Consider the following 72,089-nt stretch of genomic DNA (forward strand, 5'->3'; position numbering starts at 1 on the left):
AACAAATAAAACTCTGAACCTCTTGAGGAAAAGGTCTGTCCAGACAGAATTAATACATTTGAAGGGATTCATTTATGAGAAAATATTTTCGATGAAAGATTCAACCATATGAAATTAGTTATTTGTCACCTTCAAAAGCTGGAGGTAAGACATCAGATTATGAGATTTGGGAGCTCTGTGGTCATCAGCACATTTCTACTTCCACTCACATGGATGGTAAATGCAAGACTTTATTTGAGAATTCTCATTTTCCAAAGAAGGCAAATGAGGATGAGGATGAGGATGAGGAGGAGGAGGGTGCAAAAGTAGGTTTTAATATCATTGCTAATGACCTCTTAGAGACTGCAGTTTCCACAATTCCTGTAATTATACTTTCAGCACTGACTTACATATGCTGACTGTAGGACAGTATTGAATTCTTGGACAGCAGTGCCAGCAGCCAATTGCTAATAAGACCAGCTTTTGGGGAGGCAATGGCCAGAAAAGCACTGACTGGAGCCACCAATGCTGTTGAAAATACTGCCCATCAACTCCTGGCACCTCAGCATGTCTCAGAATTTTGCCCATGCTTATGAAAACAGTGGGTTGAGACATGTGGAGGTCAAGTTCCAATGTCTTTTAGGAGATACACTGTAGGAAAAAGTAAGCACAATTTATTTTGTATTTTTTTACTGTTGCTCCTTATTTATTAATGCTTTAATGCACTTTAAGTTCAATATACTTACTTTTATCTATGTATATTTTTCATTATTTCAATGTTTAAATTTGTTAATTTTGTTTGAACAGTTTTTAAATGCTCCTACAAAGTGGCAAATTGTCAAAGACCACCAGGGTGTCCTGGAGCCAGGGCCTCAGAGAATAATGGCTGCGATATACTTGGCATTCCTTGGGCACCTGTCAAGTGTGGGAGAACAGTTCATTCAGCCTTCTGCATCTATAGAATGCATATTTAGGTAGAGATGGAGTCAGGTTGGGAACCAAGGATTCTGATCAAGAGATAATGTGTGTCCAGCTAATGATGACATGCAACTTTGAAGTAAATTGATTGCCCAGACATTGTCACAGGAGAAGGAGATTCTGTCCAGGTTCTCTTGGTGGGTGTCACTGGTGCATCCAATTCATCTTCCAGCCGACTCTCGGTGGGGGAGAGGGGGCGGGGGAAGAAATTCTTCTTTGATTGCCTGGACTAGATATATATGAGTGCATTCACTGCCAAACATACTTCACCTCCACCGAAGTCACTGGATCTGAGTGGTCTAGAGACAATAAATCAGCAGCCAAATATCTTCCACAGTTTCATGTCTGGTGATCAAAGACTAAAATCTTCCCTATTTGTATCTTTGCTTGAGAAGACAGAGATTGAATCTGATAACAGGTGTGCCAAATAAACAAATTATTCTGTCCAGAATGGCTATAGATTCTTCGATGTTTTTTATTGTTGCATTCATCCAGGTGACTTATGATTACTTCAACACATTCTAATTTGAGGTTGGCCATTCTTTATTTTAACAAATTTTGGTGCCCCACTAGTTACTGATTGCCAATTTCAAAATGACTATTTGAGTCATTTTGAAATTCTCTGTTTTTCTGTTGGTTAATCAACCCCATATCTATGACAATATATCACCCCAACGCGATGCATTTTTATCTTTTATGTCTTCTGGAAATCCAAATACACTATGTCTACCAATTCCCCATTATTTACACTGTTTATTACATCCTTCAGCAAATTTATCAAATGTGATTTCCCTTTCATAAAACCATGTTCACTCAGTTTGGGTGCCTTATGATTTTCTAAGCGGCCTGCTATTAGCTCCTTAATAATGGGTTCCAGCATTTTCCCAGATTTTATCAGATTTTATGCTAACGGGCCAATAGTTCTCTACTTTCTGCATCCTCCTTTCTTAAAGAGTGCCGTTATTATTTTCCAGTCATCTGGGACCTCTCCAGAATCTAGGAAATTTTATTAGATTACAGCCAACACATTCACTGTCATTGCAGCCACTTCCTTTAAGACCCCTTGGATGCAAGCACCAGGTTCAAGAAAGTAGCCTTTGGCCCCATTCGTTTGCCTATTACTTTTTCTCCTGTGACTAACGTTATTTTAGGCTTGTCCCTCCATTTAGCCCCTTTATTATTTTTTTTAATTAGGATGCTTCTAGTGCTTCTACCATGATGACTAACCTAAAATAATTATTGAGAATATCTGCCATTTCCCATTTTCCCTTTATTAATTCCCCAGTCTCATCCTCTAACAAACCAGTGTTTATTTTAACTACTCTTCCCTTTTATATATATCTGCAGGATCCTTACTGTCTGTTTTTATATTACTTGTTAGTTTACTCTCATACTCTGTCTTCTCCCTCCTTATAATCTTTTTATCATCCTTTGCTGGTTCCCAAAGATATCCATCCTCTGGCCAAGGACTAATCTCTGCTTCATTCTATATCTTTTCTTTCAACCATCCTTAAGAAAGGATTGAGCAATAGGGCCCTGAAGTGAAACTGTCTGGTGGCAAAAGGGAATGCAACATCCCAGAAGTAAGTCTGTAATTCAAGTTGACAATATTAACAAAAGTTATACATGAAGAATACTTACTAGTGCTTTTGAAAAGTGTGGCTTTGCAGTGCTAACTATTTGGGTGTCTGGGGCTGGCGACCTGCCTATGTCACTGTGGATCAACAAGAGAAATAAATATTGCTTTGTGAAAGCAATAGGAAACAAGGGGAGGAAGTGTCCATGACAGAAGCAGCTTTGGATGCTACCATGAGGTTGAGAAATAAACCTGTCAGGAAAAGTAGCTCATTAGACAAATGTGAAATATCCCAGAGTAAAGGAGATTCCACCATGTACAGCCCTAGCACAGAGTGTTGTTTGGGCAGAGATGAGTACCTGTAGGAATTGAGCGTACCATGTGGTTCAACTGTTCATACATTTTTGAACCAGCCACTGCTGTTAGTTGCAAATTGAATGTCTTCAATAAAGTATGTCTCATTAGTAGCTCTACCTATGTTATTTGCCTCTGTTAGCAACAACACCAAAGAGCCCGCAGGCACTACAATCAGCAACTGAGACCGCTTGTCCTATTTTTGCATTTATTGCTGGTCTGATAGCCATTTATCCTCTTGCTTCTACTTTTCTCATCTTCGCCTCCTGGACTACGATTCTATTTTCAGTGTGTAGCATAATATACACAGAGTCATAGAAACAGGCACTTTGACCCTCCATGTTCTTGCAGACTACCAATTACCCATCTTTAAAAATCCCATTTACCAGCACTTGGTTCATAGATTTCCAGGCCTCAGTGATTGAAGTGCTCATCTGGATACTTAACTGTTGCAAAAGTACCCGCCTACACCACACATTCAGGCAGTGCATTTCAGGTTCCAACTATCATCTGGGTGAAAAAAATTCTTCCTCAAATCCACTCTAAACCTCTTACCCCTTAATCCTTTCAGACACTTGTACTTGGAGGAATCATTTCCTATTATCTACCCTATCTGTGCTCCTCAAAATTTTGTGTAAAGGTCGGTCTCCCCTCAGCTCCTCCTCTCCAAGAAAAAATAAACCCAGCCTATCCAATCTCTTCTCCTAACTGAAATGTTCAATCCTAGGCAACATCATGGTAAATCTCCGCTGCACCCTCTCCAGTGCAATCACATCCTCCCTATAATTTGCCAACCAGAACTGCACACATTGCTCCAGCTGTGACCTAACCAATGCGTTATAAAATTAGACAGTAATCTCCTTGCTCTTACATTCTATGTCTTGGTAATGAAGGCAAGAATCTGTGGGCCTTCAGGGATCCTTGAACACCATGGTTCCTTTTTGCCTCAATACTCCCTGGGCCCTCCTATTCATTGTATCCTACCCTCATTAGGCCTCTCAAAGTGCAACATCTCACAGTTATCAGAATTAAATTGCACCTGCCATTGCTCTTTTCACCTTACCAACTGATCAATAGTCTAAGACTAGTAGTCTTTGACTATTGTAGTCTAAGACTATTTTACTTACTATCAATAAGGGGATTGATGATAACTTCCACACCAATTTTTTGCTATCTTTGAAATTACTAAACATATCTCCTACATTCATACACAAATCGTTCATGTATATAACAAACAATAAGGATCCTAAACCTAATTCCTGTGGTACAGCACTGGTTTCAAGGCTTACCATCACAAAAACAACCTTTCACTGTAAACCTTTGCCTCATTTTGCTAATTTTGGATCCAGTTTACTAACTTGCCTTAGATCTCAAGGATGTTTTAGAACAGTCTCCTATGTGAGACCTTGTCAAAGGCTTTACTAAAGTCTATGTTGACTTCAGACATCAACTGTACTTCTCTAATGAATACATTTTGTTATCTCTTCAAGAAATTCAATCAAATTGGTCAGACAGGATCTCCAGCTTACAAAGCCATGCTAACTGTTTTTAATTAATCACAGCTTTTCCAAGTGTAGATTAATCCTCTTCTTCAGAACTTTTTCCAATAACTTCTCTCGTACTGACATTCAACTCACAGGCCTGCAATTAACTGGTTTATGTTGTTGCTCTTTCAATAAAGGTCCCGTGTTTCCAATCATGCATCTCATCCATGGCCAGCAAAGATTTAAAAATCTTGTCACTGCCAAGTATTATCTTCCCTTGCCTCGTATAGTAGCCTGGGATACATCTCAACAGGGTCTGAGGATTTATCCTGCTGTCATCTAATCCTTTTAATATTAATATGTTTTTGAATTTTAATGAAACCCTCCTTGAATTGTCCAACTACAATGTTTTTCTCCTTATTGAATAAGGATAAGATGAATTGATTCAAGACCTTGTGTAGTGCATTGTCTGGCTTTTTGCTCTGTCCGGTCATGACTGTGGCGTATTTATGTATGATAACATAAATAAGACACATGAGTAGAACATAATATCATCATCTTCTTCTAAGGTGATCCCTTAGGATTGAGGATACTTTATTCCATTGCAATTTTTGGGTTCTAGCTGATGAAGCTAATGTCAGAACCACAGTTTCTTCCATGCTTGGCTGGGAGTTACTTGCGAAGACGGGCAGTGGATAGTGTGAGGTGGTGGCCTTCCTCTGCTGCTAATGCAGGGCTTCTGACTGCTCTTGATTTATGGACTCAAGATTCCCAGTACCTTCCAAAATGCTCCTTCTCCACTTTGAGTAATCATGGGCTAGGGATTCCCAAGATTTGTGGGGATGCTATGATTTTTTTTTAGGAGGTTTTGAGCATTTGCTTGAATCTTTTCCTCTGCCATCTGCTTTTCATTTCCCATGACAGAGCTTGGGACAGAGCGTCTGTTTTGGAAGTCTGGTATTGGATATGCCAACAACGTAGCCTGGCAAATGTAGCTGAGTGAATGTAACAAGGCCTCAGAACTGGCCTGGCAAATGTAGCTGAGTGAATGTAACAAGGCCTCAGAACTGGGGAGAGACGATGATGTTGATTCACTTATCCTTTGCATGAATTTGGAGGATTTTGCAGAGAAAGTGTTGGTGCTATCATTCCAGTGCCTTGAGGTTTGTGTTGTAAGTAGTCCAGATTTCAGGAGCATGTTGGATATAATCACCATGTGTGGAATGCCTTGCTATCAGACTAGAATGAAGCGCACTCCCTTATTTCAAATCTCCTAATGTCCTGAAGTATTATTGCGATTACAGCTAACCCACACTCCCATCAAAGGCCAGGGCACCCCCCTCCCCAAAGGTTACAAAGATATTTTACAGTTTTGACATGAATCGATGACAGTGAGAAAAGTTTCCAGATTTAAAATCACCTTTGCTTTTCCAAAGAATTGCACTTTCATTGGACTCTGAGAAAAAAATGCATGGTTGCAAGAAGAAATGGCAGAAAATGGCCCAAGAAGTTAAAGGCCCTGAGTACAGACTAACTAGTAGGTTTTCCCAGGTAGTGGTGGGTCAGCTCAAAGGGAGGGGAGTGGAAAGCTGCAGACAGCAGCAATTACTTTAGCACATACGTAAGCACTTCAGCACTTCAGGCACGGTGGTGTAGCGGTTAGCATAACACTATTACAGCGCCAGCGACCGGGGTTCAATTCTGGCCGCACCCGTAAGGAGTTTGTACGTTCTCCCCGTGTCTGCGTGGGTTTCCTCCCGGTGCTCCGGTGTCCTCCCACATTGCAAAGACGTACAGGTTAGGAAGTTGTGGGCATGCTATGTTGGCGCCGGAAGTGTGGCGACACTTGCAGGCTGCCCCAAGAGCACTCTACGCAAAAGATGCATCTCACTATGTGTTTCGATGTACATGTAACAAATAAAGGTATCTTACCTTATATAAGCAGTTGCTCTTAAAACTGCAACAACAGGTTTCAACATAAACATTATAGCAAACAGGCAGCACTAGTCTGCAATTTTTTGGCACATGTGGAATGTGAAGTGCAAACACTTGGGGGGATTGGGTACTGCAACCCAATTTTGGCAGCAAGAGACAGAAAATGACAGCCCAAGAGCAAGCAGACTTTAGAGACAGCTGGTGGCATATAACAGGGCATGTGAATCATTCATATCCTACATGTGGACAGTGGAGATCCTTCTCAAAGCCAATAGGATTCCTGAGGTGGACAACAATGCTGAAAACAGGACAGCACTGAATGAATGCTGCAGTAAGGAAACAAGAGAAAGCGATTTCACTCACAGAACTCTGCTCCCTTGCATAGCACATGCAGCCCAGTGAAGGAGTGGGAATGTGCTGATAAACCCCAGCATTAACACTGGGGTCTCTGCTCTCATATCCTGTGGAAGATAAAACTGATACTGAAGCTGAGAGCTTATTCATTTGTTTGGGGATGGTAGGGCTGCAAGGGTAGAAGGAAAGAATACAACAACTTTGTTTTAAGTATTTACGTTCTGTTTATTTTTTTAAATTTAAGCATCTTTAACTAATTTATTTTTTATAATTTCTTAATATTTTTATTTCAATTTTAGTACCTTTTAAATGGGTCTGAATGTTAGCGACATTTAGAAACACTGAAAAATTTCAATGCTGGCAAAGTTGGGGCTTGGCTTTGCTGTCTGTCAAAGATTTCCTGCTGAGTTCTGTGCTTTGCTCTGGTCCACCCATGTTACCCTGTTATTGGGGGTCTGTGGCCATGCAGAGCCTCAGTGCTCAGCTCTGGAACTGTCCTGACTGATGAAATCATAAAATCACGAATTTGACTGAGTGGTAATCATAGATAGCAAAAAAGAGAAGCAGACTCTGCTCAGGAAAATCTGGGCCACAGTCACTAGAAATAGGATTTAAAATCATCCCTGGATTGCTATTTCCAACAAACCAGTTCCATTATTTTAAATTCAGGTCAGCATTTGAATTTGCATCAATACCACACATACAGACTAATTGCAAAGCAAATATGAACATTTGAAATTCTTAAGTAAAAACTGAAAAATGTGAAAACACTCAATGGGTTGGACTGCACCTATGGACTGAACAGCGGAATTAAATTTCAGATGTGGGCTCTTGACCAGATCATTTTCATTTTAATGGTAAGTTGGTTTGGAAATTACACAAGCACAGAAAGCTGCTCCTGTCCATTCCTGTTTCTGATGAGTTATGATCCACTGTTGCTGGAAGTGTCTTTTTATTTCTAGTCAATCTATTTCCAATAGACATCTGCTGCATTGTACCAGCAAATTGAAAGGTAGGTCAATTTAAGTTACATTCCCCTGATTGTGCCTAGCAAGTATTGTTACCAGTAATAATTTACCAGCGGAGTTGTACAACAGCAGCCTTTTTTTTATTATTGATGGAATGACAGACCTGTCATTTATCCAGATACTACACTCTTATATTCGCAAGCACGATATTAAAAAAATTCCATGCAGCCCAGTTATTTGAATGGGTCCTGAGTCAACTGAAGTTGTTAGTCTTGAAAGAACTTTCTGTATCGGTGTGACAGAATAATCATTGTCAATTTTCTTTCTATTATTTGAAATATGTGTAAAAAAAAGGCTACAAATATGTGTTTGTAATTGAGTAAAAATGATAATGAAGATAATGAAAGTAAAACAGCTGATAATATTGGTGTAGAGTTAGGAAGTTGGATTCTCCTTTGTGATCCTGCTAAAATGGGATGGGGCAGCCTTGAGAATGTGGCAAAATCTACTCATGAGGCTTCTCATGGACTACTACCAAAAAGATAGATTTGCTTCCTGTCTGAGCACTAGGATTCCAGCTGATTATTCTTTTCATGTCAATCAGTAGCATGGATAAACAGGGCACATGTTTCCTAGTCTATTACCTTGCTTCCACCCCTGTTACCACTGAACTTTGTGGTTCCATGCAGGCATAATCAACGAAGACTGAATGCCAAGAATAATTGAATGGGGGAAAGTGATCAATGGAGACATTATCTCAGAATCAGAATCAGTTCTATTATCACTAACGTGTTGTGAAATTTGTTGTTTTGCAGCAGCAGTACAGTGCAAGACATAACGACATAAAAATTACTATAAATTACAAAAATAAACAAATAGTACAGAAGAGGAGTAACGAGGTAGTGTTTGTGGGTTCATGGACCATTCAGAAATCTGATGGTGGAGGGGAAGAAGCTCTTCCTGAAACGTTAAGTGTGGGTCTTCAGGCTCCTGTGCCTCCTCCCCGATGGTAGTAACGTGAAGAGCGCATATCCCAGGTGGTGAAGGTTCTTAATAATGGATGCTGCCTTCTTGAGGCACCACCTCTTGAAGGTGTCTTCAATGAACAGGGAGAGTTGTGCCCGTGATGGAACTGGCTGAGTCTACAACCCTCTGCAGCCTCTTTTGATCCTACACATCGGAGCCTCCATACCACGTGGTGATGCAACCAGTCAGAATGCTCTGCACCATACATCCATAGAAATTTGCTAGAGTCTTTGGTGACATACCAAATCTCCTCAAACTCCCAATGAAGTAGAGCTACTGGCATGCCTTCTTCGTGATTGTGTCAATGTGTTGGGCCCAAAATAGATCCTCTGAGATGTTGATGCCCAGACACTTGGAGCTGCTCAATTTCCACCACTGACCCCTCAATGAAGACTGGTGTGTATTCTCCCTACTTCCCCTTTCTGAAGTCCACAATCAATTCCTTGATCTTGCGGACATTGAGTGCGAGGTTGTTGTTGCAACAACACTCAACCAACCGATCCACCTCACTCCTGTTCGCCTCCTCATTGCCATCTGAGACTCTGCCAACAACAGTGTTGTCATCAGCGAATTTATAGATGATGTTTGAGCTCCTTTCAATCTCCCCCCAGACAATTAACCTCTGTGGGCTTCAGTTTCTGTAATTTACCTCCATTTTTACACAATGCTCTTCTGTCCTTCTGAAATGCCCAGTTCATCTTCTAATTCCACACTACAGCAATGGTTTATGGGCAGAAACTGGTAGGCTTATACTTATTAAGAGAAATAAAGTACTGCAGATGCTGGAATCTAGATGAAAAACACGATGATACTGGAGGAACTCAGCAGGCCAGGCAGCATCTGTGGAGAAAAGAGTGGTCAACATTTCAGGTCAGGACCCTTCTTCAGGACCTGAAACGTTGACCATTCTTTTCTCCACGGATGCTGCCTGGCCTGCTGAGTTCCTCCAGCTTATACTTGTCAGTGGAAACACTGTCATTAACTTAATGATTCCTTTACAAAGTTGGCTAAAGTCAGAGGAGTAGGTAGATGTTCATCTCAGCTGAAACTCTGTCCCAAAGAATATAGCTTTACCCATGGCTTTGTGGGATGGTGCCATCATTGGCAAGATTAGCATTTACCGTCTCGGCTGACCTTGTGAAGGTTCTGTTGGCCCTTCTACTTGAACTTCTGCTAATGCTGTTAGGTAAAATCTTACAGAATTTTAAGTCAGCAACCAGAAAGGAACAGGAATATATGTCTAATTCAGGATTTTGTATAATTTGGCCAGGCAATTTAACGTAATAGTGTTCACTCATTAATAGATAATGGAAATGAAGAAAGTTTGGCACAACTTACAAATATCACTTGCCAGATCAATATCCAGCACCTCATTGTCACGTCATTTATGTGGAAGATCTAACTGAGTCTCTGAACAATTGTGACACTCACAATGTTGATTAGGACATGTGTAGTGTGAATATCCCTTACCACATAATATCCCAAAGCTGGATATTCTCCAGATCTTGCTGCCTGCAGGTCAGTACTATTTTAATTTCAGAAGAATTCTGAATGGAGCTGAACACTGTGCAATCATCAAACTGCTCCACTTTTGGTCATTGTAATGGAGGAAAGATCTTTGAAATAGCACCTGAAGTTGGTTTTGTCTGACACACGGACCTAAGGGACTCTTGCTGAGATTTCCTGCAATTGAATCAATCACAACCATTCTCCTTTGTACTGGATTGATTTCCCCATGATCTCAGTTTAGTTGGAGAATATTACAGATTGCAGAGTTATTTAATTCTGCTGTGCCTAACTGCCCAAAGTGACCCAAGGGTGGACAGATTTGAGCTGCAAGGTCAATTCTTAATCTAATACCATTTAGCACAGTGGTGTTAGAACAACAATATCAGAGAATCACAGAAAATATGTGGTACATAGAACATAGAACAATTACAGCACAATTCAGGCCCTTTGGCCCACAAAGCTGTGCCGAACATGTCCCTACCCTAGAAATTACTAGGCTTACCCATAGCCCTCTATTTTACTCAGTTCCATATACCGACCTAACAGTCTCTTGAAAGACCCTATCGTATCAGCCTCCACCACCATTTCCGGCAGTCCATTCCACGCACGGGAGGCGGCTGTTTGTTCTATCAAATCTGTGCTGGTAAATAAGGGTCCACCCAACTTATTCCTATATTTATGTTCCAGGTCTGCAATCCTGCAGGTCACAGGTCTTTAATGCATATCTGGACACTTTTTTTTCTAAATGTGAAGAAGATCCTAACCACCTTCCAGGTGAACTTTTTTCCATCGTCTCTTATCTATACCTTCTACTTAAATTTTGTTTCTCATGATCCCTCTACTAAAGGATATACTTCTTATTTACCTATATTTCTTACAGTTTTATACACCTAAGCTTGAACTTGTTAGAAAAACAGATCTCAATTTCACATGATCAGATGGATTGGTCACCTTATAATGATAAATAAGGGTTCATTTTTAGTTCTTTCATACTGAACAAAATAGACACGAAACAAATGCTAACAGACATAATTAAGCATTTCTAAATTTGCTATCAAAGGAGGCAGCTGAATGCTATTTGAAAATATGCCTTCCCTCAGTATCCTCTATTCCAAAATAAACAACCCCAGCCTCCATTTTTTTCTCAAAGCTAAATTTTTCCAGTCCTGGAAAATTCCTTGTAAATCTGCTCTGTTCTTTTTCCTGTTCAATGTCATCTCTCCTGCAACGTGGTGACAAGAACTGTATGCTCTCAACTAACTATTGTTGTATAGAGATCTAGCATAACCTTTCTATACAATGGAAGGAGCCTTCAGTGAGGAGGTGTGACCTGCTCTCCCTGGGGACTTGTACTATGTCTCTCCAATCACAGCACACACATTGAAAGCCCAGGAAACAGAATCCACATGTGTATCTGTTTTGGAGGCTGTTGTGCATTAGTACATCAGATATACGGAGGGCAACAAATGAAAGTCAGGGATTTTTACGTGAAATACAGTACATCATTTATCTTCAATGAAATTTTATTTTTGACAGAAATTGAATCACATAATACACAGAAACCTCGCATTACATGATCCAATTTCCAGGTATTTTCTGGGCCTGTTTCAGTGGATGAGTCCTAATTCAATTAATCATTTCACCAGAAATAAAGCACAAAGTGTGTACAAGAGTTTCAGCATACTCTTCAGCTCTGTCTAATTTATATCCAGCGATCAGCAACCCAATCATAAAATACAACCCATTAGTATTGTAGCAGGATATTTTCAGCATCGCTCATTTTGTCAACTAGCTTGAACTTGTTATTAAAAACAGATCTCAATTTCAGACGATCAGAAGAATTGGTCACTTTATAATAATAAATAGGGGTTCATTTTTAGTTCTTTCAACCTGAACAAAATAGATCCTAAACAAATGCTAACAGACATAAGCATTTCTGAAGTTGCTATCAAAGAAAGCATTTAAATGTTGTTTGAAAATTATTTTACCCTTCACAGTTTCCTGGAGTACAGTATATACATAAAACAAATTAGGCAGCAAATAGTAATTGGATTTTTCAGCAATAATGTTATCATGACATAAACAGCATTTACTATGCATGTGCACTGGAGACTGCACAACTGAAGTTTACACCTCTACACTTCTGCTTACTTGTTGTCATTGTATAACACATTGACAAAACCTTGAAAAAGCTCATTTGCTAACCCATTTGATTGAGAAAATGTGTGGCTGAGTCACTGATTGATGGGCTTTGTTCTGATCATCTACATTGTGTATGTTGTTTAAAGCATGTAAATGTTTTTTGCTATGTCAGCAATACATTAAAAGTTACAGCCATATTTTGCTGGACTTTTTTTTAGCAATTAATGTCAATCACAGAAAAGTAACAATGCTGAACTTCTCTTTATTAGAACCTTGACTATTTCAGATAGTCATCACAGAAAATATTTCTAAGTGTTTGTACATCTTTCCATCCTATTTCATATTAGTGATGTTGCATGTTTAAAAACAATAATTTCAGCAAACAAAATATGGGGCCATAAGCAATTCTAAGCAGAGAACTTAATGATAATGGATTTGTTTGCAGAGTTCTCAGATGTTCTGTGTTAAGAAGCTAAGCTGAAACAAACTTGAAAAGGTACTGTGGAAGTAATGCTGGGATGACATAAAACTTGAGACAACTGTGGTCAAGCAAAAGTAGAAGATGGAATTTGATAGGCTAACATCAGAAGGATTCTTGAGTGTTGGTAGACTTAGGGTTAGATATAATGGAAATGAGTGTAGGAGGGTGAGTTCAATACTGCCTATATTCCCTCAGGCATTTGAAACTAGCAACCAAAGGTGGATTTCTTCCCTTAATCCTTCCAGCATGTACCAAGCTCTTGAGAGGAAGCAAAAATGGAAACTGAGTTTACTTCCATTGTGAGCAATTGAGATGCTGGTGTTGCATTTCAGATCAGAGAGAGTGGAAAAAAGGCAAAAGATAACCAAAAAGTGGAGACATCAAAGTGAAGAGTCAATAGCTGCTGGTTCAGCTTGTATGAGACACGAAGGAAGAGGAGTTAAAAGACTGTTCCTCCTGAGGATTATTCCCCAGAAGAAATCTACCAGCAACACAGTGAAAGAAAGTAAATTTGTCCACAGCTGCTGTCTAAATATGCTGTCCAAATTAAGCATCAGCTATGGTCCTAGTAAATTAGACTAAAACTAATAGATATGCTCATTGCTTTCATAACAGATCTCTTAAAATCTCTTAAAATGTAATGACATCCCAGAAGTGTTTTATACATTTTTCTCTTCTAATGGACACTTCCTCACAGCATGCCAAGTAGACAACCTACCTCTGACCCTAGCTTACTGCAGGGAGTTTTGGAGTGGAGGCCACTAATGGCACTCAGGCATTTCCATAGATTTTTAGGTCTACTGTTTTTATGAAGCAAAATAGTAAAACAATCAAGATGTTTGGTATTCCACTAAGAAAATCAAGATTTAACATTCTCTCTCCTGACTTGCTGAGGATTTCCAAAATTTGCTTCATTTATTTAAGGAAATCCAGAGATTTGGCTCTATCAATGAACTGTGGTTGGAAAAGATATTGTGGAATGAAGGCATGCAAAACAAAAGGTGGTTTAGTGTTAAATTATTGGAACAACATGAGCAGGTTTAGGTAAAGGATAGAGGAAGTTATTGATATTCTAGAAGTGAAATAGGAAAGAGAACACAATCTCCGGAAAATGTCAGTTAGCAAAAGATGTTCAAGTATGATTTCTTAACTAGAATGCTGATATATTCATTTGGGAGGACATGGAGTTGCAAAAATCATAGATTTGGTACAAGACCAATGTAACTTTTTAAAAGTACACACTGCCAGATGCTATCTAGGCAACAGCAGCACTCGAGGCAAATGGGTTATCAAAATGTTTTAAAATTACATACTCTAAGCAACAACATTACTATTTGAATAGAACAAAAGATTGGCAATTTTAGATTCAGCAAGAACTTTCAAAGACATGGATGATCAAAGAGTAATCAGCTTTGGAAAACAACTATTGAATGGCAGTAAATTTGAAACTCTATGACCAACGGACATTACTTTTATGAAAACATGGGAGCACAAAGTACATCTAAGAAAAATTAAAGATAGACAAAGAATAAAATGTTAAATAGACAAATAAAATAATAGTGTTCAGAGGCATAAATCAAGAAAATGACAGGTCATAACAAGAAATAAAAATTGAAGATACTAGATGTACAGAGGTTTTATAAAGAGAGAAGCATAATTTACTACACTGTGTATCATTTTTTATCAAAACTCATTCAGGTTATACTAACAAATACAAATTATTTTTTTCTAGTTTTCTTTCTGTTAGAGCATATTTTTGTTCCTTGCTGCTCCGAATACATTGAATGCTGTCAATACCACTCAATAAATATCTAACAAGATGCACAATTTGAATGTCAAGGCAAGAAGGAGATGTCCACATTTTAGGATAGATTGCCATGTTTCCACATGGTACTCTGTCACCCTACCCAGCAGAGAAATGACACAATTTAGCAATTAATAAGCAAATTAGCATAATGACACTCTTGGAATAAAACATGATGAACTTTGTATTGACAGACGTTCCAACAGCTTGAACTATCAAACAGGCCCAGTAAATGAATCTTTTTTACTACTGCTTGTTAACTTTCAATCCAAATGTGGGAAGAAATAAAGTTACTCATCTTGGAATGATACTGACTTTTTCATTTGTCACTCTAACAAAATTGCTTTTGAAGAATTTTTAAGAATTGATTGATGGAAATTTTATTTTCATATATTGTTTTAATTGGATTTGGGAATGTGCATATTTCCACAAATTGCAATTAATTCTAAAGCAATTGACCATTGCTAGATTCTAATATACTGAATGTCTTTTCATGGCAGCATAAAATACAGGTAGCTATGTGAATGGAACATTAAGACTGGATAGCATGTAGGTCACGTGTTTATTCGTCAATATAGTATATAAATTAACAACATTCATGTTTCATACAGCACGAAATATGAGTATGCCTGCACAGGAAGAAAATAAATAATAAGATAGAAAATATGCATATATATTGATATTTGATCTGTGGCTGGTATCATAATAATATTAGATTTATTTTTGAAGGACATGATAATAAACATAAGAAAATATGATTATACGGCCCTTCAATGATTTTTACAAAGCCCTTCTAATCCTCGGTGTATGAGTAGTAATTATGCAGATATATATTTTATAAACATATTCTTATTTTTCTAAATTCTACTGGCACTGTGATTCTTGATTTGTCTGACACTTTGACAATTGATATGCATTACTCAATATTAAAATTCATTGTTTCAATATTTGCATTTTTTCTCTTTGTGTGGTTATCTTTTGCACTATTTCAATTCTATGATCAAAACTGAAATATTCCTTCAAAACTTCATTCAGCATGTGTTTTTTTTACTATTGATGTTTTCTCCAAGTTAAAATTATGTTTAATTTGTTAGCAACAGCATTTGTTCTTTCAAAACAATCAGTTTTCTCAAAAAGTAACAAAAATGCAGATGCTGGAAATCTGAAATGAAAACAGAAATTGTTATTAATACTCAGTAGCCCAAGTAGCATTTGTGGAGAAAGAAACAAGATTAATGTTTCAGGTCTGATGCTATGTCATCGATTTTAAACATTAACTTTGTTCCTCTCTTCACAGATGCCACCTGACCTGCAAACTGCTTTCAGCACTTTCTGTTTCTTAATGAGTTTTCTTATTGCTTCTTGGGAAGTTTCAAATGTCTGAGAGAATTAATAGCTCATGTCAATGTCGGGTAAATTGATAACAGTATTTAGTGAAAACTTTAATAAGAAGCAAACAGTATTGGACCATAAATTATCACCAATAATTTCACAATGTAAATTTGGATTTTGTAAGAATCTTAGAAGATAAAACAACAGCCTTTAATGATGCTGTGTAAATTGATTGTTGACATTGTAGATTAGACTTCAATATCAACCAGACTGGTTTAAATACAAATTAAACAAATCATAAAGCAACAATAATGTGGAAAAATTGCTAGAAAAAGTGCAACACATTCATAATTCACAAGTAACCCATGCTAATTTGACCCATTGAAGGTTATACCTGAAATATATGCTTTCATCGCATTTACTGTTCTATTCACCCAGCACCATCTGCAGTATACCTATTAAATTCGCAACTTTTCACCAGTTGCATCTAGTCAACAAAGGGGAGGTACTCCATGTCTCCAAATGTTGCTGCAAGTCATTCCAAAGATTAGGCAAAGTTGGTGAAATCCACGACAAAACTGGATGGAGATTTTTGATATAGCTCTAAATTTCTTTGAGGCAGATGATTGAGGAAAGGGATCATCTAGCTCAGGGGCTCAGGAAGCCATGCAGCTCATCAAAACGTAACAGAGCCAATGCCAGGAACGCAGCATCCCGGATGTGGATGCAATGCGAGAAAATGTACAATGATTTCTGCAGGCAAAGTCAATTTCAAGTAAAGAGTCAAATTCTCCCAGGATCTGTACCAATAGCCTCACACATTGTTATGTGGAACACATCCTTATTAATTACCTTACAAATTCTCATAGAATCATAGAGTCTTACAGAACAGAAATGGGTCCTTTGGCTCACTTTGTCCATGCCAACCTTTTTGCCCATCTTAAGTGTCTGTCTAAGTACCTCTTCGTAGTTGTATCTGACTCTACCACCTCCTCAGGCAGTGCATTCCAGATATCAAACACTCTGTTAAAAATTCACCCCTCAAATCCCATTTAAAACACCTTCCTTTCACCTTAAAACTATGCCCTATTGTTTCCCTATCATGGGAAAAAAGATTTTGACTGCCCATGCCTCTCATAATCTTATATACTTCGAGCAGGTGATCCCTCAGCCTCCTTTGTTCCAAGGAAAACAAATCCAGCCTATCCAATCTCTCCCCATAACTAAAGTCCTTCAATCCAGGCAACGTCCCGGTAAATCTCCTCTGCACTTTCTCCAGCACAATCACATCTTTCCTATAGTGTAACAACCAGAACTACACACAATACTCCAAGTGTGACCTCACCAGTACTTTGTAAAGTTGCAACATAACCTCCCAACTCTTATATTCTATGTCTCAACATATGAAGGCAAGCATGCCACACGCCTTCTTCACCACGCCCTTCCATCTGTGTTGCGACTTTTAGGGAACAATGGACTTGGATGCCAAGGTCTCTCTGTTCATCAACAGTTCTCAGTGCCCTATCGCTCACTTCATATGTTGTACCTCTATTTGACTTTCAAAATACATCACATTGCACTTGTTAAGATTAAACTAAATCCATCAATGGTCCGCCCTACTTTCCATTGGACTTATATCCTGCTGTAGCCTTGGACAACCTTCCTCACAATCCACAACACCACCTATTTTTGTGTCATTCGCGAACTTACTAATTGTTCCTCCCACATTCACATTGTTAATATATATCACAAACAGCAAAGGTCCCAGAACTGATCCCTGCAGTATACCAATGGTCACAGACTTCCAATCTGAAAAACATTTTTCCACCGCTACCCTCTGCTTGCTATTACCAAGCCAAATTTGGATCCAATTAGCCAACTGGCCTGAAATCCCATGACCTCAACCTTCTGGACCAGCTGACTGTGCAGACCTTGTCAAATGCTTAACTAAATCCATATAGGCAACATCTACTGCCCTGCCTTCATCAATCTCCTTTGTCACCTGCTCAAAAAAACATCAAATTAGTAAGACAGGATGTCCCCCACACAAAAGCCATGCTGACTAATCCTAATCAGTCCCTGCCTTTCCAAAATGTACATAAATCCTGCCACTTGGAATTTTCTCCAATAATTTCCCTCAGTAATTTCTATTAACCAAGTCTTATACCATATGCCCGCCACATCTTCATACAATAATCCTATTTCAACTATTGCACCCACATCTTTCAGGACGCACACAACTATTCTATCATGAAAGGAAACTTACCCAGATGTATGGGACATTACCGGCAAACATGCCTGAAACGTCAACAAGCAGAGTGAAAGACAGCTCCAGATTTTTGAAGGATGTTGCACAAAACCAGAAACCCATCCCTTCCAATATGGGAAAGGTAGCTAGGGGCATTTCAAAACTTGCAGACATAAACAAGGGCCTGATGGCTGAGTTTTCACTGCAACAGGGAAAAGCCACCATCAAGAAATAATGCTGCAGTGCAAGCTCAGACATTTGTCATGCAAAATCAGCCAGCAGCAATGGCAGCTCACATGGTTGCCATCATGGCCATGGATATCAATGTTCAGCTTCCTCCACTCCAAACGGGTCATCTTCTATATATTCGACAACAGCACTGAGCGAGTATTGCAAACAAGCAAAAGGGTCATTTGTCAATAATGGCATGAATTTGGTTTTGATTGGACATATCGGTTGTTTGATTGATGATTTGGTTGGATTTTCTTTTTGTGAATTGTGTTCATGTGGATGCCTAGATGATCAATGTCAGAGGAAGGTAAAATAGCGTCTCTACAGGACTGAAAAAGTGCTTCTTAAATTTATTTTCAGAATGTGGGTGGCAATGACAGCAATTAATGATTATCCATTATTAACCTTGAGAGTGTGGTGGGGAGTTATCTTGTTGTCCCACTCAAGAGTTTGTTGTAAAGGTATTTCCATGAATCTGTCAGGTAGGTTTCAGGCTTTTGACCTGACAAGAAAGGTGGAAACATATATTTCCAAGTCAGGCTGGTGCAATTTGGAGGCAAATATACAGGTAACAGTGTGCTTCTATACTTGGCCCTCATTCTTCCTTGTCATCAGAGAAAGTTTGGAGAATTGCTGATACACATTTGTAGATGGCATACATAGTGTGCCGGTGGGTAGAGGGAGGAAATGTTCTGGGTAGTTGGTGGTATGTCCATTAGGAGGTTTATTTTACCTTGGATGTTGTCAAGTTAATTCAGTTCTGTTAGAGCTGCACTTATCAGGTAAATGAAGAATATTCTAGTCTTGTTAGTAGCTGATGCACCAAATCAAATGGTTTTATTTATTCATCATACAATATCTGGACACTGCTAGAAAGGTCAGCATTTAGTGCCCATGCATAATTGACTTGAAAAGTTTGTGATGAGCCACCACTTTGAACCACTACAATCATTCCGGTGAAGATACTCCAATAGTGTTGTTGGGGCAGAAGTTCCAGGCTTTACACTCAGCACTGATAAAGGGACAGTGGTATATTTCCAAATCATGTAGTGTACAACTTGGAGGTGAACCTGCGGGTGGTGATGTTTCTATGTTCCTGAGGATCACAGGGTTGGGAGCTCATGTTGGTGGAGCGACTTAGATGAGCAATGCATTTTGTAGATGGTATCCACTGCTGCTACTGTGGGACAGTGGTGGGCTTTATGAATATTTAGGGTAGTGGAATATGAACTGATTAGAAATACTAAGCAGAAGGAGAAAAAGTTCAGGTTGATGACCTTTCAGTTTCAGTTGGGTGGCACAGTGGTGAATAAATAAAACCACTTGGTTTGGTGTGTCAGCTACCAACTAGACCAGAATAGCTGCACTAATAGAGCTGCTGCCCCATAGCTCCAGCAACCCGAGTTTGATCCCAACCTCTGATGCTGGACTTTCTCCCTATGAGCATGGGGATTTCCTCCAAGGGCTCTGGTTTCCTCCTGCTTCCCATAAATATGTGGGTTGGTAGATTAATTCACCATTGTAAATTGCCCTAAGTGTGTAGGTGAGTGGTAGAATCAGAAAGAAGTGAGTTTCCCGTCAATAGTGACCACCAAGATGTTGGTGTGGGGGAACGTGTCAACATTAATATCACTGAATTTCTTGTTGGAGATAATTATTGCCTGGTACTTTTGTTGCATAAGTATTATTTGCCACTCTTCAGGTAATGACCAAATGCTGCCTAGAACTTACTGAATGCAGGCATGGACTGCTTTATTCAAGTGGAGAGCATTTTAATACATTGTTCATTGTGCTTTGTGATCATTGAAAAGGCTTTGCAGAGTGAGGAGGTGAGTTGTTTGCTGCAGAATATCCAACCCCTTATGTGCTCTATCGGCAATTTTAATTATGTGACTGGTTCAGAAAAGATTATGATTAATAATAATCCACCAGAATGCTGATGTTGGGGAATGACCAATGAGAATGTTGTTGAATGTCCAAAAGAACTTGAGTCTCCAGGTCATTGGATCACATTTGTGTGGCATGAATTTTCTCTGCCACTTATCAATGCATGCCTGAATCACTCATATCTTTCAGCAAGGGACATAAACTGATTTATTTTCTGAGACGTTAAGGGTGCTCAGGGTCCTCACTGGAAGCAGAGAACAATTAATATAAACTTTACTGCATTGTCAGGGAGACATTCTCTTTGTTGCTTCTTCTTCTGAGCCTCTCCACCAGCTCTTCTTTCTCTAGTTGTGATCTCATGGAATATGTCTGCACCCATTTAATCGCTAAGTTATGGAGAGCACAAGAATTGGCAATGAATCAAGAGATTCTCTCTGGAATATGTTGCCATGTGCCTCCAGAGATTTAGCTCTTTGCTTCAGTATATTTTTGATAGCTCCAATGACTATTTGCAAGTTCATTCTTCTTTTCTTGGTGAAGTCCTGGCTGGCAACAGGAGTGACATGTTTTGGGGATGGTGCTTATTTTTGTTGTGACATGAATGCAGAGACACAGTTGTAAGTCTTCGTATTAATGAATAATATGAGCTTCCTGGATGTCTTGTGTTAGCCATATAAAAAATTCTGTGTGGGATCACACAGAATTTGAAAATTAAGGGAAGGTCCCTTCTCATTCTGGACAAATCAGTAGAGTTCTTAGTGTAATTTTTGGGCAATTGATCTCCGTCCATACCATGATAAAGCCTGCTATGTTGATGAACCTACTGCATATGCCCTATGCCCATAGCTGCTCACTATCCAAATGGGGAATATATTCTCCTCTCCTTGAATAGAGAGCCTCTATCACTGCTCTCACATTGTGGTTCTTACATTCAGAGTCATCCAGGTATCAACTTTGCCTGAAGCTGATGCCAAATGTTCAGTTCTTAATTTCTGTACATTTTGCTCCTTGAGAATTGAAGAAAGAATCTCCAGGAATCGTAAGAAAATTGGGGAAGTTTGTAAAATTGTCAACCTGTAAAATGCTTTACATCCTGGAAAAGGTTTATGGGAAATTAAGCCAGTCTGGTGTAGGTAGGTTGAAGGCCATGGTAGAAGAGGCATTGCAGTAATTAGAGAAGAGAAGTGCTTAGACTGCAAGGCAAAGTTAGTTGGAGCAAACATAGTCCTTCATTCTAACTCCCATACATGACTATGAACAGAAAGGCAAGGTCAGGGACATGTGAAGATCTGATTATGTCAGAAAAACAAGCCCAGAAATCCTTCTGTACGTACAGATGGCCAAAGGAGTTGTTCTCTGCAAGAAGAATGGGGGAATCCACTGTCAGGCCAACCCAGCATAAATCAATAACTAATTGCCACAATCCACAATTGGGAAAAATAGACCTTGATGATTTATTGTGAAACTGTAAAATCTGCACGTTACTATAAATTACTAGAAGTTTTTTGGGTCAGTGAAGCATCTTTGAGCTCTCACTCAAAAGTGCTTCCCAGTGTACACTGTAACTGGGCCAAAATAAACCAACTTGTTTGAGTTCCTCACCATAGCTGTACAAGTCTTCTTCAGTGTGTCATCTCGGACTGAGCTGCAATTAAGAGAGCAACTGGACCACAAGTTAAAGTCAGACCTTGGTTGTGAGTAAACACACAAAATCCCTCCAACAAAAATGCTCATATATGATGTGTGTTCCTTAATTATTCAGAGAATAGGTCCCTGGCTAAAGTCCTTTTCCCTTTCAGCCCTTGCCTTCTCTGCCAGCTTGACCTGGTCTTCAGGCCTTCTCATCCTCCAACTGGCCCTATTGGAAGCTCAGCAGAATAACCTAACTTACCCTCAAAAGAAATGGATTCCACATACTCTGGCAACAGAAATTCATATACATTTATCTTACCCTCTCAAGAATCTCAATCATGACAATTTTCTGCCAGCAAGTCTATTTCTACTTAATATATCAACAAAGCTGCAAGGATCCTTTGAATCCTTGAATAGGTTGGAGGCTTCGACCTGATGTTAACATAAGATTTCCAAGGCTGGCATCAAATCAGTGATGCACCAGGATCAATAACACTAATTACCTATTCTGAGCATGAACATGCAACAAATATACCACTGAATTTGATAAGTGGTGTAAACTGCATTAAAAATGTGTGCTCATGATTTTCAAACAAAATACCCAGCACCAAGTAGCCCAATTCTGCAGCTCATTTGCTTTGGACACAGAGTTCATCCAATCTTGCTGAGGAAAAGGGGGTATCATTTGGGGAAGAACTCGTTTTCACTGTTTCTAACTCTTGCTGTCCAGACAGAGAACTTCTAAAGTTGTAGTTTGTTTCTTCTTCCCCCATCTTGTCATGACGGCACATTCTCAACTCAGACAGGCAGGGTTTTGGACACACCTTGAAATTACATCAGTTCCCCCTTTCGCACAGAATATTGTCCAACAGTAGGTCATATAAAAATTGTAAATTGTGATCGCCCTATGATATTTGCCAACCACAGTGGGAGAAGGACTCATTTTCATTTATAACGTGACACTTCATCAAAGGATCAAGTAAAGTTCCTCTCATAGTGCACATTAGTAATTCTATTCCACTACAGAGTGAATATGTATTGCATATTGATCCATTTAATGCTTTCTTAAAGGACCATGCCTTTTAAAATTGAACCATGACTCAAGAAAGCAAATTTCACCCAATGCAAAGACTTCCTCATGAATATTTTTTAGATTAGTACCCATATTGGAAAAATTTGTTCCAGACACTATTCAAATAAGAAGGCGGCAGAGGCAGAAACCTCTCCGGCAGAAAATCCAGGTAATGTTCTGTCCCACCTGAGAGGGGTGACAGTAACATGCAGTTGAACAGTACTGGCTCCTTCACTGCTCAACATAGACAGGACAGTTACTTCTAAGATGAAAAGAATGATGTTAAAGTATATACTAACATGAATGAACTTGAAGCTCACCTGTCAATTGTAATACATTCAGGCTGTGAAGTGTCAGTGGAAATAATGTCAGGTAAAGCGTATCAATAATTAATAGAAGAGCTGTTTTACATCACCCTAAATCTAACCAGTAACTTATTTCCAGCAGTAAGTGCCAAGTGTGCAAATAGACCTCATGTCATTTTTGTACACCTTACCATAGTTCTAAATGACAGTTCAACACTATGTTTTCTTAACCATAGCCTCTGCCTAGAGCTGCACAATTTTAATATGATTTGCATTCTGCAAACAACTTACCATGCAATTTTCAGCATTCAGCCTTTTTACAGTTTAAAATGTTAAAGAACTGACTTTTAGGTCAATATCTAGTCACTACTGCTGAAGCTCAATTTATTGTATCTGCCTTTAAACCTGAAATAAAATATACAAGATAGGATGGTGCATAAGAAATACATGCAGAGAAAAATGTGCTTTTAATACCAAAGCTGTCTTGAAAGAATAATTCTCGCTTCTCCACCACGTGTAATCTTGCCTTTCATTGAGTAGAATAAGATGCAAATGTTCAGTTAGCAAGAAGAAATTAAAATGAAAATTTATGCATTTTGTATGTTCAGTAAAAAGCAAAATAGCACATTATATGATGCTCAAGACATAAGCATTATATCTTGTAAATTACTGTTCCATAAACAATTCAGTATATGAGCATTTACATCCAAACTAGATATCGATATATTTAATATCTCAATTTTGAAATAGTTGTCAAAGAATGATAAACTTATATTGGATGATTTGTCAAAATGTAATGCATTCATGCATGCTCTCTTTATATATGAGTCATAGAATAATTAATTTAGAAAATTACATTATCCATGAGTTCAAGTTGCTGAACTCAATTGTTTTCTGTTAGAAATAAATTTGAGCAAAAGATTTTTTCACCCTGCATGAGTGAAGAAATAGAATAAGAGCACAGAAAATTAAGGGATATATTATTCACTTAAAAATACAGTTGCATATATTATCTGGTATTATCATCTTCCTTCCAATTTGGCATTTAATGCTAGCCATAAATTTACAGTGCAGGTTGCTCTGCAACACTGTTGAGAGAGGTCACCATTGCACATGATATTGTTGCCTGCTTGAAATATAAAAAGCAGACAAATCACAACATTAAGGGTGGCACAAAGGTGCAGTGGGCAGTGCAACTCCTATACAGCTCCAGCGACCCAGGTTTGATCCTTACCTTGGGTGCTGTCTGTGTGGAGCTTGTATTGCATTGTTGCAGATATTGCATTGTTTTCTCCAGGTGTTTAAGTTTACTCCCAGATCCCAAAGGCAAACTGGTTGGTAGGTTATTTGGTAACTGTGAATTACTCCTGGTATAGGGATGGGTGGTAGGGAGGGAGGGTGGTGGGGGCAGTGGATGGGTATGCTAAGGAGAATAAATTACATGGAAATAAGTGATGGAATGGGACTGATAGGAACACTCTGCTTTGAGAACTGGCATACACTATATGGGCCAACTGGCCTGCTATCTTGCAAGAAAAACTGAGAACTAACCATGTGGATTGCTGGGTTTGATGGCACCACAGCAAAAATAGAGCTCAACAAGACAGCTAAAGCCATGTGTACATCATTTGTATAGAATCAGCTACTCAGCATTAGGACCCTGTTCCGCTGCACCAGTGCAATTTAGAGGTTAATTGTTGATTTATTTCTATGCAGTTCAAGTAATTTAGAATTGGTATTTTCAGATATGTTTAGAATTTGAAAAATCTACCGGGAATGATGTGGCAGATGCTGAGAAGTTGATGTTAACTTCAGAGTTTCTGCAATCTCCAATTGCTTCCAGATATGGGTGCTCCAATAATCATTCCTCTCAGAATAGAGTATGACAGGGAAAATGAGCAGGGAATACACAGAATGAAAGAAGATGGAAAACAAAGGGAAGAAGATCCTCAGAAGGTGGTCCTACTCAGGAGAACTCTCCTATGACCAAGTTAGTCAGGAACAATCAATGAAGCACTTATAATTGAGTAAGGATTTCCTTACAGAAAAAAATATTACACGTATTCCAACTACAGTTACAACACAGCCACATGAGGACCATGTTGCTGGTGGTTGTTAAGGTAGTAGTAGCCATGAACTTCCATGTATTATGCTCCTTCCTAAATTAAGCTGAAGGTGGAATTATCTGGAGCATGCGCTGTTGCAAAATGCAAGTTGAAATTGCTCTCCATTGCAAGAATACAACAGGCAAGCACATGGCTTTGACTGACTGCAGGCTTAGCCAGTCATACAGAAATGATATTAACTCCAAACAAGTCACTTTAGAGATGATGTGTATAAGAAATGTATTGTTACCAGAAAGGATTCTCCTCTGTGAATATCCACATGAAGTGTGACTATATGAATGTCTTATGCTGATCAATCCATGGTATCCAGGCAGCAGTTATAATGCATTCATTTTGCAGTAGTTTGTTATACCATTGATTAAGTCTCCACACAAACCACAGAACAATAAAGGCTTTTCATTGATCAATTGACTCCCAACAATATGATGCACAACCCATGTGCATTTGTGGGCATCATATCTAGAATGGAAGCCAGACTGCTCCACAGAATGTGACAAAACAGACTACTGGTATTCCTTGAGAATCTGCTCCCTGCATGGCTATGGAAGTGCCTTGAACTATTTGATTGAAAAGTCTCAATCCTCTTCATTGTCAACTCTATACTTAACAAGTTCCCCATCATGAAGGTTCAGGCCTTACCATCAGCTGAATGGTAAACAGCTGGACAGCAGGGGGAGCAGAAAGATGAAAATCAAGAGAGGTGGAAGGAGGTAGGAGGAAGATGAGGAAAAAGAGGAAGGGCAAGGGAAATGGTCACACAGACAGACATTACTGGATGGACTGGTTGTGATCAATTAGAATGATTTCACTTTCAATGATCACAACATCAATTCTATGAATTATTTTTGTTGGAGATGATGTTGTTAGAATGCAATATTTCAAGGGGAGTTCATTGGCAAGGTCATTGAAGCCTCCGTGGCACTGTGTTCTGGTCCTCAATGCTAGTCTTCATCTATCTCCTCTCACTGCCTTCATATTGTGTTCCTGGAGGGCTTTCTGACTTCCTGCAGATAAATTCTTCATTATTAGTTTCCACCTCCTCCATCAAGGCATTCAGTGCAGTACCAAAAAGCATGAAGTTCATTTTCCTCCATTTTGTGCCATGCCTTTTCGGCCAAATCACATTTGCCCCTGCACATTCGCACCAGTTCTTGAAGTGAAAATGTGCAGATCCTTTCACAGCTGCAAAGCCACTCACAAGTGAGAACCCAACCTATGCTACCCATCTCACCCCCTCCCTATCATGGTGCAAATGGACTTAACTTTGCTGTTAGCATTATCTGACAGCTATAGATTTTTTTAAACAAGCTGGCATCTCTATCTCTGCAACTGGCATCTAGGTTAGCTTTCTTTGTGCTCAACTTAAACGGCTTTTAGACCCAAAATAATTATTATGCTGCACTTTAACAAAATAGGGACATCCCCTCCCCTTATTCAATAAATATATTAGAGTTTTGGCTGACATATACAAATATGCTTGAAATATGTTTGATGAACAGTTACAGTTCAGACAAAATGCAGCAAACTCATTAACATCAAGTAATAAATCACTACCCTTAAAATTCTTCCGTTTTGCCGAACCAATCAGCACCTTCAAAATGCTCAACTCAAGTCCCCCTGTAGCTTTATCTGCATCCTCATTTCGTGAATACTGGCATAAACAGGGTCAAGAAACTTTGTTTCTTTCATACACAGCATTTGGGGATTACACATCTGCTTGCTCTCTGCCATCTGTCACATTACCAAAACAATAAATTGCCTGAAGGCAAGATGATGGAATTCCTAATTAAATTCATGAAGCATATCCCGTAATCCAAAAAATTAAGTTTCTGTGTGGCATGGGAACGTGTGAGATTGTTCCATCATTTCAACAGGATAGTCTAAGTTACATTACCTGTTACCTGGCATACAAAAAAAAGGTAATTTTATAACAATTTATAAAAATGAAATCTCTTTTGCATGTGACACAAAATTTGCTGTACTATTTCCATTTGTAGCATTTAGTGTTCTTAATGATTTTTAAAGAGCAAAAAATCAAAAATAACTTCTTAGATATTTGGCATTGATTATCATTGTGGAGGAAATAAGAGAGAATCAGATATTAATAACCTAAGTAACTTTCTATATGTTCATTCAAGGGATATGGGCTTTGCAGGCTGAGCCAGCATTTAATTGCCCATCCTTAATTGCCCTTGAGAAGGTAGTGGTGAGCTGCCTTCTTAAACTACTGCAGCCCTTGAGGGGTGGGTATGCCCATAATGCTGTTAGTAAGAGAGTTCCAGGATTTTGTCCCAGCGATGGCAAAGGAATGGTGATATCTTTCCAAGTCAGGATAGTGTGTGGCTTAGAGGGCAACTTCCAGGTGGAGGTGTTCCCATGCTTTTGCTGCCCTTGTCCTTCTGGCTGGTAGAGATCGTGGGTTTGGAAGGTGTTGTCTAAGGAGTCTTGGTGAATTGGTGCAGTGCATCCTGTAGATGGTACAAACTCCTGCTACTGTGCATCACTGGTAGAGTGAGTGAATAGTTGCGGATGGGGTGCCCGTCAAGTAGGCTGCGATGTCCTGTATGGTGTTGAGCTTCTTGAGTATTGTTAATGCTGCACTCGTCCAGGCAGGTGGATGGTATTCCATCACATTCTGACTTGAGTCTTGTAGACGGTGGACGGGCTTTGGAAAGTTACTTACCGCAGGATTCCAAGCCTCTGATCTGTTCTTGTAGTATATAGAGTTGCTGGAGTTCAGTTTTTGGTTTATGAATTTATGAATATTATTATTCCTTTGCAGACATTTTGTGCAATCCTCACCAGTCACTGTTTTTCACTTGTCATTAATATAAATTTTAAATCACTGAGGGGTCTGAACTCATACATGAAGTGGCCGACTGGTTAAGGCGATGGGCGGCTAATCCATTGTGCTTTGCACGCATGGATTTGAATCCCACCCTTGTCGATTGAAGTGATTTCAATATCCATTTCAATATCGGTGCAACGAATTTTTGTGGGCAGGCACGGTAGTGTAGCAGTTAGAGTAACGCTATTACAGTGCCAGCGACCCAGGTTCAATTCTGGCGCTGTCTGTAAGGAGTTTGTACATTCTCCCCATGTCTGCGTGGGTTTCCTCCAGGTGCTCCAGTTTCCTCCCACATTCCAAAGACGTACGGGTTAGGAAGTTGTGGGCATGCTATGTTGGTGCCGGAAGCGTGGTGACACTTGCGGGCTGCCCCCCAGAACACTCTACGCAAAAGATGTATTTCACTGTGTGTTTCGATGTACATGTGATTAATAAAGATATCTTATCTGCAAACTGCTATTCCAATCCCCGTGAGACCTTAATTATGCAATAAATTTTTGTGTGATATTTCATCAAATGTATTTTGTAAATTTTTGGTACATTACATCGCTAGTTCTCCATTAACTAACTTGTAAGGTCCATCCTCAAAAAAGCTCTATCTGATCTGTTTAAGACTTTTTTTTCTTCATAAAACCAGGTTGGTTCTCCCTGTTCATCAATCATATTGGCTTGAGGGTACTGTATTGCAGATCATCTTTCACCCACCTGCTTACTTTGAGTAAGTCTGCTGCTTGAACTCCCCATAGTATTCTGGCTCTGAGCTAACTGAAAAATCAAAAACATAAAAGCACCAGAAGACACTGTAAAAAAAATCAAATATTTTTAAGTGAACACAATTACTTGAAAATTGTAAGTAAGCTGCAATTCATCTCTCTCACTCATATCTGTTTTTTTTTATTTTTTGTTTTTTTATTTACAGCGTGGTAACGGGCCCTTCCGGCCCAACGAGTCCGCGCCGCCCATTTTAAACCCAAATTAACCTACCTGTACGTCTTTGGAATGTGGGAGGAAACCGGAGCACCCGGAGGAAACCAACGCAGACATGGGAGAATGTACAAACTCCTTACAGACAGCGACGGGAATTGAACCCCAATCACTGGCGCTGTAATAGCGTCGCACTAACTGCTATGCTACTGTGCTGCCCGCTGTTGCTTCCCACTGAAATGAATGGAGTCACTGAACTTGTGTCAAGTCTAACCCAATGAAGGTTCAGTGGAGAAATTTCCCAAATTAACTGCTGGGAAACTGCAGATAATTGCATGGATCTATGAAGAATCCATCTCTGGGGTACAGTGATCTTGATAATGTTGATCTGCTGTGTGAAAGTTCAGGGCTTTTATGTTTATGCATGTTGTCCAAGAGTTCCAAGCTTCCTTGCTGAGATAGTAAAATGGTACTTATGGTAATATGGTACTCTATGGTACATAGAGATCAGTACCAACACTTCTAAATAAAAATGTTGGCTTTTCTATGGACATTGTGATTTTCAATGTACCTTATTATTCTGTCCATCATGGTAGTTTTGAGCACTTTTCTATAACAAATGTCAGGCTAACTAATTTGTAGTTCCCTCATTTTCCCACACCTTACCCATGTAGCAGTGTTACATTTGCTGCCTTTCAATCTGTTGGGGTAATTCCAGGATCCAGAGAGTTCTGAATTCACCGTTACATTTATTTTCTATGCAAATACCTTTTTTAAAAAATCTTCAGACTTTATAGATAATTGTAAATTAAGGAAATCATGGAGTTTGGGATGGGCAGGAATTGGAATTGATAATTCAGATCAACTGTGAATGGTGAATTTGAGTCCCAAGCAAAATGTATTAACCACTCCTGCTCCTACTTCTGACTTGACATTCCTGTTACAGTGTATAGGAGAAGTGTTATTACAAGTTGTCATTTAAACTTAGAGGCAGCAGAATCATTAGTAATTTTGGAAAGAAAAGATTTTATCAACACTCATGCTTTATTTTCTAAAGTGTTTGGGATCATCAGAATCTCATGTCTACTGAACCCATGTCTACTGAACCCAGAACTGGAGAATAATGTCATCAACACATTTTTCTTGTCTCCCCTATATTACATCACTTTTCTGGGTAAACAGGTGTTACTTTTTTTGTATCTGAATCTTAAATTTTGTTTGCAGATTAGCGTCTCAGTCTGGGTATTAATGGAGAGTTGTCTTTGTCTTTGTTAGACAAAGAAAACAATGAATTATGGAGCTTTCTTTGAAGAACATGGAAATCTATTTAGGTCAATGGTACTATCTTTATCATTGCTACTGCTACTGTCACCTTTAGTCATATTTTCTGGAGCAGATATTCTCTTACTCATTATAAAAGCACAACCTCAGGCAGTAAAGCAGAATAATCGTGGTCAGTGCAATAACAAACATATCATTTATTGGATTATATGGAAAGAAACCTTTCGTACATATACTTCACAAATTTACCTCCAGATTACAGAATAATATTAATATGTCAGGTACTGAAAGCTTAGCTCTTCAACGCAATAAGTACAACTGTAAATGGTTAACATTCTAACTTTTCAAAATAAACATAGTATTTTTGTCAGTAAATAAAAATCAAAATATTACAGATGCTGGCAATCTGAAATAAAAACAAAATTGCTGGAAAAACTCAGCAGGTCAGGCAGCATCCGTGGAAGGAAAAAGAGAATAAATGTTGGAACAGAGAAAGAGAGAAAACAAATGAGTTTCAGATAGGTAGAAAGGGAAGATAGGACAGAGGGAATATCTGTGGTAGGGCAAGACCAAGATTGCCATGGGATTAAGGTATAGATTAAATTACAAGGTTAATGAAGGTATTTAGAAAGAGAAAGAACACAAACAAAGGAGCATAAAAGCTGTGAAATACAGAGCCAGTTCTGATACAAATAGAGAAAGTGAGTTACCTGAAGTTACCTGTGCCTCCTGCACTGTTACATGACCAGAAAGCTGCAACATGTCCAACTGAAAAATGAAGTGCTTTTCCTCAAGTTGGTGTCAAGATGTGTTCTAACAGTGCAGGAGATCACAAAAATTTAGCTCAGAATGGCAGGCAACACGAAGCTCAGGGTCATCCCTGAAAACTGAAGGCAGGTGCTCCGCAAAATGGTCACCCAATCTGCATCTGGTTTCTCCTGGGCCTTTAAGCTGAAATGAACCCATCTTTCTCTTTCCACAGATGCTGCCAGCATGGAATGTTTCCAGCAACTTTTTTTTTTACATGATATTATATTTATATCACTCTGCTTTGAAGTCAAGGCAGATTAACTGACAATATGTTTATCCTGAAAGTGCACTTAGTACCCCAAGTTAGATTATAGATAAACTTCCTACAGGAGAGATAAATGAAAGGCATAAGATTTTGGAGAAATGCACATGAGGAGCCTCTAAAGATATGAGCAAAACAAAGAGATCTTGAGGAAGAGAAGTTGGACTCGAAGATGGGTATGAGTTCTGCTTCTAGCATAGGTAACCAATATTAAAAATGGCACAACGATATTTTAGGTTAGGTTCCTCTTACACTGGCAGAAAAAAAACGGTTGATTCGTGCTGTGATCCCACCATTGCCCTAGTTCCACTTTCTGGGTCAGGGCTGATTTGGCATACAGGGCTGGCTTTCACTAAGGCCCACCAAGAATAAGCCCATCATACTACCTCTGAAAATTCAGCCTGTATCACAGCAACACTGATACTTTAATATCCAAAGAGCTGAACAGGGGCTCAGAACAGATAAAGAACTCCTAAAGATTGACAAAAAACATTCTTAATTGGAGACAGTAAAGGCAGGCAAATGAACAAGGTGGTTTGTAGAGTGCAGGCTGCTTGCAATTAGTGCAGAAGAGGAGAGGTGCAGCTGATGGCTCTCTCACTGGAACATGACAAGGGTAATTCAGCTCAGACCCGGAACACGACTACAAGCTCCCCAGTCTGCTTTTTGATTGCATTTCAGGAAGGAGAAGATGAAAAATGAAAAAGGATGGCTTGATACAGGAAAGAATTTGGATGGACAAGGACAGAAGACAAATGTCAGGATAGGAATGAAAAGACTTAAGGGTCAGTGAAGAAGGAGGATGAAAGAGTACATGAAGAAATGAATGATGGGTGAGGAGAGGAGAAATGGGGAATAGGGAGTGTGATGTGTTAAGAAAAAGAAGAAACATTAAAGATAGAATAAAAGAAAAAATATAAGGGGAAACGTAGATATAAAAGTGAGATAGAGAAAAGGGAAATGAAGGAGCAGAGGGAAGGAAATGAAAGGTAAATGGGGAAGAACAGGAGTCAGGAAGCAGCAGTGGAGGTCAGGGGATGATATACTAATAGCTATACGAATGGAGAAGGAGGGGAAGGGAAGGAAGAAGGGAATGGTGGTAGGAGGGAGAAGAAGAGGAAGGGCGAAAGAAATAAAGAAGAGTTGAGAGAGTGGTAAGCTGGGGAGAGAGGGAGATGAATGGAAGAAGAAAATGAGAGAAATAAGGAAGGAATGGGAGGATGAAAGAGTTGGAGAGGCAAGAAGGAAACAAGCGAGAGGTAGGAGATGAAGAATGGATTAATGCAAAGAGGATTAGTGAAGGTGAAATAATTAAGATCAAAGAAATGGAAGAATGGGGAAGAACAGAAAGGAGAAAGAAGATGTAAAGTTTCAGTTTCATCTGAACCAACACTAAACACTTGTTCCACAACATTTTTGAAACTGATATGTCAAATAATAGCTGAAGTGACATATTATGGAAATGGAAGGAATTGAACAGTCCATAGAAACATATGCCAGACACTGAGCAGCAAATGTCAGCCTCTTACTCCTCTAGGATAAATACATGGTTGACCTATAAGTGGTTTAATATTAAATTTAAATGAAGTTGAGAATTTTGGTGATCTTTTGAGAAGATGTAACCCCAGGATTGATGTATCATGTGCTGGTGCTGCCTGCTGGCAAGTAGTAATTGTTTCTCATTGAAATTACAAGAGATCTTTCAGAATGGTGCTTTAATTTTAACGGAAGCTGCCCTGACAAGAGATATGAGTAGCTGCTGAAATTACTGACATTTAGCAGCTCCAAAACATGGCTGTGACCAGAGATGGATAAAAGAAGCTGAGAAGATATAGATTGTTTTGCTAAGCTGGTGGAAGCATGAAATCAATTCTGGAAGCACTGAAATGGCAGACACAATTTAGGAAGTAATGAGGGCACAAAGTGATACTTTGCAACTGCTGCTGAATGTGAACCTATTGCACTGAACAAGTCTGTTCCAAGTAATCTAAGCAAACAAGGCTCCACAATAAATTGAAATGAGCTAATTATCATGATTTCAATGCTTCAGAGATAAGTGTACTTGTGGATAAACCAGAACATTCTAAATTGAACAACAGGATAACAGAAGCTATCTAATTCAGTTTCAGACATGAATTTTTTACATCCAGTTTATATAGCACCGCATCCTCACTACTCACTCAAGATGGATGAAGCAACACATGACAGGAGACTATCTATCTCAAAAATTGCACATTGCCATAGCAGCAATACTAAATTCTCCTCAGTTGCCTTAGCTGAACACAGATGAAAGCCTTATCAACCCTTCTGTGACCTCAAGGCTCAGGCATCAACTGGAATGTTGGTGCCCTTTTTGAGCATTACTCATGCACTTAGAGTGTCAAACTGGTGTCTAAACCATGTGCATCACACTGAACAAGTCTGTTGTAAGTAATCTAAGCAAACAAGGCTCCACAATAAATTATAATGAGCCAATTATCATGATTTCAATGCTTCAGAGATAAGTGTGCTTGTGGATAAATCACCCCAGATGCCACACCAGTGAGCAAGTTAATGCACATGTGGATAACTTCCATCAACAGAATACAGAGCAGAAAGTTTAGTGTCACTCAGTATGCATCGGTGACCAGATGCCAATATTGCCAAATAAAGTTCAATACTCCAGCCAAGGTACTTTCTCAAGAAACCTGAACATTCATTCAAAATCACAAAAAACTCCCTACCAGGATTACTTAAAATGATTATTAATTGCTGGTTAGCTGCTGGTTGATTTCTTTTCGATGTTGCAATGATTCTACAAATGTTTTATGATTTGTACAGTTGCTTCAATTTAAAACATCTGCAGGTAGGTTTTCAGAGACATTTTAATGTCCCCACATACGGGTGCTTTTGTATGCATTCCCCTTTGAAATACATCAAAGTGGAAGAATAAACAAAGGGTTCAAAAAGTAGCACAAACTATCAGAAGGAAAAAAAAGAGGAAGATGGAAAAATTGTTCTTAACAAAAGACCATAACATGGAAGGTGCCTTAAAACTCACATTGAAGCAGAGCTGCCCTGAAGGCCCATGCCAGTAACATGAGGGGCCCCCAGGCTTAGTTATTCTATGACCTAACAGCCAAGCTGTTGTGCATGATGTATCAGACCACTCAAATAAACTTACATTAGGACCTTTCCTCTGCAGTTAAGATGGGAATTGGATTGGGTTGAGTTGGAGGCTGGAGGCTACAGGCAGGAACGGGAAAAGGATGATTTTTAAAGGTGGAGGAGAAGATTGCAGTGGCTGGATTGGGAGGAATTCAAGCAGGATTGTACAAGGAAAGGATTATTGGCATGAAGTAACAGAGAAGCATGGAAACAAACCCTTTGACCACCGTCCATGCTGACCATCATCCATCTAGTTACAGTAATCCTACATTAATCCTGCATTTTCATCAACACCCCCACCCCCAGATTCTACTATTCATTTACCCAACTTATAGTGGCCAATTATATACCAACCCACACGTCTTTGGGATCTGGTATGAAGCAGCAGCACTTGGGAGGAAACCTACGCGGTCACACAGTGAACATCCAAACTCCACACCCATAGCACTTAAGGTTAGGATTGAATTGGGTCTCTTACATTGTGAGGCTGTAGCTTCGTTACAGCAGGTCAGAGGCCAAGTAATGTGGAGTGAGTCACTCACCCCCTGATATCCCAAGGCACAATTAAGGAGTGTAATGAAATGCTCTCAACTCGTCAGCACCACACTTGAGAAGTTTGACATCTTCCAGATAATGCAGCCCACTTAACTGGCACTCAACCTATCATACCAAATATTCACTACTTCCACCATCAGTATATTTTGGCCACAGGTATGTACCATTTGCAAAATACATTGCAATCTTTCAATAGTACCTCACAAACCTGCAATTCTACCACCCCAAAGGACAGGTACAGCAGGTTCATGGAAACTCAAGTGAATTTTATTCAGCAGTTTATGTCATAATTTAGAGCATACTTTCTGTCAATGATGCTTGTTGAAAAACTAGCACTGGATGGATCATGTGTGATGGTTAAACTTATAAGAGTGAATTGGCAGCCCACGTTATATCTCCCCAAATTCTTATTTCTATTGGTTTTCACCTTCCTGTTAGTCACATGATGCAACAAAAACAAAATTGTTGATTATCAAGAGACTTATGACTTATTTTGCCTTCACAGCCTTATGTTTCCTCCTGCACACTGGTACATCTACTTGCTTCTGGTCCTCATACCCTTAGAGTAATAAACAATACTTGCCCGATACCATTCCTGGAGATTTTCAAATCAACAATCCATAAACCAATTGTTGCTCTGTTACCCAGTTACATATATTTGTGCCCCTGCCTACTGCCTCTCTCTGACTCACTGAAGACAATTTTACTTTTGGTGTATCTAACAGGTTTTGATTGTGTGAGTATGTATGAGTGAGTGTGAGAGGGAGAGAGAGAAACTGTCAACAAAATTAGTCTTCTCAGCCTCTCTTGACATAATATTTTGAGATTAATCCAGAAAACTGACAATCAACATTACTGTCTTACAATCTTATTGCCCTATCTCTGTGTGGAGATGCACAGCCCCTAATGTCTGTTCAACCCAATCTCCTGCCAGGTGTATGGAATGACCATTCATTGTATCACAAGGAGAAAAAAAAATCTTGACCCCAGACATTAACAATCAAATTCCTATTGGAATAATTTTCATCTAATATGCCTGGCAGAAGACTGACATGAGGAGTTCAGCTACTTAGTCTTATTTTCTATTGACATTGAAGCAAAATAAAATTGGTCAGTATATATAAAAGTTGGATAATCACTTTATATTCTTGCCAATATTGAATTATAGGCTCATCAGCTCCATGTCTCAGATAAAGGTAAACAAGATGGTAAGATTAAGATTGTAGCTTGAAACCTTCAATGGAGTAAAATTTCTGAAATCCCTGTCATCACTCCACCTAGTCCTTTAAAAAGAGCACTTTAATTTCTGTACACAAATAAATGTGGCTGACCTGAAATGTTAACATGGTTTCTCCATCCACAATTGCAGCTGAATACCTGAGTACTCCCAGCACTCTTTTGTTCACTATTCAATTATCTTAACAGTCAACAAGTAACAATCCAAAATTGAAATGAATCACAAGTGCAGCCATCACAAAAGTGTTAGCGACAATGTAGCCAGCGGGCTATGTCAAGCACCACCCATCCATCATAATTGGAAAGAAACGGGCAATGAGAGTGCGGACTACTTATAGAAGGTTTCAGTGAAGGAGTTTTAATATTAGGGAATTTGATGATACTAGGATGGTCTGAAATTTAGAAGTTTATGAGCAAAATATGGAGGGGTTATTAAAATATTCCAGAGCTGTTCCTTTTGATCACTGTACCAACATTCAGTACTCGATCTGATTCTGGATACATAAAGGTACGTGTGAGCAACCAACATTGAAGAATGTTTGAAGAAAAGTGGCAGGGAGAAGGCACTAAAACCTAAAAATTGGATCGATGGGCTCCTATTTCTCTGCATAAAATATCTTAGCTTCCACTGGCAATCACAATCCCAATACAGTGCTCATCAGGAAACTGACCCAGGCACTTCCCAATGCAATGCACTTCAACAGGCCTAATGTTTCTTCAGCATATTATGTGACTCTGTTGTAGTTGTGTCTATTGAAAGGATTATCTGCTAAGATCTGCACACCCAACTGTGTAATTTTACTACACTCTGCAGGAAGCTCAAACACTTTCCCAAGTTCAAAAAGTGTGCTTAAGTTAACCAAGAGTGCTTTTTCCCAATATTTAACTAATGAAATAGTCGATCAATGGGCACCTTGGTGGTGACATCACTGGCAGCAACCCATTTGTGAGAAGATTAGTGTGGTAATGACTAGTCAATCAGGGAGAATTGGGATCCTCAAGACACGTGGCAAAGACATGCCCGTCCATGAGAAGCCTACTCTCTCAGAGTCTTCAGAAATACCAAATCCTACCTGGACCCCACTGATGAACTATGTACTGTCAAGCTCAGCTTCTTCAGGCTGTCATCACAAAAATATATGAAATACTGTGTGAAGCCACACTCCCAGCCTGGAAAGTCAAGGCCACTTTGACACTCAATTTTCTCACCCAAAGGATTTTTCCTGTCTCCTAATTTGCAATGTACTACTGACTCAGAGAGGTCACCCATGCATTGTATTTGCACAGAGATGAACTTGTTGACTGTGATTTCAGTGAGGGAAAAAGCGACATCCCAGGTTCTGAAATTTTACAGCAATGCTGTCTTCCCAATGCAGGTAGCCACTGACTGCACTCATGTTCCCACAAGGGGTCCCATTAATCTCCCAGACTATTTCACCAGTGGGGTAGGTTTCCATATCCTCAGCACTCAGGTGATTGTGGATCATCAAAAGGTTTTCCTCATGGTGAAAGCCATATTTTCAGGAAACAAATGTGACATGCTCATCCTTAATGAAACAAAACTGCAAGACATTTCCCTTGGAGAGTACTACCCAGAGGAATGCTTCCTGGAGTACAAGGACTACCCTCTACTATCCTGGCTTCTAACACCAATTCACAGCTAAGGAGCACTGCTACTACAAGAGCCAATCAAGTACCAAATTCTTTGTGAAAACTATCATTGATCATTCAAAATGAGATTCTAGTGCATGCATCAGTGCAGGGGCACCCTGCAATATTTGTCAATTAGTTGTGGAGACATCATTGTATGCTGAATGCAGCATAACCTGGCAATCTGAGGATAACAGTCAGTGTTGGAGAAAAAGCAACTTGCAAGCACAGAGCCTCAGGGATAAGAGACACAAGCTGAAGAACAGCAGAAGCAAAAGGATGAAGGAGGTTCTGGGAAAGTCACAGCAGGTCTCATCTCCCAGCAGTGCAGAAGGAGGAAACATTTACTGCACGGGCAATAAGGGATTCCGTGATAGAAAGATCCATTTTCATTAGAGACCTGCTGAATCAAAATCCACACTCCAATATTTATCACCCTTCACCAGTAATCAGCTGAGAAAGTCCAGATGATACATAATAATTGCTTGTATTCTCCTTTGCAGGATGATCTGCACTGATCAGAGCACATCAATTAATAAATCACTGTTTCATTCACTGAATTGGATTCACTTGGTACAGCATTTTCTTGTGGGGAGCAATTCACTCTGATGTATCTGTGAGGATGTGGACTTTATTTGTGGGATTCTCACACCTAGTGGAGATAGTTGGAGCCACCTCTTGCCACGTTCTTCCTAAATTGGCCCTGGCAGTTCTCTGCAAACCTGGCATTTATCACAGAATCATTAAAATATACAGCATTGAAATAGGTCCTTTCGGCCCACCTTGTCTATGTCAACTACGATACACTAACCCATTTACCTGAACTTGGCCTTTATCCTTCTACATCTTTCCTATCTAAGTACCTGTCCAAAGCTTTATAAATGTTGTAATTGTATCTCCCTCCAACACCTCTTCTGAAGATTGTTCCAAATATGCATCTTCCTCTGCATGAAAAATTTGCCCCTCTGGTTTCCTTTAAATTTCTCCCCTCTCACCTTAAACCCATGCCCTCCAATTCTAGAATCCCCTGCCCTGGGAAAAAGACTATCTATCCTCTCTATGGCTCTCATCATTTTATAAATCTGTATAAGGTCCCCCCCAGCCTCCTACATTCCAGTGGGAATAAGCCCAACCTATCCAATTTCTCCTTATGAAAACAGCCTTCCATTCCAGGCAACATGCTGGTGAATCCCTTCTGCACTCTCTCTCCATTACTACCACATCCTTCCTGTAGTGTGGTGACCAGAACTGGACACAATACTTCAAGTGCAGTCTAACCAATGGTTTGTACAAGTGTAACATGGCATCCCAACTATTATACTCAGTGCCTCAACCTATGAAGGCAAGTGCGCCAAATGCCTTCTTCACTACCCTAACCACCTGTGTCACCACTTTCAGTGAGCTATGGATTTGCACCCTAAGATCCTTCTGCACATCAATGATCCTGAGGTTCCTAGCATTTATTCTATATGTCCTACTAGAATTTGACTTCCCAAAATGCATAATCTCAAACTGGTCTGGATTAAATTCCATCTGCAATTGCTCTGCCCAAATTTCCAGCTGATCTATGTCCCACTGTAATCTCAACCTTCTGTCCATCAATTTTCATGTCTTACTGATAAGAATGTTAGGCCTTTTTCATTCATTCTAAACATTCTTTCACTCTCCTCCACTGCTTTCTCTGCTCTACAGCTGGTCTAGTTTGGGTTGATGGTGTCTGGCTACCCTGGAGTGTGGGTTGTAAGGGTTGATGCTCTTCTCAGATAGGTTGCAACAAGTTGTGGGAAGTTGTATTCAATTGAGCCTGCTCCCTTTGAGAAGTACGAGGGTCTCATTTTCAAGCATAATCCTGGATTGCACCATTTCTTGATTTATTTATGGACAATTTCACAATTTCTTGTGGGGGATTTGATTGGGCATTAGTGCAGTACATAATAATCAGCACACCAGGAAAGCAAGACATCCAATTCTGAGGCATAAATACATTTGATGCGTCTGAATGTTAAAAACCCAAATCAGTCAGGATATTACACCTTATTTCACTGGAGTCAACAAAAAGAAGTGGAAGATAGTTTACTGAGTGAATTGCAGCACCTCTCAAGTAAGTGGTTAATGCTCCAGGTCCAGGACCTTTCATCAGAACAGTCCTGGGGCTAAAACATTAGCTCTTTATCCTTCCACAGATGCTGCCTGGCCTACTGAGCTTTACCTGCATTTTCTGTTTTTATTTCACTTACTTTCAGTGTTTGGTGCATAAGGACACCCATATTTCATTTCCCCTTCCCTTTTCCCAGTCTATCAACATTCAGGCAATAATCTATCTTGCTGTTTTTAGAATCAAAGCGGATAACCTCACATTTATCCATGTTAAGGGGTATTTACCATGATTTGTCCAATCATCCAACTTGTCTAAATCACATTGGAGCCTCTTTGCATTTACCTCACAGCTTACTTACCCAACCCCCACACTCCACCACTCCCTCCCCCCCCCCCCACCGCACACGTAATACCCACAAACTTTGTGTTGTCTGCAGACTTAGAGATGGTATGTTTAATTCCCTCATCCATATCATTACGATACATTGTGAATAGCTGGGACCCAAGCACTGATCCCTATAGCATCCCATTAGTCACTGCGTGCCACCTGTAAAAAGATTCATTTATTCTGACTCTGTTTCCTATCCATCAACCAATTCTTATCCATGCCAGTACATTATTCTCAATCCCATTATACTTTAATTTTACACACTAACCTTTTATGTGAGACCTCATCAAAGGCTTTCTGAAAGTCCAATTACACCACATTCACAGGTCCTTCCTTATCTATTCTACTAGTTATATCATCAATATACTCCAGTATATCTGTTAAGCATGATTTCCCTTTCATAAACCCATGCTGGCTTTGTCCAGTTTCAAAGGGTGGTGGAAGCAGAGTCCTTGAATATTTTTAAGGCAGAGGTAGATAGATATTTGATAAGGGGTGAAATGTTGCTACAAGTAGATGAGAATGTGGAATTGAGGTTACAATCAGATCAGCTATGGTTTTATCAAATGGCAGAGCAGGTTCAAAGGATCAAATATCCTACTCCTGCTCCTTATTCATATGTTTGCATTTTAAATATAGTGCAACCTTCATGTGACACTGTGGGTGTTGGGGACATCTTTACAAGCTGGATTGTAAGTGAAACTAACTTTTACCTAACTTTTGTTTTGGTAACATATTAACTAAGAGAAGGTATCTTTATTAGTCACATGTACATCGAAACACACAGAGAAATGCATCTTTGCATAGGATGTTCTGGGGGTAGCCCGTAAGCGTCACCGTGCTTCCAGCGCCAACATAGCATGCCCACAACTTCCTAACCCGTACGCCTTTGGAATGTGGGAGGAAACTGGAGCACCCGGAGGAAACCCACGCAGTCACAGGGACAAAGTATAAGCTCCTTACAGACAGCAGCGGGAATTGAACCCGGGTCGCTGGCGCTGTAATAGCATTATGCTAACCGCAACATTACCATGCCTGTCCTTCTATAACTGAAATTGTGCTATAACTAGGTGCATCATATCAAAGTTGCACTATATTCAGACTGGGCCATTGTAATACATTAATAATCTCAGAAATGTAATCCAATGATTGTTTGACCAGCTGGAAATTGAACCTAAGTTTTTGTTTTATATTTCCTCAACAAGGAAATCTCGTCTGACTGCTTGTCTAGTTGTTTACGTTGTAGTTTATTCCAAGATGTCTGACCCCTCTCTTTTTCTCAGCACGTTTCACAGACCTCCTGAATGTGACAATTAGCTTATCTCTCAAAGCACGATGACATTTTGCTTTTTCTGCTTCCATATTTTTGACCACACCCTTGGTAATTGACCTTCCTGAATTATTTTATTATCCCTTATTTAGAACAAAATATATCTGGTTAACCTGTTCTGTTGTATTCAACAAGTCCACTTAATATTTGTTTTGTTTCCTGTTTCATTGTCCTCTTTAGCTTATCCCAACCTCTTTTCTTTTTTGTTCTTCCACACACATTTAAGTACTTCCAGAGAAAAAGCAACCAATTTAGTTTGCTACTGTGGCTGTAACAGGAAAGACATCTGAACAACAATCATTGATTTGTACTATATCGCCAGCTGGAGTCTTGGAACATGAGTTTATGATTGAAAGCAGGAACAAAAGTAAATTTCACAGATACTGACATTGTATGGCTTCTGGCTGTCAGATTGCACATCTCTTCTGAAGTTGGCAAGAAAACAGAAATATTTGCATGATTCACACTTCAAAAACCAAGAAATGTATTCATGGTTATAAATTCACCTTTCACACATTTGTTGTTGTATGCAGCTATGAAATAAAACAACTTAAGTACTCTATTTATTTAAGCTGCATATGTGAAGTAGAACCAGTTAATTGTGAATAATACATCGAAGCACAACTATGCAACATAATTCACAAAACTGGTGCTGTGAAAATGTATTAAAGCTTGGCAGTAATCCAATTTCTATTCTTCAATGGTAAATGCTAACCCAAGATTTAAATATGTTCTGGTACCAAAAAAAAACAAAAAATACATTAGCAGAAAGGCAGCATGTGGTATTTATAATGGACATATCAAAAATCTCTTATTATACCCATATGTCTGTGAGTTTGAAAGATTGAGAATGTACCAGGATTAGCTTATACCATATGTAAGTGTTTATTTGGATACTTGTATTGTTGGTTCCTTGCTTCTTATAATAGATAAATAATGATGTATGAGTTGCCATGCAGTACTTCATTTATCTTAAAATAATTCAGATTTATGCTCAAAAATACATTATATATATTCTTTCATTGCCAAAGAATTCTTTAATGTGACTCTCAATACTTTAACACGAACATATTTACTGGATTTCCATATATGTAATTCATTTAGCAATTTGCAGTAACAACTGTGACTGAAACCTTGATTAAGGTTACCACCAATTGCACCCACAGAAAGCTCTTGCCCATACATTTCTCTCTCATGAAGAAAATCTTCACCCTCAGCAAAGTGAATTTTTTGAATTCTCTAAGTCATCAAGTTTACTCAAAACAGAGATAAATAGATTTTTGGATAAAAGGGGAGTCACGGGACAAGGGTTAGTTGAGGGAAGTGGTGCGGAGATAAAAAAGCAGCCATGGAAAGCCATCAACAAGGGTTCAATCCCGACTTCCGGCAGGATCTGTGTGGAGTTTGCAAGTTCTCCCTCTGATCGCATGGGTTTTTCCTGGGTGCTCCGGTTTCCCCCCACATCCCAAAGACGGGCATATTGGTAGGTTAATTGCCATTGCAAATTTCTCCTTACGTTTAGGTGAGAAGTAGAATCTGGGAAGAGTTGATGGGAATATAGGGGGGAATAATAAAATAGCGTAAATGGGTGGCTGACGGTTGGCACAGTCTCAGTGGGCTGAAGGGTCTGTTTCCATGCTGTATTTTCGATGACTCTATGACCTTATTGAATCAAGGAGCAGACACAAGGAGTGAATGACCTACTCCTGCTCCTATTTCTTCTGTTCCAATGAAGTACAATTATTGTGACTTAAATAGAAAAAGTCTGTAACTGAAAGCCTACATCTAATATCTTGTGTTCATTCAAGCAATATGAATATTCATTTCTTCCAATCTGTTAGTGAATTTGAATATATCTGCAAGTTCTTCAATTCTGAATTCACAATCTATGCATCCATCAGAGATAATTGGTACTGAGTACAATCACAGTGAGATTCCAAGTTGATGTCTCGATTTCTGTGAAAGTCTCAATAAGATTTTGGGCATTCAGTAGTTATGTGAAAAATTTCTTACTGATATGGATCTACTTTAAGGCTTGCAGGTTTCACAGACATCGATTGAGAAAAATGCAATTTCCTCTAAGATCCCTGCACAAACTTTACTTGTGAGTGTATATATTTTTTTTCAATTTATAATGCATGAGAAGAAAAAATCCTTCAGGAATACCTCAAGTGCCTGGTCTGTTATCACAGGTTTGCCAAAATTGGGAATGCATTTGTAAATAGGGCTTCTGCCTCACTTCAGACAGAGGAGGGGAACTGCTCCTTTTGCCTCCAATGAACTTCAGTGTGAAGTCACTTAATACATGCATAACTTCTTCTTGTAGAAGTACTATTGGTTCCAGGACCCCAATGAAAACCATCAAAAGATGCATATTAGCAGTAATATTTCCAAGAAGGGACAAATGAAAGAAGAGGAATATTCTGGGTCAGGAGTATAAAATGAAAGATCCAGGAACACATCATGAAGAAATTTTGCATTGATGTGAAGCTGGCACTAAGTTGGCAAATACACCCAAGGGAGGATGTTCCCAAATGCAAATTGGGAATGGCAGCTCAGCAAAAAAAAAAGCTCTAAAACTGCAATTACAGTAACAGGGGAATGAAAATGACGGATAACACAAAATATCAAGGACTGCAAAGAGGAGAGGATGCTGGTCTGCAATAGAACAGCACAAATGAATAGCATGATTGGTAGAAATCAAAGAAAATGTCAGAAATCAAATCATACAGAAAAGAAGAAGGAGAAAGCCATTTTGTAAGGAGCAAGACACAAGGAGACAAAGTCATGGAAACCATTTCAAAAGATGAATCTGAGATTTATAAATTTACTCTGAAGTTGGAGAGTTTAGAAACTGATTAACAATAAATGCTGATTTGAACATCTAAGTAAAGCATAAGTAACAGAATTCCTAACAAAACTACATACATTGACAAGTGAAGGAAGTGAACACAGGATGATTAAAGCATGAGCGAGCTAGAAGACTGCAGATAATGAAAATGAAATGATCTTTGGACATCAGTGTGCAGAAATTGTACAATGAAGATAAAACCAAGCATACTTACTGTTTATGCAGAAGAAAGAGAACCAGAGGTGCCCATTTATATCAATTTAATTGAGATTTAACTGTGTTGCTGAAGTCTGAGAAACAGAAGTGAAATCAGGAATCAGAAGACACTCTAACTGATTGAACCTCTCATTTTATTGGCTCTAACTGGATTGAACATTTTTTTTTATTGAGCCATTTCATTGTTAGACAGCCTACAAATAAGGTTAATGGGGAAGAACTTAGCTGAGACTTCTGCTTATCCACTGTAGTGCAAGCAGCATGAGAAATTTGCACTCCCTAATCCTTTAAAAGATTCTGCATGCAGCTCTCATTACTTGTAATGTTCATTCACTGCACATAGTAACATCAAGGAGATGTGGCTTGTGAGGTTTAAAGACTACCTACTTCTATTAAAGGGGAGGTGAGCTGTGGGAATATTTCTTGCAGTGAAATGTTGAGGGCTCAACAAGTATACAAGTCAAATTGTTCAGACCACGCACTGATGGAAATGATGAAAGGAGGGAGAGATATCCCATATCTATAGTGGCACAAGTGGCCCACAAGACAGAAATTCAAGAGGTGGTGGTAAGAAATGCTATCGAGGAGGGTTGCTATCAGACATGAATGCAGTGTAGGGAATTTTTACCATATTTCCTTATGACAAAGAAGGAGGCCATTCAGCCAATCAACTCCATGTCAGCTCGAGAGCAATCTCATTTTCCCTGTAACCTAGCCTTCTCACATTCCCATCAACTCACCCCAGATTTGGAGCGTGCGTTGAAAAGAGGTGAGTCTTTGTGCGTGTGCTTGTGAGTTTCACCTTGCAGGAGTATAAGAGGCATATTTGCAAATTGTTAATAGTTGATTGGCTCATTAACAGAAGTTAATAAAAAGAAGGAAGGGTCAAGCAGAGCAGCTATTGTGTGAGTAGACCAGTGTTAGAGTGGGGGACTGAGACTTTGGTGAGAGGAGGTAGAGGCTTAGGTAAGTCGTTGGCAAGTTTCTTTCTTTCTAGTGCCAAGCTAGAGTAGTTAGAATGGCTCCAGGGCCAGTGGTGTGTTCATCTTGTGAGATGTGGGAGAGACCTCCAGTCTCCCTGGATGCTACTTCTGCATGAGGTGCATCCAGCTGCAGCTCCTTACAGACCGTGTTAGGGAACTGGAGCTGCAGCTGGATGACCTTCAGCTCCTATGAGAGAATGAGGAGTTCATAGATAAGAGCTACAGGGAGGCAGTCACTCCTTAGCTGCAGGAGGTAGGTAGCTGGGTGACTGTCAGGAAAAGGAAGGAGAATAGGCAGGTAGTGCAGAGTATCCCTGTGGCCATTCCCCTGAATAACAGGTATACTACTTTGGATATTGTTGGGGGGGTGGGCGACCTACCAGGGCAAAGCCACAGTGACCAGGTCTCTGGTACTGAGCCTGGTTGTGTGGCACAGAAGGGAAGGGGGTTAAAGAGGAAAGTGGTAGTGATGGGGGATTCAATAGTAAGGGGGGAAGACAGGAGATTCTGTGGATGTGAAAAAGACTCCTGGATGGTATGTGGCCTCCAAGGTGCCAGGGTCTGGGATGTCTTGGATCGGGTCTACACCACTCTGAAGGGGGAGGGTGAACAGCCAGAAGTCATGGTACATATTGGTACCAATGACATAGGTAGGAAAAGAGATGAGGTCCTGAAGAGGGAATTTAGGGAGTTAGGTAGGAAGCTGAAAAACAGGACCTCAAGGGTAGTAATATCTGGATTGCTGCCTGTGCCACATGCCAGTGAGGGTAAGAATAGGTTGATTTGGCTGATGAATATATGGCTGAGGAGTTGGTGCAGGGGACAGGGTTCCAGATTTGTGGATCATTGGGATCCCTTCTGGGGAAGGTAAGACCTGCACAAAAGGGATAGGTTAAACCTGAAGTGGAGGGGTACCAATATTCCTGTGGGCAGGTTTGCTCAAGCTGTTGAGGAGGGTTTAAACTAGTTTGGCAGTGGGATGGGAACCCGAGTGATAGGTTAGTGGTTGGTGCATTCAGTGTACAAGTAGGTGCAGCATGTAGAAAGACTGTGAGGAAGGATAGGCAGTTGAAAGGGCAAAATTGCAATCAGTTGGATGGGCTGAAGTGTGTCTACTTTAATGCGAGAAGTATCAGGAACAAGGGGCATGAACTTAGAGCCTGGGTAAGTACATGGAACTCGGCTGTCGCAAGGGCAGGAGTGGCTGCTGGAATTTCCGGGGTTTAGATGTTTCAAAAGGGACCAGGGAATGAGGTAAAAGAGGTGGGGAGTGGCTTTGCTGATCAGGGACAGTTTCACAGTTGTAGAAAGGGATGGCACCCTGAAGGGATCATCCACTGAGTCAGTGTGGGTGGAATTCAGAAACAGGAAGGGAGCGATCACTCTATTAGGAATATTCTACAGATCCCCCAACAGCAACAGACACACAGAGCAGATTGGGAGGCAGATTTTGGAAAGGTACAAAAATAACAGTCGTCATGGGTAATTTCAACTTCCCTAATATTGATTAGCACCTCCTTAGTGTAAAGGGGATAGATGGGGCAGAGTTTGTTAGGAGTGTCCAGGAAGGACAGGCTGACTGGAGGAGAGGCCATACTGGACCTGGTACTGGGCAATGAGCCTGATCAGGTTTCAGATCTCTCGGTCGGAGAGCATTTTGGAGAGAGTGACCATAACTCCTTGACCTTTACCATAGCCTTGGAGAGCGATAGGAACAGATAGTATGCAAAAGTATTTAATTGGGGGAGGGGGAATTATTATGTTATTAGGCAGGAACTTGGGAGTGTAAATTGGGAACAGATGTTCTTGGGGAAGTGCACAATGTGAATTTGGAGGTTGTTTAGGGAGTACTTGCATAGGGTTCTGGAGAGGTTTGTCCCATTCAGACAGAGTAAGGATGGTAGAATGAAGGAACCGTGGTTGACAAGAGACATAGAATATATTGTCAACAGGATGAAAGAAGCTTACCTAAGGTTTAGAAAGCAAGGATTAGACAGGACTTTGGAGAGTTACAAGGTAGCCAGGAGGGAGCTTAAGAATAGACTTAGGAGAGCAAGAAGGGGGCATGAGAAGGCCTTGGCGAGTAGGATTAAGGAAAACCCCAAGGCATTCTGCACATATAATAGGAGGATGACTAGACTGGGGGTAGGACCGATCAGGTATAAAAGAGGAAACACGTGCCTGGAGTCGGAAGAGGTAGGGGAGGTCCTTAATCAATACTTTGCTTCAATATTCACCAGTGAGAGAGACCATGACATTTGTGAGAATGATGTACAACAGGCTGATATGCTAGAGCATGTTGACATGAGGAAAGAGGATGTGCTGGAACTTTTCAAAAAACATTAGGATAGATAAGTCACCTGGGCCGGCTGGGATATATCCAAGGTTTTTGGGAAAGTGAGGGAAGAGATTGCTGCGCCTTTGCCGATGATCTTTGTGTCCTCACTGGCCACAGGAGTAGTGCCAGATGATTGGAGGGTGGCAAATGTTGTTCCTTTCTTTGAGAAAGGGAGTAGGGATAACCCTGGGAATTACAGACCAGTAAGTCTTAATTCAGTGGTGGGCAAATTACTGGAGAAGATTCTTAGAGACAGGATTTATGAGCATTTGGAGAAGCATAGGCTGATAAGGGATGGTCAGCATGGCTTTGTGAGGGGCAGGTCATACCTCACGAGCCTGATTGAATTCTTTGAGGATGTGACAAAGTACATTGAGGTTAGAGCAGTGGATGTAGTGTACATGGATTTTAGTAAGGTGTTTGACAAGGTTCCTCATAGAAGGCTCATTCAGAAAGTCGAGAGGCATGGGATTCAGGGAAACTTGGCTGTGTGGATTCAGAATTGGCCTGCCCATAGAAGACAGAGGATGGTTGTAGATGGAGAATATTCTCCCTGGAGGTCGGTGACCAGTGATGTTCTGCAGGGATCTGTTCTGGGACCCCGGCTCTTTGATTTTTTTATAAATGACTTGGATGAGGATGTGGAAGGGTGAGGTTGTAAATTTGCAGATAGCATGAAGGTTGGGGGTGGTGTGGATAGTGTAGAAGGTTGCTGTAGGTTACAACAGGACATTGATAGGATGCAGAGCTGAGTTGAGATGTGGCAGATGGAGTTTAACCTGGAAAAATCCAAAGTGATACACTTTGGAAGATTGAATTTGAAGCCACAATACAAGGTTAATGGCAGGACTCTTAGCAATATGGAGGAACAGGGGGATCTTGGGGTCCACGTCCATAGATCCCTCAAGGTTGCAGTGCAGGTTGATGGGGTTGTTGAGAAGGTGTATGGTGCATTAGCCTTCATTAGTCGGGTTATTGAGTTCAAGAGCTGCCAGGTAATGTTGCAGCTCTATAAAACTCTGGTTAGACCACACTTGGAGTATTATGTTCAGTTCTGGTTGCCTCACTATAGGTAGGATGTGGAAGCTTCAGAGAGTGCAGAGGAGATTTACCAGGTTGCTGCGTGGATTGGAGAGTATGTCTTGTGAGGACAGGTTGAGCAAGATAAGGCTTTTCTCTTTGGACCGAAGGAGGATGAGAGGTGACTTGATAGAGGTGTACAAGATGATAAGAGGCATAGATCGAGTGGATAGTCAGACTTTTTCCCAGGTGAAAATGGCTAACACGAGGGGACATAATTTTAAGGTGATTGGAGGTATAGGGGGTATGATAGAGGTCAGTTTTTTTTACACAGAGAATGTGGGTGCGTGGAACGCACTGTTGGCAGAGGTGGTGGAGGCAGATACATTAGGGACATTTAAGAGACTCTTAGGCACATGAATGACAGAAAAATGGAGGGCTAAGTGGGAGGGAATGGTTATTTAAATCTTAGAGCAGGATAAAATGTCAGCACAACATCGTGGGCCAAAGGGCCTGTACAGTGCTGCAATGTTCTATCACCCATCTTCTCTAAGGAAGATTTACAGCAGCTAATTAACCTACTAATCTGCACTTCTTTGGGATGTGGGAGGAAACCAGAACACCAGTAAGAAACCCACGTGGCCATAGGAAAAACATGCAACCTGCCCACAGTCAGCAGTGGAACTGGAAGTTGCTGGGCCTGTGAGGCAGCAGCTCTATTAGCTGCACCACTGTGCCACCCATGTTTAATGATGTCACTCAAGATTTCAAACTGCATGAGAGTTTATTCACATGCCATTTCCCAACTGCACCGACAGCATCATCCACTGCTCATTTAACCATCTCAACAATTCAAAGGCAATCTTCAAGAACCAAGAATAGGCAGCAGTCATGTGCTTTACCACAACCTCAACAGTATAACACTGCTAAAACACCCACAGGTTCAGCTTACAACATGCACATGTTGGTGGCTAGTCAAACACAACAGCTTTAACCCAGGTGTATTTACCATCATTCAATGGCACACTTCTGCTGAAAAAGGATGACAGATAACAGCTGGAAATAGGAAAGAACTGATAAAGGACAAACATTTTATCTATCAAATATTACAGTGTGGCGACTCACCTTACCGGTATCAAACTGGCTCCCGAGATCGTGAGTGTTGTTGGAGGTCCCGACCCAAGATGGCGCGGGGGCCCTCCTTCTCCATCGTTGGGCTAGGAAAGCCCGCGTGCGGGAAGGTCAGGTGACCCGCACGTGATGTCAGCGCAGGAACTGAAGCGCGGGAAGAGTTTCGGTATTAAAAGGCGCACCGCGCCCCTGTCGAGCAATTGACTTCTGACTCCAAGCAACAGACTCCGTGTCTTTATTCTATAGTAGTGTAGCTAGCTGCTACATTGGTGACCCCGACAGGCCCAAACGTTTTTGGACCCACAATGTCTGCGCAACAAGAGGTACAGGCAGTAGCCCTTAAACTGCCCACCTTTTGGACCCTCCGGCCACGTGTCTGGTTCAACCAGGCCGAGGCCCAGTTCCAGATTTGCCAGATCACCAGGGATGACACCAAGTACTATTGCGTGGTGAGCGCCCTCGGCCAAGACGCCGCAGCCCAGGTCGAGGACTTCATCCAGGTGCCCCCGGGGGAGGAGAAGTATGATAAGTTCAAGACCCTCCTTCTTGAGACTTTCAGCCTTTCCCAATGCGAACGGGCCTCCCGCCTCCTCCACCTCCATGGGTTGGGTGACAGACCCCCCCCCCCCCCCGTGCTCATGAATGAGATGTTGGCCCTGGCAGATGGCCACAAACCCTGCCTGATGTTCGAGCAGGCCTTTCTAGAGCAGTTACCCGACGACATCCACCTGATCCTGGCGGATGCTGACTTCAGTGACCTCCGGAAGGTGGCCGCCCGTGCTGATGTCCTTTGGCGGGCGAAGGAGAGCGGGGCGTCTGTCGAGCGCGTTGCCACACCACGTACCCAGCGGCCCAGCAGGCCAGACCCGGCAATCAACCGCACCCCACCTGCAACCAGGTCTGAGGCACCTACCGACCAATGGTGTTTCTACCACCAGCGGTGGGGCGCAGACATCTGCCGGTGCCGGCCACCATGCAGGTTTCTGAGAAATGCCAGGGCCAGCTGCCGCTGATGGCTACGGTGGCTGGCCACCCGGATAGTCTCTTGCATGTGTGGGACAAGCGTTCTGGCCGTCGTTTCCCAGTAGATACCGGGGCCAAGGTCAGCATCATGCCTCCCAACAGCCACGAGACTCGCAACCGCACTCCAGGACCAGCCCTCAGAGCCGCCAACGGCAGCGCCATCTGGACCTTTGGCACCCATTCGGTGCAGCTCCAGTTCGGCACCAGCAACTTTACCTGGAAGTTCACCCTGGCCGTCGTTGCCCAACCACTCCTCAGGGCAGATTTCCTTCGCACCAACAGTCTGCTGGTTGACCTGCAGGGTAGGCGTTTGGTACATGCCAGGACCTTCCAAACATTCTCGTTGGGTGAGGCCAAGCTACCGGCCCCACACCTCGACTCCGTTACCATGTTGACCAACGAGTTCACCAGGGTCCTGGCAGAGTTCCTGTCTGTACTAACACCCCAGTTCTCCTCCACCTTGCCCAAGCACGGCGTCCAGCATCACATCCCCAACCAGGGCCCACCCCCCCACACCCGTGCCCGACGGCTACCCCCGGACAAGCTCCACCTTGCGAAGGAGGAATTCAAGAAGATGGAGGAGTTGGGGATCATCCGCAGGTCAGACAGCTCATGGGCCTCTCTACTACACATGGTCCCCAAGGCAGCCGGAGGCTGGCGACCCTGCGGCGATTACCAATGCCTGAATGACATAACTACCCTGGACCGGTACCCCGTGCTACAAATTCAGGACTTCGCTGCCAACCTGCATGGGCAGTCCATTTTTTCCAAGGTTGACCTCGTCCGCGGCTATCACCAGATCCTAGTGCATCTGGACGACATTCCAAAGACGGTGCTGATCGCACCTTTCGGCCTCTTTGAATTCATCCGGATGCCCTTGGGCCTCAAGAACGCTGCTCAGTCCTTCCAACGACTGACGGACGTGGTTGGGCGTGACCTTGACTTTGTCTTCATATACCTCAACGACATCTTGATCACCAGCAGCAGCTGCCAGGATCATCTCACGCACCTCTGCCAACTCTGTTCTCGCCTGAGGGATTTCGGCCTGACCATCAACCCAGCCAAATCCCAGTTCGGGCTCGAGACAATCGATTTCCTGGGCTATTGGATCGACAAACACGGCACCTCGCCCCTGCCTGCAAAGGTCGACGCCATCCGCCACTTCACCAGACCCACCTCCATCAAGGGCCTGCAGGAATTTCTCTGTATAATAAACTTTTATCACTGGTTCATACCATCCGCGGCCCACATCATGTGCCCATTGTTTGCTCTCCTGTCGTGCGGAAGCAAGGACATTGTTTGGTCAGAGGAGGCTGACACCGTGTTCGTCAAAACCAAGCAGGCCTTGGCAGACGCGGTCACATTGGTGCGTCCTCGTATGGACGTCCTGACTGCCCTCACGGTCGACGCCTCCAGCACAGCGGTCGGAGGTGTTCTAGAACAGCTCATCGAAGGGCGTTGGCAACCGCTGGCGTTCTTCAGCAGACACCTGCAACCACCAGAGCTCAAATATAGCGCCTTCGATCGCGAGTTGTTGGCGTTGTACCTGACCATCAGACACTTCTGATACTACTTAGAGGGCAGGCCGTTTACAGCTTTCACCGACCACAAGCCGTTGACCTTCGCTTTCAACAAGGTCTCAGATCCCTGGTCAGCACTGCAGCAGTGGCACTTGTCGTACATCTCAGAGCACACCACTGATGTCTGCCATCTGTCCGGGAAAAAGAATGTGGTTGCGGATGCACTTTCACAGCCCACCGTCCAATTTTTGTCCCGGGGGTGGATTTCGGCGCCTTGGTGGAGGCACAACAAACGGACATGGAGATGCCCAGCTATCGCACCGCAGTCTCGGGCCTGCAACTGCAAGACCTACTGGTAGGCCCCAGTGAGTGCACCCTGCTCTGCGATATGTCCACCGGTAAACCCCACCCCATCGTTCCAGCTGCCTGGCGTCAACGGGTGTTTGATTCCATCCATGGCCTAGCACACCCATCCATCCGGACAGTGTCCGACAAGTTCGTCTGGTATGGCCTGCGTAAACAGTTTTCCGAATGAGCCCGGACCTGCACACACTGCCAAACCTTGAAAGTACAGCAGCATGTCAAGGCCCCTCTGCAGGACTTTCAACCTACCCACCGGAGGTTCGACCATATCCATGTCGACCTTGTCGGTCCCCTCCCAGTCTCCTGAGGAGCGTGGTACCTCCTCACAATTGTCGACCGCTTTACCCACTGGCCCGAAGCCATTCCCCTCGCGGACACCTCCACCCAGTCCTGCGCACGGGCCCTTTTGTCAACTTGGGTGGCCCGTTTCGGTGTCCCGGCCCATATCACCTCAGACAGGGGAGCTCAATTCACCTCCGGCCTGTGGTCTGCCATCGCTGACTTGTGGGGTTCCCAGATCCACCTCACCACTGCCTATCATCTGCAATCCAATGGGCTGATGGAGCGGTTCCATCGACACCTGAAGTCGGTACTCATGGCCCGCCTTAAGGGGCCCGACTGGGTGGACGAACTCCCCTGGGTCCTGCTGGGGATATGTACCATGCGAAAAGAGGACCTGCATGCCTCATCCGTGGAGATGGTCTATGGAATGCCCTTGGTCGTCCTGGGTGAGTTCCTACCAGCCCCTCGGGGGCCAGAGAAAGAACCTCCTGTGACGCTCGACTGGCTGCGCGAGCAGCTTGGCAACTTGGCCCCGATACCCACCTCGCGACACGGACAGGCCCCGACCTGTATGCCGACATCCCTCCGAGACTGTAAGTTTGTCTGTCAGGAGGGGCACGCACTGAACACCGCTGCAGCGGCCATACGAAGGGCCATTCCGGGTCGTCAAGAACAATGGGTCTACGTTTGCGCTGGACATTGGGGGATGCGAGGAGGTTTTTATAATTGACCGGCTGAAGCCAGCTCGTTTAGACCTGGACCAACCGGTAGTGGTCCAGCGAGTGCAACGCAGGGGCAGGCCACCCAAGTCATAGTTTTTAATTCTGGCTTTTGCGACAGTATCACCGGTTCTGGGGGGGGGGGGGGGGGGGGGGGAGGAGGTGGGGGTTATGCGGCGACTCACCTTACCGGTATCGAACTGGCTCCCGAAATCGCGAGCATCGTCAGGGGCCCTGACCCAAGATGGCGCAGGGCCCCCCTCCTTCTCCATCATTGGGCTAGGAAAGCCCGCGTGCGGGAAGGTCAGGTGACCTGCGTGTGACATCAGCACGGGAACTGAAGCACAGGAGAGTTTCAGTATTAAAAGGTGCACCGCGCCCCTGTCAAGCAATCGACTTCTGACTCCAAGCAACAGATTCGGTGTCTTTATTCTATAGTAGTGTAGCTAGCCGCTACAACAGGAAAGGAAATTGCTGAAGCATTTATTCTTTTCCATTGATCAGCCAAACATACTGATTTAAAGATTTAAATTTATGTTGATACCAAAGAACATAAAATGGAGTTAATGCACTTATAAGTCCTTAAGTTTTTCCAAAATGGAACTTCACATGATCACAGAATCATTACAGTACAGAAGGAGGCCATTTGGTCCATGGAAACCATGCCAGCTCTATGCCAGAGCAATCCTGATGGCCGTACTCACCTGCCTTCTCCATGTGAAATCACAAATGTTTTCCTTTTGAGTACTTATTCAGTTTCTGTTTGAATGCTATGATTGAATTTGCCTCCAATACTACTCTGGCAGTGTACCTAGATTTTACTCACTCGCTGCATAAAAAAGTTCTTTCCTCATGTAGTTTCGATCCTTTTGCCGAACATCTTCATTCCCTATATCCTGGCTCTTCACTCTTCCAGACAATGTGAACAGTTTATCTCTGTTGACTATGTTTAGAACTATAAATACCTCCATCAATTCTCTCTATTCTAAGGAGAACAACCTGAGCTTTGCCAGTCCATCCATGTTACTAATGTCAGTCATCCCAGGAATCATTCAAGTAAATCTTTTCTGCACACTCTCTAAAGTTTTTACATCCTTCCTAAGATACTCCAGTCTGGGTCAAACCATGAAGAGTTCTAACCTATAGTATCTGAAATAGCATTAATTTCTCTTCTCTAATTAAATCCAATTGAAAATTCACATGAATGTTCATGAATCATCTTCTTTGCACTCCAATGGAATACATTTCCATTGAAGTTCCAGAACAAATTACTTTCTTGCCTCTTCCCAGAAATGTGGAACAGTGTAAACACCTGTGCACCTCATGGCATTTTTGTCATCATGATAATTGCAATTTATAAGGTCCTTCATTTCAAGGTGGAAAATATTAACCAGCAATCCATTTAAGAATTTCCAACTACAAGTGACATGGATAATGGTTTTAATATATTGAATATTTAGTCATTTTCAAAGTAGAGTATATAAATATACAGATCTTATTCGCCTTATCTATGCATGAAAGTGAAAGCTTTTTGGTAATTTATCTGTCATGTTCACTCAGAAGACAACTAAATTCAAAAACCACAACTAACATTTAGTAATGAATTTTGCAATAACACAATGCATGGATATTGATAACAAAAATGGAAAAGATTCATTATCTAGTTCCTAGCAATATGACAAATTCAATGTGCAGTCAAGAATGTATTTTGCCAGAGTAATACATTACCTATTATAACTGCAAGCTATTTTGATGCTAAACAATGATCGTAACAAAGTTGATTTTGAAGTTCATTATCAAAATATCATTACTATTTCTTCACTAGCCACCGTTTAACAACATTCTGTTTCTAATTCAATTACTATTGGATTTTGGAAGCCCTGAATTGACAATTTATGTTGCAACTAATGTAGGCAATTGAATCAGGAGTCAAGAAAAATAAACAGCAGAAGTAAAATAATTATTCATGTTTATAGCCACTGTTCCATTAACTAACTTGGGCCAAAGCTGTAAAGAGTGTTCCATGCATAAATTTCAGTAATCAACTATGAAGATCTGCCTTTTGTCCTTAGATGACTGATAAATAACTGAAGCTTGCAAATCAGATTTTCATCATCAGCTATCCATTTCTCAGACAGGGAGAGGACTAAAATGATCACTGACAGGTCAAGTTAGGGCAAAGTTTGGTGTTAAAAATTTAAGGATATAAAACAAAAAAGCTGAGGAAAGGTATGAAATTGCAATTTTGAAATTCTGAGAGAGAATATTTTCCTGGTAAAATCATGCACTGAATTAAAAGTAAAAGCTGAAATGCAAAACCACAGGCATCTAAAAAGAATAAACTTTGGATAACAGAGTGAAGTTTGTTTTTGGGTTGTGGTGGGCATATTCTTGGAGGGACTTCCAAGATTTTGGGAGAGGCAGTTTACCAGTTTTGATTTGTTCACTGCTCAATTTGTGACATTAATGTTAGTTTTGGACCTTGCCTTTAGATCGACATATTTAATGAGCTTCTTGGAACTGGCCAGTGAAAGCAAGGCAAGGGTACAGAGGCAATTGAGAGAGTTGAACCCACACATGGGAAAATAAGTACTGAGTACTTGCATCTGTTTTCCTGTTTGCTTTCATGAAACGTTTTGTTTATAGTACTTTTGATGAGTGGTTACTTTACACACCCCGGAACGATCATCAACGCTTTGGAGGTCCAAATGTTGTCTGCACGTTGTTGCTCAATTGTATTAAATCACCCTCATTTCTACTTTGTCTGCACAACTCTGGACCTAAGGTGAGAACTATCTGTGAGTAGCGGCACTTGCTGCTTACAGATCCATTGGTGAGAAGGGTTCAGTTGTCACTGGCAACTCACAAGAGGTCAGGGCCTCAGCACGTACTGTATAGCCCGGAAAAAGAGGATAAGCTTACTTGTTGTGTTGGTCTCCACTGTCTGAGCTGTATCTTTCCAATGTATTCAGGTTTTGTTTCTGTGTTTCTTTTCTTTTTTCTCCAGCTTCTGATGTAAAAGAAATGGAGAACCAATGAGTTTGGCAGTATCTTCCCCATTTGAACTGCAATGTAAATTTGCTGTGAAAAGAACTCCAAACTATATTGCTGATATTTTGGCACATAGTTCAATTTCAAAAATGTTCAGCAGACAATTACAGTTGCACTTTGAATTAAAGCTATTTATCTTTTGTCTAAGTCAATAGCTCAACACCCAGTGACCAGATACATTGAGACCCTTTGAGCTATAAATGCCAGGCATTTACATACAACAAAATAGGTGAAGTTGTAGCAGAATTAATATAACCAAGTCAAAAAAAATCAAAGGATCCCATTGCGGATACCATGGATTTTTCATGAACACTAACCAATGGCTTTGGGGAAAAAAATAGAACAGCTGAAAGATTTTCAGAAGAGAGCATATTTCCCCCACCAACTCCCCCCTCCAAGGTCAAGCTAGAATTTGATCTGAATACATATTGCTACTGTGAGTCATATTCCTTGTGTCCTGTTCCCAAGGTCTCTCTGGCTATTCACATATTTTCTCTGCAATTATCTTCATAATATGTATCATTTTGACAAATGAAACACAAGCACAAGTAATTCTTGGGTAGACTTCAGGTTTAAAAACATAAAAAGAAACAGGCCAAAGCCAGAAAGAATCACTTGACATGCAACACATTTTTACAAAACCAAACAGTGCTGTTTTATTGTGTTTTGTTGCAAATGAGTGCTTTCCAATTTTATATTAAAAGTACAACAGAATAACTTACTGCCGTTATTTCAGTGGCTTTTGGAAGTCACATCAATTCATTACAAAATAAGCATAGGGCAGTTTCAAACTATTATCATGGATGTTTAGCTATATGGATATGACTTAAGACAAATAAATTTGGGATCCCTGAAAAAATTCAACTGAAAGATAGCCGGGAACGCAAGGGTTAACAACTGGCAGTGTAAAGGTTAATAGTATGCTTTTTAGTATGGTTCTTGCTGTGAAAGGATTTTCAAGGTAAAGAATGATCTCATCATGGTGTGATTTAGTTATATCTAGTTTTAATAGCAGGTGCAAGTGGGAAGAAGTAGTTTTTTACCTATATCTTGTTATGTGCAAAAGTTTATGTTAACAATTGCCTGTATAAGAGTAGTTTCTCACCTAGCTTTCCCATGAAAAAGGGTATAAAAATATGCTGTAGCCGAGCCGCCTTTGAGTGGGTTTCGGTATAGAGTTAGTTACATGGTTTACTCTGTCTCTATATTATCCCACTCCCGCTAGCGAAAGCTAATAAAGCATTTATCATAAGTTCTTCTGGTTCTGCTGTTGTCTGATTCTTTCCAGAAGCACGGTTGACTTTGACACAACAGCTCAGGTAGCATCTGTGGAGAAAAATTCAGGTTGGCAACCTTTCGATGCAACTGTAAAAAGTTAGGTGCAAACAAAGAGCAGGAAGGGATGAGAAAATAAAAGGGAAGAGCTTTGATAGGTCAGAAAGTTTGTAACAGAACCCTGTTCCCTCTCCACTTTTTTCTGCATCTTAAAGTCTGTCTTCCTCTACATCAGTGAGACCCGATGCAGATTGGGTCACCGCTTCGTCGAGCACCTTCGCCCCGTCTGCCGCAACATCCAGGACCTCCTGGTGGCCATCCACTTCAATTCTGCCACGTTGAGGCCAGACGTAGGTTGGAGGAACAACAGCTCATATTTCACCTTGGTAGTCTCCAACCTGACGGCCTCAACATCAATTTCTCTAACTTCTGGTAACCCTCCCCTCTTTCCCCCCACCCACCCTTTTTGTTTTCCCCTTTTGTCTTCCCTCATTCCTCTGGCCCCCTCTCCCCTTGCCCCACCCTCATGACCTGCCCATCCCTTCCTGTCCTCATGACCTGCCTATCTATTGCCCACCTCCTTCCCTTTATTCCATGGTCCACTGCCCTCACCTTCTGGATTCCCTCTTCTTCAGGCCTTTGCTGCTTCTACCTATCACCTCTCAGCTTCTTGCATCTCCCTCATGCCCCACCCTCCTACCTTCACCCTCTCACCTGGACTCACCTATCATCTGAACTCACCTATCACCTGCCTCCAAGTACTCCTCCCCCTCCCCAACCTTCTTATTCTGGCTTCTGTCCTCTTCCTTTCTAGTCCTGATGAAGGGTCTTGACCTGAAACATTGACTGTTTATTTCCCTCCATAGATGCTGCCTGACCTGCTGAGTTCCTCCAGCATTTTTTGTGTGTGCTGCTCCAGATTCCAGCATCTGCAAGATCTCTTGTGTCTCCTTTTTACTCACACCTCCCAATTCTGATGAACGATCAACCTCAAACATGAAACAAGGAAAATGTTGGAAGTTCTTATAAAGCACTTCTTAACTAGGCTTTTAAGGGGAAAAAATCAAACAATCAAGCAAAGCTGTGTGGTTTTGTGCAGGGAAAATGATGTTTCAAGAATTGATGGAGGTTTTTTTGAAGAAGTAACATGCTATGGATAAAGGGAAACTGATAGATACACAATTCTTAAATTTCCAGAAGGCCTTTGATCAGGTTCCACATCAAAGATTATTGTCAAAGATAAAAAAGTTATAGTGCAGGAGGTAATATATTGATGTGGATAAAAGATTGACTGAGTAACAGAGAGCAGAGAACAGCTTTATTTTTTTCTAGTTGACAAGGCGGAAGGGCAGATGTGCAACAGGGACTGATGCTGGTGTCTCAGCTTTCTACAATTTACATTCATGACTTGGAGATAGGTACCGAAAGTACGTTTGCTAAATTTGCTGATGATACAAGGAAAGTAAGATGCAATGAGGATAGAAGGCTACAAAGGGATATAGATAGGATAAGTGAATTAACAAAACTCTGGCAAATGGAATACAAAATAGGATAATGTGAAATTATCCATTTTGGCAGGAAAATTACCAAAAGGCATTTTATCCAAATTAAGTGTGAGATCCTGAGGGTTCTGGGTGTCCTACCTCATAAAAATCATAAAACTGCTAATGCTGGAAATCCGAAATAAAATCAGAAAATGTCAGAAATACTCAGTGGAAAGAGAGACAGAGTTAACAGTTTGGGTTGAAAACCCGATATCAAAATAGGAATACTGAGAAAACAAATAAATTTTAAGTTGTAGGTTAGGTGGGGGATGGATGTAAAGGGAATATCTGTGATAGGGAGAGACCAGGGTTAATGTAGAGATAAGTTTAATATTCAGTTTCTTGCAACTTTTATGCAGTGCTCTGGGTCAATTCCCTACATTAATGATGCTACTCTAGATCCTGTACTGAATTGACATTGCCAAGAATACATATAAACACACATGCACACACACACACAGACACACAAAGGTGAATGCACACATGCTAAGGTGCTGTCTCTGTGACCTTCTCGCAACATTGTTTACTTTATCAGAATTTCTCACACAGGCTGCACACACTCCATATTCCTCAAGTGAAAGTTTCTGTTCAAAAATTTACTGCAGCAACATACCACAGTACCACATCACAAGAGGTCTTGACAAACAATACTTTGAACATTTTCCTGGTTCTCACTTGGTCAACACTATTTAATAAACTTAAGTACATGTGCTTTAAAACAACAACAACACATCTAGTACCTTTAACACACCAAAATGTTCCAACAAACTTCATAAAAGATTTTTCGAAGAAAGTTTGATACTGAGACACATAAACAGTTTGGGTTGAAAACCTGACATCAAAATAGGAATACTGAGAAAACAAATAAATTTTAAGTTGTAGGTTAGGTGGGGGATGGATGTAAAGGGACTATCTGTGATAGGGTGAGACCAGTGTTAATGTAGAGATAAGTTTAATATTCAGTTTCTTTCACCTTTTATGAGGTGAATTGGCATAATTAAAAGTTGGAAAACATATGGATCAATAGCAGTCTATAGTGTAAAAAACTGACTTTAATATAATGGAGGATTGAAAGGCTTACATAGGGAGGGGCTGGGTCATAGCAGACTTAGAAAACAAGAACATTTTAAAATCAAGACCTTGCTTTACTTGGATCCAATTCAGGTTTATTGACTGAGCGTTAAATATCAAAACAGGACATGGCCATAACAGTTTCAGCCACAGTATTCACTGATCATAAATACAGATAAGAAGTTATTGAACTTCTTTGGCAATGTATCCACATCCTTGAGACTGCACTACTGACAACGGCAACGATATCTGCCTCCTCTCACTGCCCTGGCATATGGCCAGAGTGCTTCCTGACTCTCTGTGGGTAGAAAACATCTCATCTCTCCATCTTGATTATCAAGGCTTCTAGTGCTGTGCCTGGACATCTAGATGTCAGCATTTGCTCGTGTTCAGCCATGGTTTCCAATATGTTGCAAATTATTGACTTGCACCATTGTTTACAACCATAACTCACTTCCCTTTTAAGAGGTGACAATTGTGTGCATGCTGCACCATTGTACAGACTCTGCTACACATGCACAGTGACTTTAAACATGGCATAACACGCTGTTAACATCAATTCTGTAAGATTATGTGGATTTGCAAAGATGCTGAAGTATATCTGAATTAGTCGGCTCAGCCCTACCAAGGCCACAACAGGAATGCTTGTGGCAACCATGTTTGTTTGGTAAGGTGCCCTCTTTTAATCTATCATAATCCCCATGCCTCAGTTCTATCAATGCTCACCCCACCAAATCAGCTAACTGACCCAAAGGATTGCCCAGCCCTCCTCAAATAATCTACATGGTATCATCTGCTTGGCCTCTTCCACCATCATCAACTCAATGACACCCCCCCACACCAACCAATCACCATGACGTTTACATCTTCTTCATTCCACCACACAATAAATCGAGCCACCACAATCCTTTCTCAGAAACCACCCCAACCCACAATCCTCTCTCCACCCTTCTGTGTTGTGGTTTCCGATCCCCAACCTTCTCATATCATCATCTGTTCAACTATTCCTCAATTTTCCCCATCATGGAATTCATTCCCCAATTACCCTCTGCCACAATCTCCACCACGTCTGGTAACCATCAGTGGTGGAAAACTTTGTTCCACAACAAATAAGGCCATGGGCATCATTCATGATGGAATATCAGAGCCTCCTCTAGAGTAGGACAGTGCAAGAGTTGGCCAAATATGCCCACAGTTGGTCATGACTCACATCTAATTATCCACACCTTCAGCATGGTTCCTCAATTTGCAGCAGAGCCAATTTAGAAAATAAGAAAGTTTTCTTGGGGTAAAGATAAAATTGCAAATTTCCTCTTCATGCATTTACAGTTATAAATTCATCCCATATTATTTTATTCCATTGCAAATACTTGTGTTCTAAGCTGATCACAGAATGACAATAATGGAAGCACTTTAAAAGTTTAGGTTGCAGACTGTTCTGCCTTTTTGACAAACATGTGTTATATAACGGTAATTATAAGGCAGTATGTACAATGTACAATGGTGAGTGACAAGTGGAGAATAACAAACTGCTCCTGTAAAGAGCATGCAGAAAAAATAAAGCTCTATTGGTGAGTTGTTTTCCTTAGGTTTTTCCATTTCTTTGCATCAATATTACCACTTTTAATTTGAAAGTTCAAGCTGGTGAACTTTACAACTGGCTGAACATTTTCTGGTTCTTCCAACACATGGCCTTTCCATTCACATTTATGTCTGCAAATTTTGATCTCCCATAAAGAAAATCACTCTTACAGAAACTCTGCACATGCATTTTTGTTAATTTAAATTTCTAGATCTGTAGTAGAACCAGAGCTCCATCTTCTATTTTCGAGGCATTTATTAGGAAAATGAATATTTTCCTTTGAATGAATAAAAATATTTTATTTGCTTCTAACTCTTAAAATTTCATCTTTGAGGGCAAAATCATTGAAAGAGTCAAGGCTGCTTTCATTAAAAACAATGAGTTGCTGGGAAAGTTCCAATGGATTCTACAAAAGTTCTAATTTTGCAGAATCAATTACACCCTTCATAATAGTTTTTCAGAGGCATTTAAAAACATGTAAATGATAGTCCCAGGTTTGAAGGTGACAAGCCTCCAAATCATATTTGCTTCCTGTTAAAGATTGTCAAGGCATTCTAGGCACACGGCTTCTGCACCACACTGCTACAACATCCTTGCTAAAAGGGTTTTGTGACTCCCTGTTGGATACCTCACAGGTGCAGAGGGTCACCGAAGGTAACAGGTAACCAAAGACTACGTTAAATATTATGTTTTAAAGAACACCTTAAAGAAGAAATGCTATGTTGGAAGCAGATGATTCTATAAAAGGAAAACTGATGTTTGCTTGTAGCAAGTGGTAAGGTTAGAATTATAGCAAAGCAGAAACGCTGGTGGTTTGTAAGATGTGATCGATCCAGGGAGCTAGGAAGTGGCAAGGAATTTAGATCTAGAGGCAAGGACTATAAATTTGCAGCATTGTTGGATAGCCAGCATGGATCATCAGGCAGAGAATGGAATTCAGTGCAAGTTCAGATATATGCACCAGAACTGTGGTCTTCAAGCTGCGACAGGGGAGCTCTGTAATAGCAGCCAAGCAGCAGTGCAATTTTAATTTATGTCCTTTACAGATGAATGATTTAATTGATAATTTTAATTTTGACAAGAAGAGCAGTGAGATGTGGCAATCTTTGTTTTGGCATTGTTAACTTTGGCAAAGTCCAAAGTGAAACAGTTGGCACCCACACTCCTTTTAAAGTATCCTCAGAATACTCAGGTGTGTTCAGATGTGGAGATCACAATCTCTCACTATCCAGTTTGTTTGTAATATCGATCAGAGTATGTCAATAGTGTATTGGCTCCTGACCACACATAAATAATTTATATTAGCTGTCCATGCCTGAAACACCTCCACAGATACATTGTCCTTTTCCATAATGTATTTTTGCCTGCTAGAGTTGAATGAACAGGCCCAACACCTGTTCTACTATTAATTTTACACATTTACCAAGACATCCCAAAACAGTCATTGGGCATCTCATTTACATAAATAAAAAACTTAGCAGATGTTTCAAGTGGCAGCCAAGGATGTCTAAAAAATTGCTTAAACAAATTTCAGATTAGATTTCTTTGCAGGACAATATGTTGATCTTCAGAATGGGGACACATCATTCTCATGTTTTATCCCACAGGACAGGTGCAAAGAAGTCTAATTTATACATTAACAAGTTCTATTAATACTTAGGACTAAGGTGAAAACAGCCTTTGCTTGCTGGGTGATAAATGAGCATTGTCTTCAGCTGCATTCAAGTTCTTTGATCTGCAATTCAGCCAAGATGACGAAGCTCCTACCGAAGGCTAATCTGATTAAACATGTTCGGAACAATGATTAATTGTGAGAGGCCTGAACAAATTGTGAATAGTCTCAATGCATCATTGTTTCTTTGCTTTATATTCGGCAGTCTGCTGATTTAAGAAATATGAGCTTTGACATTGGATTGAGTAGCACTGTTTTCCTCAGTGCTATGCAATCCATTTTTGATTTTACCCAGTGCAAATTGGGTGAACAAGTTTTTCCAGGTGCAACTGTTGCATTGTGAAATTGTACCGACATTCCGGCCCTGATTCATGCCAACCCGTTTGACACAACCTCACAATTCACAACCCTGCTTATTTCCATCCAGGCCAATATAAATTGTAGCTCAACCTTCACACTACACCTGTTGTGGAATGTGAACAAGGAGCACCTTGCACTAGTTTGTTGCTCGACTCACTATCTAAAGGGGCACTCTGCTGATGTCAGGAGTTCTAACTCAACAGCTTCAGGGCTGACTGCAGGCTGCTCAGACATCTTCCAAAATCCACACAGTGTGCTTAAACTAACTGTGAGTGCTTTCTCCAGCATCTAGCTGATGAGATTTGCATTTGATGATTGCCTCAGTAGTTACACTGCTGGCAGCAACTCACTACTGGCTTGGCTGGCCACTCAAGCTGGGTCAGGGCTCTGGGGGCCAGGAGACAGACATACCCATCTGTGAAGCATCTGCTCCCAGGAAGTCTTCAGTGACGCCACATCCAAACAAGACTGCTGTAATGAGTAATCTATTCACAGGCTCAGGTTTTACAAGGTTGTCATCACTGAGATATGCAAAATGAGGTAAGGGTGACCTTTGGTCGCACTTTTGGAACTCAACTGTTGTCTCTGTGGAAGTTAAAGTCATTTGTCTCTGAAATTCCTCACTGTAGGATCGTTCTAACTGGCTGTAACAGATCTCTGCCATGTCTCCCATTTGCTGCTCACCACAGCATCAGAGAGGCTACCCTCAGTATTGACAAAGAAATTTGTTCATTTACGTTCATTGCAGAGAGTGGCATCTTGGACACAAGGATTTGCCAGCACTGCTTGCTTCCGACGAGTGCAGACAGATGTTGACTGCATTCATGTGGTCATAATAACCCAGGCCTTGTCATGAACAAGTAAGGTTTCCATTCCCTCAATGCGCAGCTTGTTGTGGCTCATTGCAAGACTTTCCACATGGGGATTGCTATGTGTTTACGAAGCACACATAACTCTTTCATATTCAAGGAATCTGCAGAGGGATGAATCCTGGGGAATAAGGCTGCAGTTCATGCCTATGAGTTGTGGAGAATTCATCATAGTGTACTGGATGCAGAACAATCCAACCAACTGAAGACAGCAGCTAGTGCTAGAAAAAGAGTAGTAAGGAGATCTGGAGCCTAAGGAACATGAGGCACAGCCTGAAAATCTATAGGAATAGGAGGATGCCGAAGACTACAGGAGAAGTCCTGGCTGATGATTGGGCAGACAATGTAGTCATGATCAGACCATTGCTTCAATGCTGAGATCCAGTCTGTCCTGCTGATAGGCTCTGAGTCATAGTTGTCTGGTTCTGATTGTCCCCACACTTCTCAGGTGATTCTCTGCCCAACTTGAGCAAGGTTCAGCACATGATGAAGAGGTTAGTGAATGGAAAGTGAGATGTCTGTGTTCTTATAGACGACAGAAGAATTTCCATGTACCATATCTCTGTTTCTGTGTGTTCACTCATGACATCTCTCTGTTCATGCTGGAGAGCTGTCCACAGATGTGTAGCATCTCTCTGTAGAGAATGGCAAGCTATTCATGTGAAGCATCCCTCTGCTCCTAGATACAGACCCTCCCCAGGTTACGAATGTCTGACTTATGGTCACCCATAGATACGAACGATCTTCCATAAATCTTATTAAATTCAAATGTCCAACAAATGTAAATATGTTTGTTCCTACGAACAGCAGAGCTCCACTTTTACCGATTGTTGTTTCTTGTCAGTCAAACAAGAACCAGTCTTGAAAAGAAAATTTGTTTACATGTAACCTCCCTGCAATAATCGGGCAATATTGTCCTTTAAGAGCATAGGCTGCTAGTTTCACAGCAGGAGGCTACTTAAGAGCGTTGCTTTTGAAACAGACAAGAAATCGCTTCTATTGATACTTGTGAAACCATTAAACAATGTAACATCCACTGATACTTCAAGGCCATCAAAACCAGCCATGGGATATCCTGATTGTGTACCACTGTAACTAGGCAGGGAAAGACAATAAATAAGTGTTCATGTTAACACCATTCGTTAAATACTATGAAGGTATGGTTACTGCATCAAGTGATTTTGTATATTTTCTGACTTTATGGACAATATCAACTGATGGATTTGTTAAAACAGAACCTATTCATAACCTGGGAGGGCCTGTATCTGTGAGCTGCTTATGGGTTGCAATCTCTTGTCAACTGACAGCATCCTTCTGCAAATAAATATCATCTCACTACTCAATGAGAACCATAATCTCTTCACAAGTGCAACCTCCCTGTTCAATGAGAACGCTAAGCTGCTCTCTGGTAATGCATCACTGTTTCTTTAGAGCTTCAAGGTGGTGCTGTGTGGCAGAGCCCAAACCTCTAGCATAGAAGTAGAAAGATTCAGTGTCACCTCCGTCTGTGCATCTATAGCAGCTGTCACCTGGGCCATTGGGGCACTGTGTGACATGATTGTTGCCGAGCCTTTGCAAAAAAATGTGCATGGCATCCAGAGTGTGGAGCATGGTGCCCAGGCTCGGCACAACCTCATTGTCATCTCCTGCATTCAACTCAGTTAGTCTGAGAATACACACACGTCATCCCAACATAAAGATACATCAACCTTGGCATGAGCGCATCTCAATCATGGTCTGAATCATCATGGGCTGTTAAAAAAAAACCTCTGATGACCTCCTGTACCAGAATTCCTATGCCTGGTTATGGACTGTAGCCCGCAAGTGCATGTATGCATATATTTTTTTGTGACCTGTAACCTATTCTGTTCCTCCCTTGAATTCACATCTCTAAGTGGGGTGTCAGGCATATAGATATTGTGATCTTCTTTATCATTGTCATTTCTCCTCCTCTTCCTCCAGTCTTCCCTCTTGCTCTGAATGATAGTGTTCAGCTGAGGAGGAAACAGCAGTCTTTCCTACAAAGACGTAATAGAAGAGAATTGCTGTTGTAAGTTGCATCCAAGACACCTTCAGCAGCACAGATGGTAATTTGGATGTCTATAGTACATCAAATGAAAGAGAACTTAGTAACTGCATGAAATATTGTTGGTGAGTTTGTAACATGCTTTGGGCCTTTGAGGTCTCTCTCTTCAAATGGAACAGGCTAATCTCCACTGAACTCAGGAGTACCCTCCTTCCTTGTGAGTCACCCCCTTCCTATTCCTTACTGTCTTAGCCTAAATAGAGGAGGTGAAGGATGTTGAGTGAATCTTTCATTATCCTTCCTTTGGATGCTTGCCTTCTGTGTGGTAAGTGGTGGGATCAAATGTCAATGGAGGGATGAGGGTGAAGGATGGTGTCAGAGAGGACAGCTGCACAGGAAGTGCGGATGGTATAAGTTTGTGCATTTAACAGTTTGCGTGAGTACATATGTGAGTGTGTGTGAACATGTGTGTATTGGGAGGGTAGGAAACAAATTTATCTCTGCAAGAGAGTAGTATTTCAATGTTGTGCAGTTCACTTTTATATTTCTTCTGAAATTGTGAACTTTCCTTCAGCATTGCTCCATGGCATGATGATTTTCAATCCAGAAAGAGAATATGTGAGCCACTTCCTTCCAGGTTCTTCCAATAGTGACCAATGACAGATCTCCTTCCCACCATCCCTTACCCCAAGCATACAAGATCTCCCTCCTGGAGTTTATTTCTTGCACCTGGGCTTCAGAGACGGACATGTGGCACATGATTGTGAAAGCCATAGAGCTCTCTGTCTCTGCTCTTTTGGCTTTCTTTCCAAAATGGCAGACATAATAATGTGTTGCTGTTTTATCGCTGCCATGGGCAGGGTGGGGGGGGGGGGGAGGGGGGTGCAGTGCATGCTTTTAAAAGCTGGTGCCTAATGTGCAGGAAGATATCATCAGCTGTGCTGAATTAAACCTGGGCTCTTTGGGAATTGTACAGGCTGTGTTTTAGTACTTGGTTCTGCATCTAAACCAGCCTTACAGTGGTTCAGCCTCTTTCTGACCAATTTCATGATTTCTGAGGGGAACCTAATTTTGTACTAGTTCTGAGTGCAGTGATATCTTTAATGCACTAAAAATAGGTGAAATCAAATTCTTGACAATGTGATTTTCCATTCAATTTCAGTTGTTTCTAAAGTTGACAGCTGGGCTAAGAAATTCCTTTGCACAACTCCAAATAAAATGGTGCTGTGCAGTTGAAAATTGGCTAAATCATGCTTATTTCCAGATGTCTGTTCAGAAATTCCCGAGCAGCTTTATCCGGTATAAAATTCTCCCAAGTGACATTTAAGGTAATGCAAAATACAAAATTTATCCCCGCTGAGACTTTCAACTTCACTGGCCTGAAAAATAGTAGTTCTTGGTTACTCCTGGAAAAAAATACACATCTTACCAATCCCAATTCTTCTGAAACTGTGCTATTCAATGGGCCAATACTCAAACTGCATTCTTCATCTTCACTGAAATTTGTGATCTCCGACTTTGATGATTAACTTTGCTATTTAATGAACTTCCTCTGCATTGTCTCTCACCAATTCTGCTTCAATAGTTCTGCACACCTTCAATTAACTTATGGCCTGTTACAGGTCTCAATTGTCATTGGACCATCATTTGTGGCAGTGCCTTCAACTGCTGAAACAATAATTGCTAATATTTCTTCCTAACTCTCTGAGACTGTTCCTTCAAAATTGTCTGTAAACTCTGCTGTTTTGACCAGGGTAGCCTGTCCTATTTCTCCTATGTGGTTTAGTGTCACATTTACTGTTTCTCCTTTTATGAAGAATTTAGGATTTTTTGCAATACTAAAAGCACAACATAAATGTAAATTGCTGTTCTGTTCATATTAAGCCGATGTTACAGCAGTCAAATTTCAACTCTATCCTTGGTCATTTTGTATCAATCTTACCACTAACACTCTCCAAAACATCTCCTATAGATTATAATAATAAATATTACATAACCATAAACTGAAAGCAAGATAATGAATAGCTGGCAGAGTGCAATAAATCAACAAATAGTCTACGTTTATGTCTTTATTTTGATTTAAAGAGGTAGCTGCTTCACTAAATGCAGTTTTATAGAACCATCTGATTATGGATGACGTTTATTACAGCTTCTACATCTGTAATATATTAGCTGCCTTTTTAAAGTTATCTCAAATTATTGCAAATGTACAAAGCACATTCTTCTCATTTCTTTTACCAAGGAAATGTGCGATTCTACATTCTTAACATACTGTTAAACGGATCAAATATTTTTTGTCTTTTTAATTGTGTTATAATTGTTTTCACTGTGTATTCCTTTGTCGTTTTTGCTCCCATTTTGCCCCCGCCCTTCACACTCTACCTTCCTTCTTTCTTTCATCTTGATGGCTGTTTCTTACTACTTCTGTACAGATTTTTCATGACTATTTTGCAGGTCTTGCTTCTGCAATGTTCTTTCGTTGGTTATTCTCATGGATTCAATTATCCATATGCAGAAGTACTGGACCATATTAATCTCTGTGATCTTAGACTCCTTATACAGCTGTAATGTCATTTGCAGGCCAAAAGTTGAATTTGGAAATTAATTTTGGGCATCAAGTAAAGCTAATGACAATGAAGTGCTTTCACACTTGATTATCCTGATAGTACATGTGTTTTTGGCATTGTTATCGTCAAGTTGTATTTTAGGCTATTAATTCTGGAAGTAATACATTATCACATAATTAGTATATTACCAAGTGAACAATAATTATGGGACTACTGGACTGAAATAAGACAAGTATTAATTTTCTTTCTCACTTGACCTATACTTCTGTGTAATTATAATATGTTAAATGGTGTTCAATATCTTGCTCTGTGAAAAAAAGTGCCTAGCCACAAATCTGCCGTGTGGATTCCGACAAACATTGAATTCCCCCAATTTATAGAGCTGTTGAAACCCATCACTGATTGAAAGGGATTTAAGGATTTGTAATCAATATTCAATTAAAAAAGATAAAACACACAGTGAATATTACTCTGATTCTGTTCATGTCGATTTGGGTGATCCATTTTGGACCTCTCTTGACATATTTTTAAATGATATTGATGGTGATATAGGAGCAGTTTATTTCCCCTCTAGATGATATGTATGGCAAGGTGCTGCAAGACCAAGAAGTCACAGCTGCAGTAAAGATTTGCACATAGAGATGAATGTCTGAATAAAAAAAATTGTAGCAAAGCGTAAAAAAATGATTAGGTTTGATAAACTTTGTCAAATAAACTTGCATAATCTGACGCAAAGACACCTGGACTGATATACGCAGTAACCAATCTGAATATGTTTTCCTTATAAGATTTCTAACTGTTCTCTCAAGAAGACCAATGCAAGCCCATTGTAAATTGTGTCCTGGAAGTATGCAGGCGATCAGTTACCAACACAATGCAAAGTCCTTGTTAGTGAGATGTTAATATCCCACCCATCTCATCCTGTCATCTGAAAACCTAAATTGAAAATTCCTCTTATTTACTTTTTTATGTTAATGCATTATGTTTGTTGGAAAAAAGTAATCATCTGGATTATAACTGTTAATGTTTTATACAGGGAATGAAATGCTTTACCAATTGAAATGACTTAATACATTTGAGGACTTGGTCTAAACTTTGGAGTGGATAGAAATGGTCTCTTAAGTCCCTACAGATGACAACAGGAAGCTAGTTGTGACATTTGATAAGAAGTATGAGGGCTGCCCTATTGGAGAAGAGGTGTCCTTTGTCTATGTTTAAAGCAGAAAAAGAACCCATGTGCAAATAAGGATCCTAACTTCACAGCAAAAACAAAACTGCAGATGTTGGAAATATGAAGTAACAGCAGAAAATATTGGATATATTTAACAGGTCAGGCAGCATGAATTATGAAATTCCATTGAAAGGTCATGGACCTGAAGCATTGGCTCTCTCTCTCTCCACAGATTCTGCCTGACCTGCTGATTATTTGGACCATTTTCTGTTTTTATTTCTCATTGCACAATTGGAACAGCAAGTTCCATCCTACTGCACTTGGAATCCAGAATGATAAGTTACTTATGTATGAATGGGGTTGGGGGGAGGAGAAATATAACATTAAACACATGAACAGTAAAAATACTGAAAGAATACAACAATCTAAACTTTATTTTAATATTTTCCAATATGTCTAGTTTTATTCTTTTCCCTTCTTTGCTCTTCTTATGTCTCAAAACAG

Source organism: Pristis pectinata, chromosome 4, assembly GCF_009764475.1.
Source record: "Pristis pectinata isolate sPriPec2 chromosome 4, sPriPec2.1.pri, whole genome shotgun sequence".
Classification (NCBI taxonomy): domain Eukaryota; kingdom Metazoa; phylum Chordata; class Chondrichthyes; order Rhinopristiformes; family Pristidae; genus Pristis; species Pristis pectinata.